Below are 61,517 nucleotides of genomic sequence, written 5' to 3'. Positions count from 1 at the left end.
GTTCTCAGCCTAGTTCTTCTGTGCGGTTGCACAGGGTTTGTACTGTGTGTACTGTGTACTGGCTCCACCTTACTTGTTGGTAAAGACACCTTGGTTGTCTAAATGCACACATCGGCAGATCTGCCTTATCGCTCTCATAATTGTGTCAGCTAAGCAGAATAATCTTCATGAGGTTTTTTCCACTGTTGGTTTTTATCTCAACGTGTTGTCAGACTGTGCTGGGCTCTTCCTTTGGTGTGCACGCTCCATTCCATATCTCTTGGTTCATGACATAAGAGACATTGTTACCATGCATGCAAGGGTAGATTTTCTAAATAAACTTTAAATATTCTGACCAGGGTAAATTATTTTAGAACAAATGTGTCAAGATATTCACTAACTTCAGAATCAGAATCAGAATTATTTTCATTGAGCTACGTTTACTTATGCAAGGAATTTGTGTGAGTACAGGAATATGTTTTTATAATTTACAACTATTTACTCAAATATGAATAATCAAACTTGCTAGAAAATGCTATAATATAGGAATAAACAATATACACTAATAGACATATTTAATGTGAAACTAACTTTCATAACAATTATTTTGTCAACAGTGGATCCGTTTGTGTCATGGTCTGATAATAAGTTGCAAAAACATGAAAAAAAGCCATTTTTGATTTGAATAAATATCAATCTAGCCATAATCTTACCGTCAAGAAACTAAGTGCTGATATCAAACTGGTGGATAACTATAATTACCATGAAGCAGTTCTTGATAATAAAGACAATAAAGACATTTCAAGAAAGGTCCAACTAATTTCTCCTTCCTGAGGAAAATGAACTCCAGTAGTAGTAGTGTAGTTTAACATTGAAGAGTATGTGCATTTCAGTTTATGGAGTGAATTTGTGGTATGGACTGAGCGAGTGTGGACTTAAAACAAGGTCCAAATGTGATTTTTTTCTAAGAAGGCATATAAAAAGATGATATTTAAGAGGTATTTGGATGAGGAGGGACTGTGTTGACCGCTTGAGCCCTGGTGTCCACGTTCTAGGGCTGGCGCCAGGTGGGGAGTGGAAGATCTGCAGGCTCCCAACGAGTTGCAGTGTGGCCGGTCGTGGGCCTATGGATCGCCACTTTTCAGTTAGAGTGTTGGGTGTGGAGTGGGCAGTGGGGACAGTCAACGGGATGCAGGGTTTAAATTGGTCAAGTATTTTTTTTCACATGCAGTAGAATTTTTTGTTGTTGTGTATTCAATTGTGATAATTATGAGTTGATAGAGTCTGCATTGGCAAAAGGGGGGTAGGAGTTTATACGTTTACACTTTTTTTTTGACTGGACCAGCTGGGCGAGCCCAATAGACGGACATGCTGACTGACTGACTGACTGACTGACTGACTGTTACAGTTACAGACAGGGCCGGCCCTAGGATTTTCGTGGCCCTAAGCAAGATTTTTTTTGGTGCCCCCCCCCCCCCCAAACACCCCCATTATAAAATCATTGTCATTTTGTATTGCACACTAAAATAATAACACTAGTTGTTGGATAGGAGATACATGACATAATTACAATATGAAAGATATGAGATAAAAATAAAAAAATGCTTTTTTTTTTCCTTTTTCTTTTTTTCTTTTTGTGGCCCCCTAGTGGTTGTGGCCCTAAGCGACCGCTTATGTTGCTTATGGCAGCGGCCAGAATCGGTTGGTCGGTTGGCCTAACAACGGACTAGTCAATCTCAGTGCAATTGTCCCTCCAGGCTATGGGCGCATATCAATCGTCTCTCCAGGCTGTGGGATGTAGTGAGCAGAGTATGGGTTGCATCCAAGCCCCCAGAACCCAGTGGTTTCATTGAAGCCAATTGAACATGCTGGCCATTTGAGGTATTGCAGGTGTGGCCAATGTATGTGAACGAGCCCATGGGGCTTCAGTGACGTCACTGGAGCCCCAAATAGGCCGCGCCCATCACATTTTCCAATACGTTTCCAACCCGGAAGAAGGGTTCAATTGAGCCCATGCGCTGGGTGAGCAACTCAATGCAAGTGGATGGGAGGCGATATCCGGTGCCCTCTCTATTATTTTTAACTCTATGGTTGCATCGCAACTCACTGATATGAGTCGGATCTGCAGACTGCCCAAGACTAGAGCTTGCAGGCACATACTGTAGGAGAAGTGTGGACAGTCATTGTTTGTTTGGAGTGGTTAAACTTCCATGTGGTGCATGGCAGTGGTTTTTAGGCTGCCTGAGCACTGACACAGCCGTGCACGGTGAAAACCTCAAGTAACCACTAACCACTCCAATTTTGGCCCCTTAAACCCCTTGAAGTCCTATCTAAAGTAAAAGAGGCCTTTCATCTGGAGAGTGGTGCTCAAGGTTCAGGATAATACACATCCAAATGTTTGTTATGACTTTTGCTCTACCTGGAGGCATACAATGTGTGATTGACCGTTTCACTGCACAAGGCACTACCAATGACTATCCCTCTAAGAAATTGCCCAGAATTTTGCGCACTGCCCATACACGGTCCAGTCCAGCTGGTAGCCGTATGCTAAGTTTCACCTAGTTTGTAAACTTTTATTGATGTTTGATGTTTAAACTGTTTTGCATGGTTCAGTGGTTGGGTAACCTGAATTTATCAAACAAGAATAGTCATAGTAGGTTAATCAGCGTGGCAAGTAATAGGCTATTACATGGATAAGACAAGTCAGTCCCAGCTTTGATCTTTATTTTAAAGGTGTTTAGAAAAAAACGAAATCAGCTTTTTTGCGAGGATAGGGTGGCGTGCTACAGTGAAGTAAGCCTTCAAGTAAAGACTACCTTGTCTCTGTGGTCATCAACTGAATACAAAGGCAACTAGTCTTCCACCATTATGACTGTGTACTCCATTTGTTGTTGTGTATTTTGTTTGCTGTTATGGAGTTTTTTTTATGATGACTGTGTATTCTGTTGGTTTAATCTGAACTTGACCCTGACTGCAAAAAAACAACAAAATTCCGTTCTACCGGTGAAGTAATCACTGAATGAATGAACTGAACTGAAAGGGCTATCTCATGCTGGAATTAAACCCTCTCGCCTTGTGACCTGATCATATGAATAAAGATTCTTATTTGCAGTCATAAGATACTAAATCTGAGTGTTACACCAATAGTTGCAGAAACATAGCTAAGGTCTGCTTATTTCTTAGGCCAGTGTATCCCAGATATCAGCACTGACGAACATCTGTGTACCATCCTCTCTCAGTCAGCTGTGTCTTTCTTAGAGGTAAATATAGTAGATGACGACTGTTTTAGGCATCTCTTAAATAGGAGAAAGAAATAGTTCATATGGCTATACACAACCATGTACCACTTTTTGAAACATATTCACTAAGACAATAAATCTTCATTGTTTTTGCAGTTGTTTTTATTTAAACCTTGACTGCCATTTGCATATCTACTCTATAAATCTGATCATGGAGAATGCCAATTTTGCACATCATGTATACTGTACGTACTCTCATGCCGTGATCAAAGTGTGATCTGCAAACATCTTCAAAATATTGTCCTATAATTATTCCTAGCAGAAAGAAACTGTGTATTGGCATATTGAAGGTATACTGTAACTTATTTCGTACATATTTTAACTAGCATTGTATTAATTTGTATCATCTCTTGTATTCTTATCTCTAACTCGGCGCAATGCGTTAATCTTCTAGAATCTTGTCTTATGTTGGGACTTGCTGTGTAAAAGAGTGTAGAGTGTTAACGAGGACGTGTTTGTGAGTGAAAGAATGAGAGAGGGACAAACAGTGAGGAGAGTGCGAAAGACAAAGTGACAGAGACCGCGTGAGACAGAGAGAGACCAAGAGGAAGGGAGTAATAAAGCCAGGGAGAGGTTGAGAATGTATGAGAGAGAGGAAGGGAGAGAGAGATAGAGACGGACAGAGGGGTTGTGGAAAAAGACAAGGAGGTAGGGAGATGGAGAAAAGGAGAGAGACAGAGTTTGAGTGGGACAGGGGGTCAAAGGGATAGTGACAGAGAATGAGACAGAGAGAAAAGGGGGGCAGAAAGAAAGCAGAGTGGCACGCAGGGTGAGTGTGCTGTGGGCCCCAGCAGATAGGCATCTAATGGGCGAGGGGGAGAGAAAAAGCAACCGAGTGCTCTGATTCCAATCTCTACCATCCAGGAACTGACAACCTCAGAAGAGAGGCGCACAGGAACTGAGTGCGGGTAATTGACTTCAGTTGAGGTTTCGTTAGTTAAGACATTATATGTGTATAGGTGAGGTTGCTGATGCATGGCAAAACAGCCCACCACAACTGCCACTGCTGCCAGGGGGATCATTGCTGTAGTGCCCATGAATGCCAGTACTGGGCCCATGCTAAAACAACTATATTGGCTAGTGGCCTCCCATGAGCCACACAAACTTCACGTTGTACAATGACATGGTTGTAGCCTGTGGTTGCCCCGACAACACATAGCTAATGCTGAGCAGTGATGCAGAATATACGTATACTTTGTTACCTTGACCGTGTTGATCGCTGTAAATAGTATTTATTTACAGTGACAGACGCAGTTGTGTGATGAGGTATAAATTAGTCTCGAGTCAGTGAGTGCACCTAAGCCCAGTGCTATCAAATAAACAGACCAAACAGACTTGGCGCAGCTCAGTATGGCTTGGCTTTGGCTTCATCAATGCAGACAAAGGTGCATGACCTGAAAGGCAGCAGAGGGAATAAAGGTAGCCGATTCTGAGGCGTGCGGGTGTGTGTGTGCATGTGTGCGTACATGCACATGTGCATGCACGTCTGCCACTGTGAGGCTGAAAAGATGAAGTGGAGAGACCGGAAAAAAAGAGAATGAGCTTGAAAAACAGAAGAAAAAGGGAAAGGCTAAAAGGGAGGGGGGTGGGGAGAGAGAGAATAAAAGAAAATGAGTTTGAATGAAAGGCAGAAGACAGAAGAAAGTAAAAAAAGATAAGAAAAAAGGAATGGTTAAAAAAGGGGAGTGTGAGAGGGACAGAGAGAGGGAGAGAAGAAAAAAGAAAAGAGAGGGAGAGAGACAGAAAAGAAAAGGGGAGTGAAAAGGAGAAGTAGAGAGAAGGGTTTTGTAATCCCGGAACAGTGGTGTTGTGCCGTCTCCATGGTGACAGGCACAAAGGCCCGTGGTTGGCCATTGATGGCTAATTGTACTCTTCACAGCTCTTTTGTTAATTGTTGTCTGCCCAGCTCCCACTTCCTGCTGGGCCGCAGCACAAAGCCACGAACAGGAGGGATTAGAAATGGCACATCAGCTCCCAGTGCTGCTAGCCTCTCTCTCTCTCTCCCTGTCTCCCTTGCTATGACTCTTTTCCCGCAGAGCACTGCTTCTCTTTATCTTCACCTCCCAATGACAGTACTATGACTTCGCTTGTTCCCCTTCTCTAGATTGAGCTATAGTTCTTTCACTCCCATGCTACTGCTCCTCCTCTCTCCCTCTCTCTCCTCCCTCTCTCTCTCTGACATCTTCACCCTAGTTCAGCTGGGACTTTTCTCTTTCATCATCTTGTTCATTTTCTTTTTGTGCTATATTGTAAAGTGGAGAAGATATGTAAAAACGGTGTCATAGAATTGCACACTAGAACTGTGTGTGTGTGTGTGTGTGTGTGTGTGTGTGTGTGTGTGTGTGTGTGTGTGTGTTCAAGATTTCAAGATTTCAAGATTGTTATTGTTACATCCTACATATCCTACATGGAAACCTCTGTCATCAAAGCCTGTCTATCTGCCCCGGTTCTCCTCAATGGCTGGAGCAATTGATCTGAATTTGCACACGAGCATCGATCATTAGCAAATGCACAAAATGTTGACTCCCGTTTTTCACTTTCCCAAAATGTAAACTGTTTATTAGCGTTTTTATGTAAACGCCGGCGATTTGGAGTTCGGCCTATGGGATCTATCCTCGCCATGGTTACAGCCCTGCAAGCTATGGGATGATCAAACTGCGCATGTGTGGAACTACTGCTGCCGCCGGGCCACTGCCACACAGAGAATGCTGCAAAGTAAACTTACAAGGGACTTTCATTTACGGCCACCACAGGCCTGAAGTGTTATGTGCAAGTAGCCTACAGAAGAGTCAAATTATTTGGTTTGGGGTCCTGACTCAACTTGGTAGTAGTAGCAGATAAAAACAGATAAAACAAAACAATGACAAAGCATAGGAAGAATATCAGCCAAAACATTTCGCTACCTGTATGAGTCAGTGATATACAATCCTTCTTGATTCTTATGAATTCTTCTTGAGTAGCAAAAAGAGAATAATACAGGTGCATTGGTCTGTAATAAAGTGTGCATGTGCATGCGTGCGTGAGTGCATGCGTGCGCAATGCGCATGCATGTGTGTGTGAAGGCAGATCAACTTATTGACAAGTGTAACAATCGAATGAGACGAAGCGCTCGTCTCTGGGGCAAATAGGTATTGGCAAGTGGCCCGGCGTCCAGTGACTCGTGAGTCCCTCCTAAAGACACACACGTCACTGTGTGTGTGTGTGTGTGTGTGTGTGTGTGTGTGTGTGTGTGTGTGTGTGTGTGTGTGTGTGTGTGCGCGCGCGTGCGTATGTGTGTGTGTGTGTGCGCGCGCGTGCGTGCACATGCATGTGTGTGTGCGTGCGTGTGTGTGTGTGTGACTCATGGTGTGACTACAGGCGAAAAGGAGTCCTCTCCCTTTAAGTGGGAGGTGAGCTTCGCCAGGGAGTGTGAATGCTGGAAACAAAACACCAGAAAGTCATCGGGAGAGAGGAGCGGCGACAGAGAGGAGCTTTATTTACCCACAGCATAGCAGCCCAGCGCAGGACAACATAGTAAATAACACGCTTCTTCAGCCCTTTCCCCTGTCTGTCACCACCCAGCAGACAGTAGCAGGACAAAATCCACTGATCTGCCGAGCATCTGCCTAAATAAACCGCCGTGCTTTGCATGCGGTGAGCTATTAACCGTGAGAGGGGACGGAAGTTTTGGAGCGCCCGGGGCGCACCAAGAGTGGTGAGTAGAAGATGTCATTGTTGCCATGTCGGCTTATTATAAGCGACTTTGGGCTTGTTTTTCTGCAAAGTTGCTTGTAAAAATTGGTTTGCGTTTTTTTGGGGCTTGTTTCTAAAGTGTACTTGCTTATTTAGGCTAGCTTCCTAAATTTTTCAAATTATGATTTAAACCAGTGTTTCCCAAATATGTTCATGGAAGTGTTTGGTGCCCAGGGAACATTTGTGATGTTAGAATGTTTCAAAAAATATTCCAAATATTCCACATTTTATAGTAAGAGTTTTTGAAAATAGCAGATCTACAAGCTCACAACGCGTCGCGATGTGACGCGTTGTGAGCTTGTATATCGGTTTAAAGTGCTCATTATGTGGCCTAGTTGCTTCTTTTGGGCTCGTTTTCCTAGACCGGGTTGCTTGTTTCTCTCGCAAAATTTGGCAACACTGGACACTGTGCGCTTTATTATAATTATTGATCACAAGTCTCCAAAAAAAAAAGCCTCATAAAAAGTTCACATTCTGGCCATGTCATTATTAGATTACCTTTACCAGGAGAAATATATAATAAGTGATCTGTTTTTTTCTTTATATCTTAACAGCAACTGTAGGCTGATTATTATTGCATCATGGCAGGCAGCTCCAACAATTAACTGCCAGAGAGATGATGATCAGATGATGTCAGTCCTGCAGATGCAAATTGAGTGTGTGTATAATCAAGTTCCCCAAGAATAGACACAAGTGTTAACGTTCGCGATAGCAGGGGTTTCAACACTCTGTTAAACACTGACTAAAGTTGTATGCACAGCGTTCCTGACGAAATGTCTAAAACAGGGGTCTTCAGACCAAGGACCCCTTATTAGAGAGAGAGACATATTGAATAATATTGTGTTGCAGATTACATTTCTTCATAGATTTCATAGATTAGGTTCATATACTACTTGTTTGACATACATTATCTTTTCTATTAATATATTGGATTCGTGTTAATGTGTAACCTTTTTAAATCCTCAATATTTGGTCATCTTGACCGTTGGCTTTTTCTTTTTCCCTCTACACCAACTCTCAGAAAATAGCCGATCTACAAGCTCACAGAACTTGTGGATCTACTATTTTCGGCTAATGTTCCCCATCACACAAAGATTTGGCGGACCCTCTGTTGTTACTCTGAGGACCCCTTTGGGCGTCCCGGACCCCCTGTTAAAGTCCCATGGTCTAAAAGTGTTTAGAAGTGAGTAAATTAGGCGCAGAGAAATAACGTCTCTTACTTTTGTCTTTTTGGATCATAGCCTACTTCTTACATTGCAAAGTTGACTGGCTGATTGACAGCCAACAGATGACAATGCGGAGACAATGCATGTGGCCCAGAGAAGTCAGCAGGCCATTGTCAAACAGTGGGGAGTTAGTTATTGAACAGGCGAATTTCTGGATTTTGACACCGCCTGCGTGTGCGCATGAGCGTGCGCGTCTTCTTCTGTGTGTCTTTACAGTGACTGGCTGCATACAAAGCTGTCCTCAGTGGGGAGTCCCTGACCTTTCTCTCTGTCAATCTCTTTTCTTTCCTAACCCGCTTTTCTTCCTTTCTCCCCCCCTCGCTTTTTGTTACATCCCTTCTTCGTTTCTTTCTTTCTTTCTTTCTTTCTTTCTTTCATTTGGTGTGTCTTTGTTGGGTAGCTGAGAAGGATGCTAAAATTGGCCCTATTAATGGGTGTCAGAACTGTGAGTGCGTGCACAGTTGTGAACTATATTGTGCACATTTTGTCAGGGCCACACACACACACACATACATACACACATACACATACACACATACATACATACATACATACACACATACATACATACATACATACAGTCACTCACACATGATGGGCATATAACGGCAAACCTATTACGTTGACGTAAGTGCAACTTGTGCCAAAAATAATAAATCAGGGTATGAATCAGGCTGAACAAATCTCACTGATGATGTTCATGTTCCCATGTGGAGTGTGTGGAGCTGAGAGGCAGGGAGAAGGACCAGAGCAACATGGAGAGGCCTATGACTTCCATGTCCACCTACCTGTCCTTGCCTCCATTCCGCCACAATGATCTACACCATTGATTCTCAAAGTGGGGTCCTTGGGGGGGGGGGGGGGGGGGGGTGAATATAGCATCACAATAATTTTAACCTTTTATACTTTGGCTATTCAAAAATAGCAGATATACAAGCTCATAGCGTGGCATAGAGTGCTATGAGCTTGTAGATCTGCTATTTTTAAAAATCATGAACATTTTTGCAAACCTTTGAATATATATATTTTTAAGCAAGCATTTGTAAGTCAAATCTTTGCTTCTGGGGGTCGCTGGAACAAAATATTTTGAGATGGTGGTCCGTGGCCAAATACATATAATTTTGACATGAAAAAGTTTGAGAGCCACTGATCTACATTGCTCACCTGGCTAGTGGCTTCTGTCCAGTCTCACACATATATTCTGTCTTTCTGTCTCACTCACTCTATATCACTCATTCATGCGCATGCACACGCATGCATACACACACACGCACGCACACACACGCATACGCACGCACGCACGCACGCACGCACGCACGCACGCACGCACGCACGCACGCACGCACGCACACACACACCTGCATGCACCTACATGGAGGGCTATGTGTGCATATAATCTCAAGGAGTGCCTTGACGTTTTAACCTCTCAACCCCCCCATCTCTTTCTCTCTATCTTCTCTGGAGCTTTGTCTTTCTAGGTGAATGGGTTCGAGGGGGAGAGGTGACCTGGGTTCTCTCTCTCTCCCTCTTCCTCCCTCTCTCTCCCTTTGTCTCTGTCTTTCTTTCTGTTTTCCCACTCCTTCTTTCTGTCATTCTGTCCTGCTTTCTTGTTCAGGTGCACCAGGAGCCGTAGTGACAGTTGAAATGCCACATTGTTCTCTTGCCGTCATACCTCAGTGAGACTTGGTGTGCTTTGTGTGTTATCAGTCTTACGTTTTACCCCTTTGCTTTCTAATTTGTACGCGTGTGCATGTGTATTGACAGCTTTGTGTGTGTGTGTGTCTGAATGTGTTGTAGTTGTACATGTGTCAGGATATATTGACGTGTGTGTGTGTGTGTGTGTCTGTGTGTGTCTGTGTGTGTGTCTGTGTGTCTGTGTGTCTGTGTGTGTGTGTGTGTGTGTGTGTGTGTTGTGCACAATTTCCTATACATCAGACATGTCCATAAGGGCAGCAGGGCAGGACAAAGCTTTTCTTCTCTCCCCCTGACCTCCTATATGGCTCTGGACATTGTTCTCAGTATCCTATTGAACTGAGACTCCACAGACACAAACCACAATGGAGAATTGTGTGTGTGTGTGCACACGCGCACACACACACACACACATGTGTGCACATGTTTACGCATATTCCTCCTGCTCTCCTTTAGCTTAGTGTGTGTATGTAATCACGCAATATGATAGGGAGAATATGCCATCCCTTTAAACATTAAATGATTCTTTGGTGTCCACCGTGAAACCAAATCAAGGACTCTTAACTGGAAAAGTACTTGAGGAAAACATAGTTTGGTCACTGACAGACAATGCTCAAATGTTGGCAGCCTTGCTTTTATTGTTTTGGCACAGTCTTGTAGTACTTGTCTATACAACTCTGTGTAACTTTCTCTCGTTTCTTTCTGTGTGCCTGCTTGTTTTCTTTTTGACACGGCGTCATTCAATTGTTGCTCACTCACAACACTTCATTTGACATCAGCAACCAAGGCTGTGTGTCCCGTTGTTTGAACATACTCCTAGTTGTTGGAAAACTGCACAAGAATGTAGGGTCATTTGTTTTGTGTGGCCTACTTTGTGTTGTGCGTTGCACCATCTCTTTGCACTGTGTGGGAGATCCTGTTGTCCCTGTACTGTGTTGCATCAGCACACACACAGTGACACTCTATAAGTTGTTAATAGCGTATCTCTGCCGCTGTGTCACAGAGACAGATTCCCTGAGAGTTTATTTAGCACTCGGTAAATAAAATGTCCTCAGCCACTGAGCACTTCTGTAATCTTTTATGAGCCAGGGAGAAGTCCTGAAAGGAAATGTTAAAGTATGCTCTCTCAGGTGTGGTTGGAGGATGCAAGGTGAGAAAGAGATGGAGAGATGCTAAGTAGTTCTTCTGTTTTTGAAAGTTGAGATTTCAATGGTTTGTCTAATATTGTTTTGCTTAGCCTTGTGTACTTCATATTGTGCAGCTAAACCTTTCGTTCTGTTGTAGTCCTATCACCTTCCTATTCCTGGCTGCAGTAACCAATGAAAATCTCCCTCGGGGATCAATAAAGCTGTGATCGTATCTTATCGTCGTCATAAGTCTGCTCTGATTCTTTTTAAATCATCTGTAACGTAGTTGTCTGTAATCGAGAACCCTCAATTGCTACCACCCTGTCATCTTTTCGTGATTTCTCTTCATGGCACTTTTGACAGTGTTTCACCTGTTACGTAGTGGAAGAAACATGACTGTTACATTGGAAGAAATGTTTTTGTTCACACAAATGTAGACCTGCATGCACGCACGCACGCACAAATGCACACAAGCAAGCATGCATGCACGCACGCACGCACGCATGCACGCACGCACGCACGCACGCACGCACGCACGCACGCACGCACGTTATCTCTTTCCTTGTGGGCGGGGGTGACAAAGTGGAGGTCTAATACTGCCTACGGGCCGTCCTCTGAGAGACACAAGCAGAAAGAGGACACAGAAGAAAGACAACATCTAGACACATAGAACGCAGAGGACAAAGTCAAATACACTGTCCTGTAAAAGCATCTTCGCACACTTTAAGGTAAGAGCCCTGCATACTCAGAGCTTGTCCACCTCTTGCTTGTTAAAACTGATTCAGTAGCGTAATTGGTTGAGTTGATTGATCACTCAGACAAGATATTCGTACTCTTTCCATGTGAAATACTAAATCTATTGCAGCGTTTATCTCAATAGCATCTGATGTAAAATGACAATTATTTGAACCCTAACCCTAATATAATTTAAACATGGAGGCAAATCTTTTCTATTATATTCCTTTTCAATGTAATGGTTGGTCATAGAGGAAGCTGAGACTAAATCACAGTTTCAGGGTCTCAGTACTTTCTGTGCTATACTGGTTTTAGCCAAGCCAGGCTTTACAACCTGTATAATTCTACAGGTATGAATTTGCATCCAAGGATACAGTACAGTACAGAGCACCAATCCTTGTCTGTGTTTTCTGCTGTATCAGCCTATTTATCAAGGCCTGTGAATCAGTCTGAACAAGAAAGAACTGAAGTGTCTCTGAACACTGCACTGCCTCACTTGGCAATACTGAGCGGGTTCTGGGCCCTTTGTAGACCACACAAGTATGGACTTTTCTGTTCTTTCTGTCATTTGTGTGTGTGTGTGTGTGTGTGTGAGAAAAGCAGGCGTGCAAGCGCACAATGAGATGGCGCGCCGTGACAGAATACAAGCTCATACAGGACCAAGGTGTGTTTCATTAAATACAGTTAAAGGTGAATCTTTTGTTGAGGAGAATGAGTTGTCTGCATGTTCTATTGTTTGCGTAAAATCGCTCAGACAGTGGAATTTAACCTTTTAAGTCTTATGTCCATTCCCACGCGGGTTCTCATCACAGAAAATACATCACTAATTCTGCGTCTTAAAAGCGGTTCATGAGATAAGATAAAACATTAATGATGCCCAATGGCAAATTTGTTCATTACACCAGACGGTTGCTGGATATGGCTTAGTTATAATCCATTGTATAACACTGAAAGCAGCTGATCTGCAAGCTCACAACGCATCAAATCTGCTATTTTTTACTTCTATACCATCAAAATACACAAGACTCAAATCAATTCAGAAAAAGCGAAATAAATAATTAAAAGTCCAAACTCAAAACATTCAGATGACATAATATAGGATAAAAAAAACAGTAAATGATGTGCAGTTTCTGCAATATTAATCTGTGTAGTTCCTAAATGAATGTACAGATTGTGCAGAGTGCAAAGTAGCACAAATATTATTTTACTCTATTACAAAGTACCTACAGAATAGTATACAGTATATGTCCAGAGATACAGCATATGGACATTGTGTATAATGTACTGTTATGCTGTGTATATAATAGCATTTCAAATATGCCAAGTCGGTGTATAATAATAATCCAAGATTATGTACAGGCTAATGAATAATTATTTGCTGAATAAATGATTAATATGCAAATTGACCAGATGTACACACATTTTACCATTTCAGATTTTACTCCACACGCTACTATGATAACACTTTTGAGAGTTTAGCTTTCCTCGAAATAAGCGACATTAATCTATAACCACGAGGGAAGATATGGATGGCTATGGGACTCAGACAGAGAGGCAGAAAGACAGATGTTTTTTGTTTGTTCGACTCAATCCAAGGCATTTATCGGCCTGTTGCCACGCTCTGTCCAGTGAATTTGTTTAATTTCCTACAGATCGAGAGAATTCACAACCGCTCTATTGATAGATCAACTCCGTTCGCACAAATAAAAACATACTAGTTTCCTGGTTAATTTACATACTTTTTGCCAAGCAAACAACACAGCACTGTTTTCATTGGTACCCTTTTAACTCAATTCTTCATCACAAGACTTCCCTTATTAGACCCGTGTGTGTGTGTGTGTGTGTGTGTGTGTGTGTGTGTGTGTGTGTGTGTGTGTGTGTGTGTGTGTGTGTGTGCGCTCACGCTAGCAAACGTACGTGCATGTGTGGTCAGTCAGTTGCAAATGACCAGAGAGACCATTTGTTTATGCCGCAGCAGTCCTGTGGCATGATTTGCATTTCTTTTGAAAATCTGTGAAATCTAAAGCGACAGTAGAAGCATTATGTGTCCACTTTGTAAAAGCTGGTTGTTTGCTTTACAACTTTGGGAACAATATTTAACTTAATAGTGGAGGGAATAGAAAACAAGCCTCCACACACTGCAGTTACTTGAACTATGAGATTTACAAACAAAGCCATTAGATACGATTGGGCATATCATCATTTATTTTCGATTGATTCATTTATCAGGATTGAATAAATCTAACTTTGAAGCAAAGAAAATTAGGTACACACAATGAACTGAACTTTAGAATGACTTTACATTATGGTCCTTGTGACACATCTACTACTATTTATTTGGAGAAATAGAGGGCTTCAACCTAGTTGGGGACACCTCCTCAGAGGGAGGAAGTAATTGGAAAATGTCAACTTTTTCCATTTTTGGCATAGACAATAATGATATCTTGTGTGATTATTTCCTGAAAAGAGTGTGCTACGCTATCATGTCTTGCCTGACGGTCCAAGTTATCTCTCCATCACTGTGCTCTGTTATCTCCAACACCTCTATTTAAATAATGAGGCCTAATGTAAATTAACCAGGGGGGGGGGGGGGGGGGTAGAAGAATGCATGCTGTGCACTTCTCTCATCTGTGCCAGCTTGGATGTGTCTCTCCCACATATTGAAAATCAGCCTGAGATGCTAAATGAGATAATCGCTGGGAAGGATTTCACACGCTTCCCTCCCTCAGGTGACTGCATTTAAAGTAATAAGTTCCAAAGTAAGTTCCTAAGTTAACTTTTTATTAAATAACTCAAATTGATCTACATGGCAGTGGAACAGCCATAAATCAGGGATATGAATGGATGCGTGGCGTTGTATAGCCACTGTCTTGTGTTGGATGACCGTTTAAGGGGACGAGATGTGTCGGTTGCAAACCCTAAAATTCGTTATTTGCTTTACTTCCTCTTATTTGCTGTCCAGTAATCGCGCCGCGGTTTGGCATGCTGTTGACAGCCTTTGGTCTGTACTGTATATTCACACAAAGACCTCTGTCCACATGTTCACTGTTTGATGCTTTCCACTCGTTTATTTTATTTTAGCTGAGGTGTAATATGATTGCAGATGAATCTTCACCCCCGTAACTTGTGATGTGCCGCATATGTGGGATTTTACTATAGTCTTCTGGAGTATCTATGTCATGTTTACTTGCAATTTATTTACAGTCGTCTTAATAGGCTACTGCCTAACTGCTGTCATGCATTGGTAGAAATAAGAAGTGGTTGTTTGATACATGACATCTGAGTGAATCGACTTACAGAATCAGAACTTTTTGATAGATACATTTGATAGATTTTTATTCAGAGCAAGGTGGAAATGACATACATAAAGAAACAGAATATTTTTCTTTTTCAGTTAACATAGGTGCAACCCCCCCAACATTACATAAATCATAATATTACTAAAATGATGGGTAATAATATATATATTTTTAAATACACTGATAAATAAATAACCAAAAAGAAAACAAAATTAAGTGGAGTTACTTTCTGAGTGAGGTTTCTGGGAAAATAAATTAAACAATTGTGTTGGGCTGTGTGTAATCTCATGTCATCCCTCAACAGTTAACCACTCAAACTATATATACTTCATTGACTGGGGTCTCCCAGGGCTCTATACTTGGTCTTCTCCTCTTTTCCCTCTACAACAAATCACTTCGCTGAAAATAGCCGATCTTCACAACGCATCGCAACGTGACGTGTTGTGAGCTTGTATTTTTGCCAAATGTTCGCCCCGGAATAGGGACGCTAGGTTTCATGTGGTTACCACTCAAGTTATCAGAGAGAGGTTTTAGATAAGAATCACTGGGTTCTAACAATGTGCACAGTGACATTTAAATGATGTAACCAATTAAATGACTACTGGTAGTCCAACAATTAAGGGAACAGTCAGAAAACAGCCCAAATTGAGCAAATTTGATCTATAAGGCCAATTAATTTAAGAGCCATGTGAAAGAAAGAGAGAAAGGTTCTCTTTGGTACAAATGGGTGACAAAATTAAATGGCAAAAAAGGGAAGAGGTCAAGACCAAGACCAGTCACCCTGACGAAGGCATCGTTGCCGCAACGCTTAAGTGTATTTTTAATTCTTGCCATGGCCGTACTATTAAAGAATATAAGAGCCATTTGGAAATACTTCATATAATATTCCATCTTTTTAAATGCCACAGAAAAGTGGGGCATTTTGTGATGATACATAGATTAGGCTCCACAATTCTCACATGAAATCCAAAGAGGGAAAACCATGGTTAACTTCACTGAATGGACCTGTACACCAGCATCTCCATTATCCATGCATGTTGGTTGTATTTACTATTTACGTTGGGAAGATAGTAGTTTTTCCCCCCAAATGTAGGCCTAATCGTGAGGCAGAAACCACATTACAAATCAGCATGATTGATTTCGGAGCGATTATTTCAAAAACACTGGGTGTTACTATTATACTAAATAATGAATTAGTAAAACGTTTAGTGGGGGCACTACCGTTTAATAGACTAGTTGCCTAGCTGCGCACACTTCCCTACTGGGTTCCTGGCGGGGTAGAAGTTGGGATGCTTCAGTTGATCGTTTTTGAGTGAAGTTCTTGACATGCCCTAAGGCTAAGACGTCATCAGAAGACTGGCATGTCTTGTTTAGACGTTTCTGGTTGGCACCCAGATGAAACGGGTCTACAGACACATGCCATGAGGATGAGATGTTGTGTCACTATACTGTGGTCAGAGCCCAACTATTTAGTTATAACCTCTGTTCATTGGAACTGATTAAGATATTTAGCAGAGTTCTTTGTAACACAGGCAACTATAGCCGCACGCGCGCACACACACGCACACGCACGCACACACACACACTGTCAATGCTGAGACGAGCAGGCCTTCTTTAGAATCACCTGTTGTGCTCCTTACTGCTCAAATGTGTTTCCATAGCAACGCCTTGGAGCCCTGGCCCCCTCAGTCTATAAGACCCTCGGCAAACAGACCCCCGCCACACACACACACACACACACACACACACAATATTGTGTGAACACGTGTGCACTCTCAAGCAGGAGCTGTGAATGGGGCGAGGATCTAAAGTGTGCCGGGCTGAAGCAGAGAGCACATTGTGCAAGTCTGGCCCCCCTTTGTCTGAGCTCGCCCGAAGGAGCAGGGGATGGGGGGGTCTTTCTGGAGGAAAAAAAAGTGGTCTTCATACACATCCTTTCTTCCCCCTCCCTTGTTCTATCTCTTTATTGGGCTATGTGTTTTGTCCTAGGTTCCCCTCCTCCTTCTCCCCGGCTCTCTGATAAATGCCACAGTAGCCTTTCGCTAGCCGCCACAATGCGCGACCTGTTTCAGAGAGAGAGAGCGAGAGAGGGAGAGAGAGAGAGAGACGGATGATGAGAGAGGCCTGAAAAGAAAGAGGCTGCTTTTTAACCTGCGTTTCTGAAAAGCAGGAGAAGAAAGGGCCCGCTACTAAAGCCAGCGTCCTGTTCTCCTCTCTTTTCTCTCCCTGTTCTCTCTTTGTGAAGGGAGCAGTTGTGTCATCAGCCTATTTATACATCTTATTTAGAAAGTCCACTGAAGGGACTAAGGGAGGGAGAACATCTGAGAGAGAGAGAGGGAGAGAGAGAGAGAGAGAGAGAGGGGGGGGGGAGAGAGAGAGAGAGAGAGAGAGAGGGAGAGAGAGAAACAGAAAGAATGGAAAGTAAGGCTTGGACAGAAGTACAGATGATACAGTGTGTGTGTGTGTGTACGTGTACGTGTCTGTGTGTCAGATATTTTCATTCTCATAGCTGTTGCTGTCATCTCTGGTCCTGGGGACCTGGAGTACTGCTAGTTTTCTGTTCTAAAGACTTAATTGCATTCACATGTCTAAATTAGGTCCTGAATACAGATGGACAGCTTAAAACAGTGGTTCTCAAGCCTTTTCATGTCGAGGACACCCAAATTGATGTATTTGGCCGTGAACCCCCATCTGAATAAGTAGAAAAGTGTTGCCAAGGCAATCATACCCAATTTAAAGGGAATCTGAACAATCTGACTGATGCATCTTGATCACATGACTCCAGAGATGATGTGTACTGATTTGCGTGAGTATGTATGTAAGTGGGTAACCGGAACGCTCGCCCCAAAACACACTCGCCCCCCAGCGGTTCTTGTATTCTTGTATTCGTTTTACTGAGGTTAAAGGTAGGGTGAGTGATTTTCTTTGGTTAAAACAAGAACGCTCACCCCAAAAGACGCTCGCCCTGGGTCAAATCCGGCGACCTCATGATTCCTCCACCAGGTATTCCTAAACGTAACCTCAGTGAAACTATGCCTAAACCTAACCTTATTCCTAAACTTAAAGGTAGGGTAAGTGATATTTTTGGGTTAAAACAAAAAGTATTTTGTTAAAAGGTTAAAGCACTATATTCTGATAGTACTCATTGCTATAGAGTGTTTATTCAGTAAAAGGAGTCTCTTTGTCTCTTCAGCTCTTTAGAAAACAGAAAATGCATTTTCGTTTCAGTTTCATTTCCAATTTTATCCAATCAGGATAGAGAACTCAATCAGGATATAGATAAAACAAGTGAAATTGGAAGTGATGACACTAAGAAATGAGCAGGCAAAATTGGAACTGGAACACTATAAAAATGAAGCTTAAAAATGGGTACTTTCTCCTGATTGGCTGAGATTTTGACACCTACCAGAAAATGTATTTTCTGTTTATTAAAGAGCTGGAGAGACGGGGAGACTCCTGTTACTGACCAAACACTCTATAGCAATGATTACTATCAGAATATAGTGCTTTAACCTTTTAACAAAATACTTTTTGTTTTAACCCAAAAATATCACTTACCCTACCTTTAAGTTTAGGAATAAGGTTAGGTTTAGGCATAGTTTCACTGAGGTTACGTTTAGGAATACCTGGTGGCGACTGTCATGAGGTCGCCGGATTTGACCCAGGGCGAGCGTCTTTTGGGGTGAGCGTTCTTGTATTCGATACATGCAGTGGGAGTGCGTCTGTTGGGTATCGCCATAAGAAAAATGCCTTTGTGATGTCTTGATCACTCAATCGCAGCACGGGAGTTCCCAACACTGCTCTTTGTGTGGTGAACAGAACAGCGACCATACAGAACAGCACCTTACCAAGATTTGTAGCTCCCTGCGTGCTTTTTAGGACTTGCAGACAAACACACATGCTGTTTTCACAGGTTTTTTCTTGTTTTCTGTGAATAATGCATGCATGTGTATTCCTGATGAGTTTGAGAGTATTTCGACCATATTGTACCTCTTTCGTTCGGTGCACCCTTGACATCAAAAGGCCAAGAGAACAGAGGAAGAGAAGGGAAGGAGCGAGGAAGAGACTGAAGCTTTTGTACTTCGGTCCCTGAGAGCATATTCTCTAATGAGGCCCAGTCAGTAATGCAAGAAACCTTTGTGTGTTTCTGCGCACATGTGTGCATGCATGCATGATAGTTTCTTATCAATTGTTCCTATAAAAGATCTTATGAAAGAGACCCAGGCCGCAACACACACACGCACACACACACACACACACGCAACACACACACACACACGCAACACACACACACGCACACGCACACGCACACGCACACAAGGTTATGACAGACTCAGTCTGTGCTGAGTTCACTTTTCTATAAAAGCAGTGTCTACATAATGCCTTCCATGGAAAGGATGAAAGCCTACGTGACCTGACTCTAAGAACATCATGTGTGTACAGCTGACGTCGCATTGATGTGTCATGCACATCTTGTGAACAACCCACTGGGAAGAAAATATGATGTTGATGATGATTCTCCTCTTTTATTCCATTGTATTGCCGTCAAAAGTTACCCCTTCTCAAACTGAACTACAATAGAGAAACAGCAAGCACATCCGTAATCATCTGCGGCCAGCTCTAGGTTTGAGCTTGAACATTTTGGACATACATTACAGACAGACCGACTGACTGAGTGATTGACAGAGTGGTTATACTAGCTGCTGTGTGATTGCAGCTGAAGAATATAAGATGTTTTCCTGTGAGCTTGTTGCTTGAATTGTAATCCACTGCGTACTGAGTGGAGAGGCAGAGGGACTCTTGTAATTGTTGTGAAAGGAGAAGAAATGCTTTGAACAAGCAAATTGAACAGGTAGGCCTACATAATATGTGATAAGCTGTGACCAGCCCTTGGCTTGCACTTGCACAGACTGACCAGCTGGTATGGCTCTATACTAGCTGTGCTGTCGCAGCTAATAGTCAGGGGATATTAGCAGAATATTTTCCAATCTTGGAATAAATTCCTTACCAAAACAAATCTTCGCCAATGTGTTTGTAAAGGTGTCTAGTAACACATCTCACAAAGACTGAAATGCAGTCCCCCTAAGAGAATTTTTGACAGCTCCTTAAAGTTGGGGTACCCACCATAACCTTGGTTAAAAAAAATCAAAACAAAATTCAAAATTTAATTCTGTTTTAAGTAGCATGTTTTTATGATTCTGAATCCATTGCAAGCATTTGTTTTGCACCAAAACCACTCCTTGGGCTAAAAACGGCCATAGCCATCCTTTTCCAGGTATACTTTTTGTGTAAAAAGCCCATTGAGATTGGGCCGTTTTTAGCCCAAGGAGTGGTTTTGGTTTAAAACAAATGCTTGCAATGGATTCAGAATCATAAAAACACCCTAGTTTGACACCTCACATGCTACTTAAAACAGAATAGAATTTAGATTTTTTTTTTTTTTTTTTTTTAACCAAGGTTATGGTGGGTACCCCAACTTTAAGGAGCTGTCAAAAATTCTCCTAGGGGGACTGCATTTCAGTCTTTGTGAGATGTGTTACTAGACAGAATCAGAATCAGAATCAGTTTTATTGTCACATCACAGGTTTACAAGGTAAAAAAGTGGGTGAAATTATTTTTTGTACATCGTTCCCATCGCAACGTTAGTTTCCATAGAAAGAAGAGGGGGGGGGGGAGAAGAAGAGGGTGGGGGGCAGGTGGGAAGGAGATCAAAACAAGAGAGCAACAGAAGGCCAGACAAGTTATCGCAAGTTATATTAGACACCTTTACAAACACATTGGTGAAGACTTTTTTTGGTAAGGAATTTATTCCAAGATTGTTTTAATATCCCCTGACTATAAACATAATTTTAATTTATATAAAAAAGTAGGCTATATTAAATTCTAGCAGTTGTCAACCCATTCTCTGTGCTAGCTTCACCGTAGCACCACCAAAGACCAATGGGGTTCTCCATTTGATAATTTTGTCAATTACGCACACAAATAATTCAGCCACCTACCTCCCCACACTATAACATCTGGTCTGTTAACATGTACAAAAGTAAAACCCTGTTAAATATTTTCACCTTCAGAGTTGAATCAACACTGGATTTTACCATGTGTACTACTACACCAAAGCCACACTATGTACTTTCCTATGTCATTGTGTGAGGCAGGTGTCAGGAAATCCTAATCAGGTATAAAGCTGACTTTGTTACAAGGTGCTAGGATGACAGAGGGGCGGGCAGCCGTGCTGAATAGCGTTATCATGTCACCATCACACCTGTTGGGGCGAGCGGAGCTACTCAATCGTTATTGGTGCTGGGAGTGAGGGTCACCTGCAACAACATGCTAATTATGCAAATGAGGCCCTCATTTGGTGGGGCTTGAAGAGGCCCTTTGTCTCAGCCTCTTGAGAGAGAGATGGGGGGGGGGGGTTATGGGGGGGAGGATTCATATAACAGACAGTAGAGAAGACAGACTTCAGGAGAGAACGAGTTAGTCCTGGTGTAGAATATGACCTCCTGAGGGAGCAACAGTGGACCTGCATGGCGGACACTACTCTCAGGTCAGTTCACAGAGCCTAGAGGAGCTCCCTCAGTGGGTGCCGTAGCCTTAAAGTCTTTTTGAGGGGTGGGGGGGGGGGGGTAATTTTTTTTTTGTAGCAGTATGCGAATTGCCTTTGATCCCATGGAATTTATTTTCCCTTGTATGTAGTTTAGATTCATTTTCTTAATTGGAGTTAAGTTAGTGCAAATGATTGTCTTTTTAGAAATCACAAACAGTTTTGCGTTGACGGTAAATTCAATGGGTTGTGCCTGCCCAATCTGCTGTTTTGGAACAAATTTCATCCGCTCGGGCTAATCCTGTGCACCATCAGATACCCGTTGGTACATGATGCACATTGTCAAACATCACTAAGCAAATACTGCTAACACTTCCCTAAACATTTGTTTATACATGGTGCTGCACTTGTCTTCACATGTCTGCACGGCAGGATTGAAACCTAATATCTACTTCCTTTGCCACTCAGCAAACCAAATGATTAAATCAATGAGAAGTATGTTGAAATTGTTTTTTCAGTCAAGGACGCGAGGTGATGAAGACTGGTTAAAAGATACAATTTAGATACTTTTCAGATTTGTTGTCCTCCATTTTCTGTATGTATCACTGTGGGTTGAATCCGAGCAGATTCTGTCTCTGACAATGTCATTACAGCTGTCAGTCTTCTGGTTTATGAAGAGAACGTTCTTATTATTTTTTTCTCAAAAAGATTAATCGCTTTAGATGTCGACCACATTATCCTGCCACTCTGAACTGGCACAGACCAGCTCCTGACACCCCCCACCCTCGCCTCACATGCTGTCTCTCTCTCTCTCTGTCTCTCTCTCTCTCTCTCTCTCTCTCTCTCTCTCTCTCTCTCTCTCTCTGTCTTTTATGTGCTCTCTGCTATTCTCCCCCGGGCAATATTTGGAAAGTGACAAAGACGACGTAAAACCCAACAAACTGCTCCTGTCGGGAGGGTTAAGAAAGGAGAGATAGACGGAGAGAAAGAGAAAGAAAAGAAGAACAACAGAAGGGGATTTGCATTGCCAATCCCCCGGGGTGAAATGTTGGGTTTTTACGCGTTACAACTTGTTAGGTAACTGAAGCTTTTGTGTGAAGTGTTTCTTGTGTCGTGGGAAGTGTAAGGTTTCACTGTTGTCGGTGCTCAAAGGAAAGAAGGAGATCTTATCAGTGTGCATAGACATGTTCCCTCCATCCGCTTCCATACTCACTCACTCCTCTCCCCTCAGTTGGGCCCATTTACCACTTTTTGAGGACTTTACTTGGAAGTATAAGATTCTAAACAGGTTCACCTTTCTGAATGAAATGCAGATGTCAGTCCAACGTAATGGAGCAGATGTATGTGGCTGTCAGGTTGGGTATGGTGGGACATAGCAGCCCAATTGTTGTATCTGTCAACAGCTGGTCTGGGGTCCGTTTTGTTGTCATGGCTTGGACAGTGGGAGCCACGGGCGGCAAATATCATACATATAAATTACTCCCCAATGTAGGTGGTCGCGGAATATCTTCTTGTGATACATATGCACCATATATAGGTGTAGGTATTCAAATCATTCCTTTGAAGCTCCATACACAACACATAGACATGTTCTGCGTAGATGCTCTCATCTGTAACTGGTTTAGATTGCTACACTGTAAGACACTAGTGTGTCTGTGTGTGTATTCTGACCAAAGTCAGCCCTTTGCTGTTAACATGCACACGCAGATGCATAAACGCACATACCTGATGCATTCCATGCTGTCAACAGCTCTGCGGGTCAGAGAGATTCTAGGCATGCCTCTGCATTGGGTGACTCACACACACACACACGCACACACTCACACACACACACACACACTCACACACACACACAAAAGCTGTATCCGCAGAGAGGCGTGTGAAAGCCACCTGTGGCAGCTTTATAATCCAGTCTGCGTGGATGTTGAGCCCCAGGAATAAACTCCAGTGGGATAGCATGTTGCTATTACTGCCGCCAGGCCCGGCCCCCACTGTTTGACAATCAACCTCTCGCCGTCGCTGACAATGACGAGTGCACTGTGTGGACTCAACAGCTCTCCATCCTCTGTTCTCACCGCCTCTCTGCTGTACGTCTCCAAAAATCTGGAGGAACGAGAACTTCTCAGTAAACGCGCGGACACACACACACACACACACACACACACGTTCGAAGTCAACAGTAATCAAACAGGTGCTGTAAAATGTTTCAGCCCTGTTGTTTCCCTCCTGAGTCATATGCAAAATGCAGTGCTGCGCTATTCAGTTACTATAAGCTTTATGAAATGGATTTTCTGGTTCTATAGTTGCGCACACACACACACACACACACATACACATACACATACACATACACATACACATACACATACACATACACACACACACACACGTGTTTAGAGCCTTGGACCCTGGCAGGCAGGTGGCTTTGTATTGAATCACAGAATGCGGGCAGGGAGGGGTGAGATTGGTGGGATGTAGTGTGTGTGTGTGTGTGTTGGGGGGGCTCTAATTATTATGCGCTCTGTAGAATGGTGGCGTTCCGCATATTTTTTTTCCCCATGTTCCCGAGTTGGTCGGCACATTCCGCTGGCATTGTTATCCGGGCTGTTTCCTGCGGCCCGCGGCTTTTGTCAGCCTCTCCCCCATTGTCCTGGCTTCCTTTGTTCCCCGCCTCTAACAATGGCTTTTTTCTCCCTCTTTATATATATGTGCACTTTCTGCCCTTGTGTGTTCTGTTTGTTTTGTTCTGCTGTCTGCCGTGTTTTTCTTTCCTTCTGCAAGCGGAGCTTGGAAAACACACACACACACACACACACACACACACACACACACACACACACACACACACACACACACACACCTTCACAACCTACACACACACACCTTCACAACCCACACACACACACACACACACACACACACGCACACGCAGCCCAAGTTGATTTGTTCAAGTTCACTGTGTTTCAACCTGTCCTTCACTCTCTCCCTCTTTCACAGTCCTAGCTCTCTGAGGCATTGTCTGTGTCCCTCCTCTGTAACCCTCGTTTATTCACTCACTCTGGCAAACCTAAAAGTGCACGCACGCATACACACACACACACACACACACACGCGTGCACTTTCGCACGCACACACGCATACAAGGTTATGACAGACCGTAGCCTGTGCTGAGCCTGAGTTCACTTCATTATAAGCTCTTACTTGCAGAAATGTCTGCAGCAGGCAACAGGCCTGGTTGTGATTTGACCCCCATGACCTTGGCATCTACCTTCCTCTCGTCCTTTAAAATGATTTGACAAATAGGACCCTCGCATGCGATGCCCTGTACAGTACTGCAGCTACAGCACCCTTAGGCCTCTTATACTTCACACGTTCATGCCTTGAACTTCTCCTCTCTCTCTCTCCTTCCGCAGAATGGTTGAGCCCAGCTCCCCAGCGCTGCATCTCCATGCCAACGGGGATGTCAGCATGGTGGGTGTCAAACTGCAGGAGGAGGATACTGGCGACGGGGGCGGAGTCATCATCACTTGCAGAGAAGTGACCAAGACGTCTCCATCACACGATTGGCCGGGATGTCAGCCGTTGGAGGCCCGTCAACTGACCCCGCCTCTCTCGCGCTCCCCTTCGGTAAGAGAATTTGGATGGGACGTGGTCCAGAGATGGTGGGGGGGAGGGCATTGGTAGTCAGTCATGTAACATGGAGGTGCAAGCATACATAATTCTACTCCAAACCAACACGAACATTTTTCTTAGTGTGAACAGTGGTGTTGGGTTTGAATGAAAACCTGAATAATTTGGACCTAGATGGGACAATTATTAGGCGGAGATTATGTTTTCGCCTTGTTTACGTGCGTGTGTCTGTCTGTGCACAGCTAATCTTGGGAATCGCTGGACTGATCAGTGTCAAACTTTGTGTGCACACTGCCAGTAAGCCAAGGAATACATCCCAATTTTTTTCAAATGGGCCGTTTTGGCCTATAACTATTGAACCCTTGAACCGATGCAACTCCCCACGTAGGCCATGCTGAGTAATTTTAGTGATTTTCTGCCGCTATTCCGCTATTTCGTCCCAACACTCTTTTTGCCAGTACTCATCAAGAAACTCCTCAAAACTCAACACAAATCCTCTGGAGTCATATGAGATAAACGTGTATCATTAAAAATGTTCATATGTAATTTGTAATTCCAATCCTATATTGAAATTAGGCCTGTGGTAACATGCCATTTAAGTATTTTTTTAAAAGCATGTACTCCAGTACTTTAACCCATTTTGGGCGGGAACCCCTATTTGTAACTATACCTTTCAGGACAGGAACCCATTTTGGGGTTCTTGTTGCTATGTACAGTATATAGCAACATACATTTGTTGCAATATTTTTGTTGTTTTTTTTCTGAAAACTTAGGTCAGGATTTAGAAGGCGTTTTTAGAATCGGCTACGGGTCTAAATGGGTTAAATTAAGTACAAATTTGACTGAGCAACTTTCACTTGTAGTTGAGTAATATAGGTACTTTGACTTTGACTTGGTTGAGTACTTGGTCCGCCACTGTCTGAGGGTGACTGTTTCTCTTTTGTCTCGCTTTTCTGACAGGAGGGCTCACCAGGCAAGGAGCTTCCTCTCAGGCAGAGTCCTGTGGGACTGAAGGGGTCCAGGACCCACGAACGACCAGCGGGACATCAGCCTGCTTTCATCGAAGGTACAGGCAGGAGGCAGTCTGTCTGAGTGCTTACTCCCGCTTTCTATCTATCTTACCTTCATTATAGTTTCAGCCTCTCAGATGTATTTATTTATCCAAGTCTCTTGACTTTTACTCTCTTCCTCACTGTTGCTCACACACATACACATACACACATACAGAGTTGCGTAGAGGTAAAGCGCTCGCCCTCAACCGCGCAGAAGGCCAGGTTCGATTCCTGGCAGCGATGCCTCCGGCTTGGCTGGGCGCTCCCAGCAAACACAGTGTTGGCAGTGTTCGCGGTCAGGAAGCCGGCAGGGGATTGCCTTTTTGTACTAACGACTTGTACTGGTTGGTCGGGGTGCCTGTTCAGCAGGGAGGGGAACTGGGGAGGATAGCATGAAGCAAGTGTTATGCTGTCCCAATGAAACTCCTCACTGTCAGGTAGTGGTGGAAAAAGTACTCCATTTGCTTTTTTACTTAAGTAAAAGTATCAATACGGCAAATATTCTGTTACAAGTAAAAGTCCGGTAATCAAAATTTACTTGAATAAAAGTGCAAAAGTAATGGCATCAAAAAAAAGCTTCAGTAAAAGTACTCATTATTATTATACATACACGGTATCATGTATGTATAACATTTGTTAAAAGCTTTTGAAAATAGCAGATCTACAAGCTCACAACACGTTGTGAGCTTGTAGATCGTCTATTTTCAATTAGCCAAAGTTTGAATAGGACTGAAGTGGTTAATGTATGTTTTTTTATAATAATTTAAATCTACAAAGTAACTAGTAACTAAAGTTTTCAAATAGTTGTTGTGAAGTACAAGTATAATATTTGCCTCTGAGATGTAGTGAAGTAGAAGTATAAAGTATTGAAAATTGGAAACACTCCAGTAAAGTGAAAGTACCTCAAATTTGAACTTAAGTACAGTGCTTCAGTACATGTACTTGGTTACTTTCCACCACTGCTGTCAGGTGAAAAGAAGCGTCATGGTGACTCCATGTGTATTGGAGGCATGTGGTTGTTTACTCCCCCTTAGGCCAACAGAGGGGGATATACAGGGGGAATTAGTAATTACTAAATTGGGGGGGGCCTCTCTACTTTCTGTGAAACATAATCACAGAGTGCAACTAGGGGGCAGAAAGCAGCTCTCTTCATGGCAGGTATGAGAGTACATCATTCATTATATGCATCTAAGAATTTGTATGCATGCAGATTTTCCTTTGGATAAACACTGGGCTTCTCTGAGGTATAGAGTATCCATATGATATGATTGCTGACCGTTTGGACATATCGTAATACGTACGTAAAATCCATTCGTGGTGAGGAATAAATAAAGGTTCTGGTCATTTCTCTACTGAGAACTAATTTGAACATATTCGTGTATAGTGTGCCTCATATCTTGTACAGAATGTTTACAGTAGCTGTCAAATTCGAATGTGGCATGTTGTAAAGTAGCCATGTCACCTCATTTTTACTTTGACTTATGACACTTTTTCGATGTATAGTATCTGCTCGCCTCGACATCTACTGGTGTTTACCAAACTCTTTACACACTTTTCATTTGTGTTTCCATTGACACTCATACTCCCCACATAGTACCCCCTTCCCCTGGGGTTGCTAATCGCTTAGCGGCGGCCACCACGCTCGTCTATATGTGCAATAGGGGCGAGTTCATTAAAGCGCTCTATTAAACTGAAATTAGCTACATTTGCTGTTTGGGATACCAATTTTATCCGTTCGGAGACTAAACACATTGTAGTCTGCATGTAGGTAAATTACATTAAATTAAAATGCAATAAGACAATGTCAAGTTAACTAGCTGAATCAAAAAATAGGCGTCTGGAAGAAAAACTGTAGCTCAACATTGATTCATTCATTTAATTTCAAAGCACCAATAGCTAGCTTAGTGATACTAACCACCATGTTCCTGCTATTGTCAAATGAGAGGATAGATGCTCAATGACCAACAAAACAGGTAGATTGAGTCAAATGCATAGTAGAGAGGTAAGCCATACAACCCTTTTTGTGATTCAGCTAGCTAAACGTTTATTTGAATTGCAAACTTAGTGGGATAATTTAATTCAGAGACCTGATGTCTAACTTATATTTTACATAATGTTAGGCTATATTTTATGCAAATTAAAGACAAACAAACGGATCCAACTCTGAAATTGCATTTTATTAGTCAACAAGAACTTAATAAAAAACAATGCAAATCTATGCTGAAAATGTGACCAGTAATTCTTTGTAAACAATTAAGAAATCCATCTATAGGCCTACTTTTGTTTAATTGAGTTGCACTCTGCCTCTGTTCAACATTGCACAATGCAGTTCACCCATAACCAACAGAAAGGACTGTCCGTCTGGAAGAGTGGAGGTGTTGTTTTGGCCCCTAAGTGCACCTCAGGAGGGAAGGCTTTTTCTTTCTTTCATTTATTTTCTCATTTCACTCAATGCTTCACACATGGAGTAAAAAAGGCTGCTCTCGGAGCTACAGCCCAGACTCTCTGCCCTCAAGTCTTTCACCTTGAATTTCACCTGGGACCTCTCCTCAACATCTGTTGTTTAAGAGTCTTTGCTCCTCACATCGACACCTCGCCACCTGACCTTGGAATGTACTCAGCCCAAATATCGATCCACTCAAAACACTCAAACCTCCTCTCAGACACACAAACAAGACGCTGCTCTCCGGGACCTCAAAACGTCTGTTTCAATCAACACCATTAGGGAGACAGAAGTGGGGCTCGGGAAAGTAGCCTATATGTGTCAGATGTGTTATCTTATGACCAACTTCTTCACAGCATCTTGAATCGGTGCCATTAGGGAGAGACACAGGCAGAGTTCATGCATCATATTTTGGCCAGATTTTTCACATCATCTGCTTCATGGTTGTGTTGAGCGTCTGCTGTGTTCTGCTGTGTTAACAGTGATGCCCACCATTGAGAAACTGCTGAATGCCGACTGGAGGGAGAAACTCCTGGATAAGAGTGCTGCGGGGTCAGGTCTACTGAAAGGTCAGCGCTCCGTCACCTCCACCTCCTCTCTGCAACTTTGTTTCTATACCCTCATGTCTGTTTGCTGTTATTCTTCCATAGCCATTTCATCTGACCGTCACATGTTCTGTCACAGACTTTTGAAGGGAAATCAATGGAACCCCATCTTTCCACCCATTTACATTTTTTATTTTTATTTTCATTTCTCCAAAGTTGGCTGCTGCAGCTTTAAACGCAGCTTTATATCGTTAATGCGGCAGAAACCTTGTATCTTCATATTTCTTTTTTTTCCATAAATTAATGTCCTACTTTGTCGTACAAGAGTGTCGCACAAACAATAGCAACAACTGATTTACAAGCTCACAACGTGTCACATCGCGATGCGTTCGTCGGCTATTTTTGCTATTTCTGAGTGAAATGTGGTTAAGTGTGTCTGTGGATTTGATAAATATCGAACCAATCAAAAGTATTATCGAACCAAACAAAAGTATTAACAAGAGCTTGTGACTAAACAATAACTACATTGGCCCCATCGGAACACAGCCAATTCTCGCCATTCCCGACATTCAAGGTTTCCGCACCCGATGGTGACGCTAAGTTTGCATGCGTCTGTCCTTCCAGGTACGCCGGAGGCTCTTGCGGAGAAGGAGCTCCAGCTGCTGCTAATGATCAACCAGCTGAGCGGTCTGAGGGAGCAGCTACTAGGGGCCCACTCTGAGCAGAGGAACATGGCCGCGCTGCTCCTGGAGAAACAGCAGCAGCAGATGGAGCTGGCTCGACAGCAGCAGGAACAGGTGACGCCAAGCTCTAGTCTAGTGTATACACTGTCAAAAATCACCCTCAGTGTGAAAAAACTAATGTTACGATATATGTCAGTGGTGCTCAAACCTTTTCATGTCAAGCACCCTCAAAATGACATTTATTTGGCCCCATCTAAAAAAAATAATTAAGTTTCCTAAAATTGTTTTTTATTATTATTATTACTAAGGATTTAAAAGAATAAATCTGTCAATTACATCGGAAACATGACACCCAGGCAGACAAGTGACATCAATTTACTATTACAATTTAGCACTCTTATCCAGAGCGAATTACAAATGTGAAATCAGAATAAATCACAACAGGTGATGCATTGTCACATAAATAGAGTGCAAAGAGAACAGTGTAGTGCTTCAAAAAAACTAAAGTTACCAGGGCAGCATCAAACTAGGAACTGTCTAAAGTTTAGACTGACTTTGGAATGTTATTTAGATAGCTTGTTGTTTGACTCAATACAACATGCTATATAAATAACATTCTTAACATTTGTGTTCAAGCAAGATAATCCAAATGTCAAAGCCATGGGAATAAATAATCATCATCGATCTGCATAGTTTAACTAAACTAGCATCTACCAAAAAAGGTGACGAGAAGGGATATAAGGGGAGAAGAGTGCTAGGGGGTGAGGTGGAGTCAGAAGAGGTGAGTTTTTAGAAAATGGGGAGTGAGTCTGCAATAATGGAGAAAAAAACAGAAAGGCCTACTGGCAATAGGAAGTCAGTTGCCTATGTTTAACAGGTTTCCCACGTTTAAACATGCATATACGCGCACATTTTGGTGGAAAAGAGGTATTTGTGTGCGTGGGTGCGTGACTGCGTGCGTGTTGACATGGTTGCTGAGACATGGTGTTTGTAATGTGGTATTTCATGTTGTGGTCCTACACCTACAGTGAACATATCGATGTGTTTCAGATAGCCAAGCAGCAACAACAACTCATCCAACAGCAGCATAAAATCAACCTGCTGCAACAGCAGATACAGGTCAGTTCAGCCTGGACATATTAGCTTAACTTTACATTATGTGAAGATATTTTCAAGACTCATTTCATGGTCCAATTTCATTTGTACATTTAATTTTGTAGATCTGATCCTCTACTTTCTTATGAAAAATTCAAACATTTCCAATTAATCTCACATCATATGTGACTGAACTGCGTTCAGTCACATATGTGGGGTGTATAATTGAAGCAAAAATCTCCCTTTTTTGCATGAAGAGGCAGGCATCTCAGTGGCTGGACATGTGACAAGCTGGGAGATTGCAGTTCCATTATGATTCTCCCTAAAACTAATTCACTTACCCAGACATAAGTATGTCTGTAATCTGTGACTTGCTTACTTTCACTGCACTGGCACACGTTACATCTCCTATGTGCAACTGAACCTTTAGACATAGTTAACAACACGTATCGCAGAATTGTATTTGGACTTGACATGGCAGTAGAAGCGAGGGATTGATCTTGAAACGTTACTGCATGATAGTATGAAAGACAAACTTTGCACAATCAGCTGATGTGATTTAAGAGTGATGAGTCTCCTCTGTCAAATAATTAACACTTAAACTTGCAATAGTTGAATTTATTACATATATTACGGTTTCAGTTCCGACTTCTAGGCAAGGCCATTTCTTTTGCATAGCACATTTCAACAACAAGGCAATACAATGTGCTTTACACAGAACATCAAGCAAAGGAAACTCACTAATACAATTATCAAATGACATTAGGATGCATAAAACAAAATAAGTAAAAATGTATAGATACAGTTACAGTGCAGAGGATAAAAATAAATAAAAATAACTCAATCAAAGACAGCGGCAAACAGAAAGGTCTTTAGTTGTGTTTTAAAAGAAATAAGAGTGGCTGCAGACCTGCAGTTTTCTGAGAGTTTGTTCCAGATATGTGGTGCATAAAAATTAAATGATGCTTCCCCACGTTTATTTTTGGTTTTAGGGACAGAAAGCAGACCTTTCCCAGATGACCTGAGAGGTCTGGATGGTTCATGATATCGTACAAGATAATGTGTATCATCAAATGTATTTTGTCCCTAAACCATTTAAAGCTTTATAGACCAACAGTAGTATTTTGAAATCAATTCTTTGACACACAGGGGGCCAGTGTAAGGATTTAAGAACTGGAGTGATATGCTCTTTCTTGATATTAGTATGGAGTCGAGCAGCAGCGTTCTGAATCAACTGCAGTCGTCTGATGGATTTTTTAGGGAGACTTATCATTTTGGTTAATGATGGTTAATGATGGGTAATGACGATAGGTACTGTAATACACGGGCGGATTTTCTCTTGTAAAGTTAAAGTGAAAGTAAGCTAAGCATGATGTCTCAGATACTATTGAGGTGGAAGACTACTCTCTTTCACCTTCAGCTAAAAATAAAATAAAAAAATGGTTTAGCCTAGATTTGACAACCAACTAGCCCATCACAGCGTCCCTTTTAGTCAAAAAGCGATTCAAGCGGAACTTGAAGTTTTGAACTTCGACTGTATTCTAGAATCAAGCACTGGAAAACAAAATATTGGAGGGGTGCTTTAATACCTGATTTGATTCTCAATTAATTCTCATCATTGGTCTGTCTGGAATGTTTTGTTGTTGAGTGGATGTTCTAACCCTAAGAGACAAGACTTTTAAGTAATGGGTAGCACAATTAGAGGGAAGAGTAGACTTAACTATGTAAAAAAAAGCTCCACAGCAGAAGATAATCCTCATGGACCTCAAGCTCGCACAGTGACAAAGATCGCCCTCCCCGCCTTTATAGACTGAGCGGATGCACAGCTGTGGATTTGAACCACTAGACTCCGGTGGTGGACAGGTACTTTACCTGCTCTGAGCCATCCAAGTGTCCTCCCTGTGTTTCAAGTTGATCTTGACTTATCTCATCTTGAGTGCAGGCACAGTTGTCTTGTCTTGCTACTCTAGGCCTGTCATCTGATATTCCGCATTACACTGGTACCAGCCTGAACAATTGGTTTAGCTACGGTATGTTGCACTCACACAGCAGCAGTTCTCCACATTTTGAAATATACTAAATCTGGATCTTCTGACAGTCTTGTTGTAACTGTCCCATCAGTGTACAGTGTAACATGGTTGTTCTGAATGCCTGTGGGTAGGGAGGCCGGTGAAACTAGTGAAATGTTTGGATGACTCAAATGCATTCAGCTGCCAAGCCAGTGATTATTCACGTTAAGAAACGTGTGCGCACATGTGGCCAATAGCAGCATAGACCTTTTTTTTAATTTAGATTCACAACCAAATGTTTCAGAGACAGGTTGCTGCTGAAGACGGGCTTTAGTTTGATCTGCTTTTTCTGAACAGTGTTAATGTAAAAATATGCATGTTACTTTACTTTTTAAGTCAGACATGTCAACATCACAGTTTAACACTGCTGCCAATTGTGGATACTGTGACATTTTTCAATGGTGTAGTAAGTTGTTTTATCACTGGGAATGTGATTATTCTTTATTCATCAGAAACAGATGTTTATGTGCTAAAATATGAACATAACTTTGGGGCTATAGCCTACTGTGAATTACTTTTCATTGACAACAGTCATTTGTTCTGAAAAAGCAAAAAGAGTGTGGAGAGTATGCTAATTAATTTCCTTTGCATATATATGAGCCAGGAAATTCTCATACATGCATCCCGTGCACTGAGTTCTGTTACAGGTTCACATTTAAGGTCAGTTCTGTGTTGCAGACCAATGAGGTTGAACATACTGAATGTGCTGTACTGTAAAGAAGGTGTTGTGAGTGACATATGTCTTTCCCCCTGTCCCAGCAGGTGAACATGCCCTACGTAATGATTCCGGCTTTCCACCATAATACGCAGCCCCTATCGGTGAACTCTGACTCCCAGATGACCCTGCCACTCCAGCCAATCCCCTGCAAGCCAGGTCAGTCACATGTCATCCCCTGACATTGCAAATAAAAAATAAATGCTTTGAATTTGCTTTGAAAAGACTCATGGCTATCATGATTCGAAGTTTACTCGCAGAGATGGTGTTCCTTCCTGGAAAATAACAAAATGAGTGCAAATTATACAAATAGGATGTGAATTTTTGGATAGATTTTACACGTAGCCCTTTCATTATTCTGTCATATTGTTACTGTCTGGCAGAAACCTTGTATCTCCATATTTCAAGCGGAGAGAGAGAGAGAGAGAGAGTAGTAGCAAGTACGGCAAATACACTAACCATACAGGATATGAGAGCAATTTACCCATCAAGCTGAGATTCGTGCATTTTTGGTCTTTTTTTTGGGTGTAGTTTTTGCTTTGGTCTAGTTTTTGTTTTGGTTAACGTTTTGTCATGGTTTGCCATTTTCTATTATTATTCAAGCCTATTCCTCAGCAGTCAATTAGAGCTTTGCCACGTCTTTCATCACTTATCTTTGCCATCAAGGGCGTCTGAACAGGAGGAGAAAATAAGTTACCATTGAACATGCATGATGAAGCCCAGTGAAAAGAGCTCAGAGAACAGTAGGGCTGCAACTATTGATTATTTACTTAAAGTAAATTGCTTTTTTGATTAATGGAATAGTTTAATGGAATAGTTGAGAAGTACATTTAAATATATCATATATATATATGTATATATATTCTTTTATATATCAACGAATCTATTAACCACTTATACACTGCATTATTTTATAAAATGCCAAACAATGGTATTTTTTCACTATTTTTGAAGTTTTTAGAAGTTATTTATTTTACCTTTTCGCCTATAATGACGTGCCCAAAATAGGGTTAGATTCTTAATCGATTATTTTATTAAATGATCAGTTATTGATATTTTTTTTATAATGAATTAAATCGATTCGTTTTAACGTAACTGTTGCAGCCCCAGAGAACAGCACCTTTGGGTTCAGTTTTATGCTTGAGGGTCGTCGCAAATATTAGATAGAATGCTGTTGCCATGTACATCCTGCATTCTTCCTCTACTTGTATTTGAGTACATTGAGTGCACAAACTTGAGTTAGTTCTATATGAGGACCACAACCGTTGAAGGCTACCTTTCTTTTGTCAAAATGCTGTTGCTGGCCACATTGTTGTCTGTATGCCATCTTTGTCCCGCAATATGTCAGCTCTCCAGAATGTTTGAGTGGTTTTAGCAGCTGCACATATAGTACCTTAACTCAAGGTCTGTTTAAGAAAAGAGCCTTTACCGAGCTTCAGGTGAACAGTGTGGTGGATAGAACCTCCCAAATAAGAGACACACTCCCTCACATTCTAGTTTGTGGGCTGTAGAAGCACGGCCATTGTCTAGCCATAAGGTAGCTTTGTGCAACCTAGCTTTTATGTGTTACAAGCTGTCGTCAGAGGCAACCTTGTGTTTTATATCCATTCAGTCCTAAAAGACACCATATTTTTGAAACATTGAAAGCAGAATTTAACCATTGAACAGTACTAGTGTCCCTATTTTGGGGCAAACATTTTCCAAAAATAGCTGATCAAGCTCACAATGGGTTGCGTTGCGAGCTTGTAGGTTGGCAATTTTTGGCAAAGATATTTAGTGTAGAGTGAAAACAGGAGGTGTGTGTACAAGTTGTGCATTTGCGAAGGAGTTTGGTGACATGAAAGTGTACACAGAACTTCAGGTTGCGTGGAATGTGTCAGGAAGGCTTAGATATGTAGCACTTGGGAGAGATTAATGCTTATTTTATGCTCTGTCGCTTGACGGCGTCAGTCGCTAAAAATAGCTGATCTACAAGCCCACAAAGTGTCGAGGATGTGACGCATTGTGAGCTTGTAGTTTGGCTATTGTACGATGGAGTATAAATCGGGTGTAAAGCTATAGTCATTTATGTGACATTGATCTTTTGGTTAAAAATCTCCATGAATCAAAATCTCAATGAAATTAATAAAGAAACATATTATGATGTTTCTTTTGTTTAATGTTTTATTGCCTTGCCATGTGAGCCTTTGGCTTTTCTCTTTCTATTAAGGGAAAAAAAGAGGAGAAAACATTTTCACCTTAGGAAATATTAGAAGAGCGCACAAGAATGCACAAAACAATACAAGCATGTTTGCTTGCCATAGCGTTAGCAGTGCAACTGTGGGAGTGGTTCTTGAGTGGTGACTCCAAAGAGAGTGGTATCAATCTGAAGGGCTGACACTATTAGTTGTGTTGTGTGTGAGCGTGGTGTGCTTTAATGATGTTGCTTTATCAAGAAAATTCATATGTCTGTCTCTCACTCTCTCTCTCTCTCTTTCTCTCATGTAGCAGTGGACTATCCCATGCAGCTGCTGTCCAGCCCTCACTCCAACTCTGTCAAGAGAAGCAGTGGTTCCTTTCGTCAGGTACTCCAGTCGCTTCCAGTGTTTTTGTTTGTTTTGAAAGTTGGCATTTGTTTAAACCTCTAACATGTTTCAGTTATCCAAATATCGAGCTAGTTTAAACAAACTCCTTTCCTGAGGTCTTTAAATATGCAAATTCCTACCGCAGGGGTCAAGATGATTTGCCTGGAGTACAGCTATCGCTTTCAATCGGCAGTGGTCTATAGCAGTGTATCTCAAAGTGGGGTCCTTTAGGGGGTTCCAGGGGATCCCCAGCAAAATGCAGTTGAACCACTTTAACACTATATACATCTACTGTTGTGTGCTACTTAACATTTCTTTGTTGTTTTTAAACATTTTAACAACACAAATCTTGCATGGGTGTCCCTGGGATCTTTTCAGATGGGGGTCCGTGGCCAAATACATGTTAATTTGGGGTCCTTGACATGAAAAAGTTTGAGAACCACTGGTCTACTGGACCAGTGAGTAATACTGCTGTGTGTAGGGGGTTTGCTGTGCAGGGCAGCGTTGCGGCCGGTCTAGAATAAGGTGTTTCCATATGTTTGGAGTCTGCTAAGGCCCTCTGCTAAGCAAAGAGCAGAGAAGCAACACTTTCTGGTAACTGGGACAGTCGAAAACCCCACCTAATACACCACACCCTTATTACAATGGTTTGTGTGTGTGTGTGTGTGTGTGTGTGTGTGTGTGTGTGTGTGTGTGTGTGTGTGTGTGTGTGTGTGTGTGTGTGTGTGTGTGTGTGTGTGTGTGTGTGTGTGTGTGTGTGTGTGTGCGTGCGTGCGCGCGTGTGCGCTGTTTGCCCTGCTAGTTCTCAAGTGGAGGTAAGCCAACACAACTTAAATAAACAAAAGGAAGAGAAGGGAAAAGGCCTGAATACCAAGACAAAAGTGATAAAGACTACAAAGGTGTGACAGATACGCTCTGACATGCCAAATCCGCCACGCATAGTCAGAATACATACACGCCCTGCTCTTTGTCATTGTGCGTGCATGCGTGTGTGTTTACACATGCGCGAGAGAGAGAGCGAGAGAATGTGTGTGTGAGCATGCATGCTTGTGACACTTGCCCCACCTTGATCATCTGCCGCTCTGTGTGGGATTGTGTTTTACTGTAGGAAGCCAGTCAGCCCTTAAACCTGACCTCCAAGCCCAAGGGTCTGGACCTGGGGAAGATACCCAGCCCGCAGAGCTTTGAGCTGGGCTCACTGGGGACCTACAGAGCCAGGGAGATCCAAAGAGACGGAGGGCTGCAGCACAGCCCCCAACAACGGTCAGCCCTGAGTGAGTTCTACCTGCTGTGCTGCTGTATCCACTACACTCTCAAAATCCATTTTTAGAAACTAGCTTGGCAGGCATCGGGGGCGGGCTGGTCTCAGAAAGTTTGGGTATAGTAGCTGGCAGTCTGATGGCAAAGATCTGTGTTCCTAATTTGTACCCCTCCCCTTTTTTCTCTTCTCCAGGTTTTCTAGGAGAGGGAGATGTGGTCAGTCAGGCCATCCATGATGCGCAGCAACTCCTGAGAAGCCACCGGAACGGAGGGAGAGACAGGGAGCGAGAGAGAGACAGTAGTAGCAAGATGGTGAGCCAATGTCCATCTCAGGCCTGGTCTTCTACACTAGGATGTTTTTCTTTTAAAAGAAAGAGGGAGACAGAGAGAGAGAGAGATATGCAGGGGGTCTTGTCAAAGGTCAGAGTCAGGTTTAGGATTACATGAAGCTGTGTTCCTGCTATGATAGCAACAGACTAAAGAATGTCTCAGTCAGAGAACTCACACGCACACACACATGCACTACTACAGACAACTTGCAACTTGAAGCAACTCGAAACCATCAATAGGAAGTTCTATTCTCTGCCACGCCAACAGACTACACTGTGGAAGCTTTGTGGTTAGGACATGTTTTGTTTTGCATTAGTGCAAACGTAAATGTACCAAAGACTAAACATTAAACATTCTAATTATGCCGTGTCCCAGAACATATTTTCTTTTCACTATTGTTTTGTTTCAGTGTATTAATTATTATTTTTAATGGCCACAAGCCTCAGAGGCGGCCACACGCTGCAGAGCAACAGCTGTTGCCGACTCACAAAGCCACAAAGGTCTCTGCGTGGCATTGAGCTGAGCCACCTGCCCCTCTGTCTTTGTCCACAGTAATACTGTACACACAGTTGCACGCTGTCCTCCTTACACTGCTCTATCCAGCCTCTGCTCCAAATATCAGATTTTACACTCCTGCTGCGTCATATATTCAATGACACAAATCCATTTGTTCGATCTGTTTTGGTATCCGTTTAAGTAAGTAATACAGTGTTTAGAATACTGTACGTGTGAAGGAGCCAGACGCCGTCGTTTGATTATGTGGTGCTTTTTCATGTTCAAAGGTTGTGACACTCTGCATGCCTCCCCTCTGTTCTGTTCCTTTACACCCTCCTATTCTCTCCTCCCTGCCTCTTCTTTTCTTCCCCTCTCCTCTCTTGGACAATAAACACCATTCTTCTCCTCCTGTGTGGCTTCATTATTTCCTTTCTTTGCATTTACGGCTCTGAATATAAAACTGTAGCTGATATGGCAGGCACGCAGCTCCTTTACCTTAAATAGCGCTGGCGGAACGCATTTACTGCAGCAGGCGACATCTTTTACTGCCCTCACATTCAAATTATTTCTGTTCTTATTTCATGTGTGTGTGAGAATCTATGTGGGTGCGAACATGTGTGCACTATAACTGACGCATCTAATGGTCTTTCCACCGCAGGAATATAAGGACGTGCTTCACAGCGAGCGGATATCCCACCCGGAGCGCTGTGAGGAGAGACAAAACATGCGCTCCACTGAGGACCACCTCAGCAGTGATTCTGAGGGTAGGTGTGGAATAAAAGGTGTGGCAATAAAACAACCTCTGGAACCATAACAAACGGCACCAACACAACGGCGCAGGTCATTTGGATGTGTGGATCCCTGACCATGTTCCCTCTGTCTCTGTAGGCCCCCTGTCGGCCCCTGGTGTTGGGGGATACGCTGAAGCCCGGGCCCCACCCACCACTGGTCACATCAAGAGGCCGATGAATGCCTTCATGGTTTGGGCCAAGGACGAACGCAGGAGGATCCTCCAGGCATTCCCCGACATGCACAACTCCTCCATCAGCAAGATACTGGGTGAGCTCCCCTATATACTCCACACTCCTTCTTACTAGGTGAGCTCCCCTATGTACTCCACACTCCTTCATACTGGGTGAGCTCCCCCTATGTACTCCACACTCCTTCTTACTAGGTGAGCTCCCCCTATGTACTCCACACTCCTTCTTACTAGGTGAGCTCCCCCTATGTACTCCACACTCCTTCATACTGGGTGAGCTCCCCCTATGTACTCCACACTCCTTCACATTGGGTGAGCTCCCACTATATGTACACCACACAACTTCAGTAGCCTCTTTGTGCCTCTGGTGGTACAGTTTGCCATGGGAGGGGATGATCACCCACCTGCTTTCACTTGTAGTCGTGCGTACACATTGCACACACATGGGCCCGCACCCCTTTCCTTTGACCAAACACTCGCATTCCTTTCCATTGTGGTGAGTCTCCCCACCCCATCCCTCCCTCACACATAAACACACTTTATCTCGACACAATGCTAAGATTTCAAGCACCTTCCCAGTCAATGAAGTGTTTACAAAAGCACAGTGTTTAAAAAAGAGAACTCTGGATTTATTTATTTTTTTAGCTTCACCTGCTGGTCTGATAGTTCTAATGAGCGCTCAGGGAGAGGAGAAAAGGTTTGTCTTGCTCGTGGAAACCTTGACATAGCTGGGGCCGAGAATCATACCTAGGAACTTCCGAAGCGGCCTCTTTAACCATTCAGCTAACCCTAATGCATTTCTTTATGAGCGCTGCCTTCTTATCGTGTATGTTTTCTCTCCTGCCTTTGTCTCCAGGCTCCAGGTGGAAGTCCATGTCCAACCAGGAGAAGCAGCCCTACTATGAGGAGCAGGCACGGCTCAGCAGGCAGCATCTGGAGCGATACCCAGACTACAAGTACAAGCCGCGGCCCAAGAGGACGTGCATAGTGGAGGGCCGCAGACTCCGGGTGGGCGAGTACAAGGCCATGATGAAGAACCGCAGGCAGGAGCAGAGAGCTACCTATGCTCACAGGTAACAAACACTGAAAGAGCACACCTGTGTTTGTGTGCGTGTATAGACTAGAGACACAATAAATAAGGCTGGCACAGGAGTTAGGGGAGATAATTCAACACAATGTGTCCCTGACAGACAAAACAAGGGATGAACAATTCCATTCCTATAACAGCCAGAGTGCTCAGCCTATCCACAGTAAACAAACTGCACTCGACTGTCTAAGCTGCTTTTTTCTGGAGAAGTCAAACAAACTGGAGATATAATGCCGCAGCAAGCACTGTTTATCAGTCTCTCTCTCTCTCTCTTTGAGGAAGAGCACACTCCACCCCATCACCCCCAGCCACCCCAGGCTAGTTTACTTTGCTGCTCTCAGTAGTTTACACCAGTGGTTCTCAACGTGGTGCCCGGGCCCCCCAGGGTCCTTCCTGGGGTTCCGGGGGTCCCAGCAAAATGAGGAGCCGTTTTACCACTTTAACCCTATTTTATACTTGTGTGCATTGTGACACGTTGTGAACTTGTAGATCTGCTATATTTTTTTTTTACTAGAGGTTCGGGCTGCTACGCAGCCCTCACACCCACGTTGCACCACCTATCCGACTGATATGCGAACAGGCTTTTTGCATGTAGTTTAAGCGCAAGGGGGCGGGGCCGCGGGTGGTGGGTGGGGAGAGAGCCTGGCGACGCGAGCTATGTTAGTTAGTGCACTGAGTGGCAGTTGGGGCAAACGCAGTCCCCACAACATCATTTACGATTTTTCAAACAACCGCAGACTACTTTTTTCGCCGATAAAGTATAGTTTTGGACCACGACTCAGCAGACCTTGAGGCCAAGGAGTCGCGCCCGAGCGCCTCCAGGCGCGAGTGCCTGCGACGACCGGCCGATGGTCTGCTAGTCGACTAAGCGCCGTCCGAGTTATGTACCGATAGGCACAGAATCGTAAATGATGTTGTGGGGACTACGTTTGCCCCAACTGCCACTCAGTGCACTAACTAACATAGCTCGCGTCGCCAGGCTCTCTCCCCACCCGCCACCCGCGGCCCCGCCCCCTTGCGCTTAAACTACACGCAAAAAGCCTCTTCGCGACTGATATACCCATATACTGTATGTAGATCAGTGAAAGTGAAATATATCGCTTGCCCCAAAATGGGCTTTCCATTTTAGCTCAGCAGTAGAAATGTATTGAACACGTAGCAGCAGGTCTGTAGTTTGGAGTGAAATAACGATTTGGCCTTTTGTTTTTTTTCCCATGAACCTTAACTAAATAACACTTGCATATCAACTGGTAGAACATTCTACGGTGTTCATTCTAAGGTGTTCATTCTAACGAAGGGGGGTGGGGGTAGGGGCGGTCACGTGATTGACTGAAATAGACTTCAGTATCACTCTATGGAACTTATCGAATATTGAAAACAAAGTTTTAAACAAATGGATGTAGTTGTGGATGCTCAAGATTGAGCAACTGTATAGCATATTTATCACCTAAAATGTATTGATCTTTTATAGACCAGCTGCCAGAGATGAACACTGAGGCCTGTCATTTCTGCTGCCCGGCCACGGCTGAATGCTTTGAGTCACACTGCTGGTCCACAACTTGCTCATTCATTAATTGCGATATATTAACAAACCATTAAAGTCTACCACACCAGCCCTGACAAAAAAGGATAGTCATTTAATAGTCCTGACTTTAAGAAAATACAACTCCACAGGGAATTTAATAAAAATACTATACAAATAGAATGTAATTATATTAAGTAATAATAGGTTTAAATAGCGGGGGCATAGGGAGAACATCCTCTTGGCATTTGTGTACAGTCGTGATTGTACAGCTGATAAATAGCAGTCCACGTCATAAGTGCATTTCTAAAGAATTAAACTATTTTCAACTTTAAAAAGCGCTCCGATAAGTGCCTTGGCATTTCTAGTCATTTCTCATAGGGTTTGTAAGAAGGTGGTGCCTTTTTTTTACCTACCTAATACTGAAATATTTCTTGTGGGTTTATTTGTACGTTTATGTTCATGAACCATACAAGGTTTCCTGGCTTTCCTGTAAGTCAAAGAAGAGATATTTATTGTGAAATGTTTCCCGTCTTTTAGCCAGTCGGAGCCTCAGCAGATGCACTATGCGCCCGGCGACGGCCAGTACCCGAGTGGCACCGCATCAGTCTCCATGGCGACCATGCCGTTTCACCCTGCGCTGCTGGAGCATTACATGCCCCAAGCCCCGCCTCCGCGACGCGCTGAGGGTCAAGCCACGCCCACTCCCCTGCCCAGAGAGCGGGAACGGGAGACGAGAGAGAGAGCCCCGTACAGCGGAGGAGAGGAGAGTGATGGAGGAGAGCGGAGCGAGGGAGAGCTGGTGCTCCTGACCGACTGAAGAGAGGGAGAGAGAGGAGGAAGAGGGAGAGAGAGAGAGAGGGGTATGAAATCAAGAGATTTCTCAGAGAGGACAGAGGAGGGAGAGGGAGGTGGAGTGTGCTCTTCATTGACTGGCCATCATCAGAGAGAAATACAAACATTAGGACTGTGAAAACAGTGTCCACACAATGGAAAACTCTGCCCTTCTCTATGACGAGAGTGAAGACATTTGGTGGTTGAAGAGACATGCTACTCACTCCCTTGTAAATTAGTACAATCTCCAGTTTAGCACTCCCTTCAACACACACGCATACAAGCAAGCTCTTGTAATGAATTTCCCCTCTCTGACATCATAAGCTGTTTTTGTTCATAACACAGTAGATTTACCCCTTAACGCCTTCTTCCCCTGACACTCATCATCACACATTTTGTCACTGTCTGCGAAAAGCACCTTTTGCGATGTTATTAGTCCAGGAATTTTTTAACTGTCATAGCAAACCTTAGGTTGGGGTTTCAGGTCATAGGTATGAAACATGAGGGCAGTAAAATGTGTATTTTGGAGAATATTTTTTCCCTCGTTCTATACAAACCCAGCATCCGCCTGTCAAAAGGCCAATCTACAGCTGTAGCAGCAACAGTATTGATACAGTAGATTTGGTTGTTTATCCGTGTGAGGGTGCTGCCCCCTGCTGTTCAAGCTGTCCACACTCTACTAAGAAATTGCAGACCTACCTTCATAAATCTGACATACAGTATGGGGTTGGTATTCAGAAGAGATTCCCCGTGCACACACTCACAAAATCATCTGTCCTAACATCAGCAGTGACACCGAATATGCTTTCTATTTTCAAAGCACACTCAATTGTGCATTTTACCGAAGTGTGAGGCTGCCTGTCCTCATCTGCACCTCCTGTCTTTTGATCTGATAGCACTTGGACGGGTGAAAGCAGCATGGCATGCCTCTGTGCAAATTAAAAGCGAGAGAGAGAGAGAAAAAAGTTTGGTTTAAAAAAATAAACTTGTTTTCCGGTGAGCCAGCCCCGATAGTCATGGTTCATTTTTCTTGCACTTGCAAATTTATAAAACAAACCTTGAGACTCACTTCTCGCTCTCATATTACATCCATACTTGGGCTGTGTACATGCTAATGTGTGTGTGTGTGTGTGTGTGTGTGTGGTTGCGCTCAGCCTTGCCACTTTTTTTTTTTTTTTAATATATACCTCTGTGTGTGCTTCTTTGAGTGTTTGACTGCGGTCATGTTGAGCACCGTGCGTCTGTGTGTCCCGCTGCTTCCTCTGAAACCGGGTGTGATTATTATCTCCTGAAGTGTTAACACCCCCTACACCCTGCCTCGAGACTCGGGGACCTGTTTCCTCATGTTTTTATTTTCCTTGTTTCGTCAACATGATGGAGATCCGCACTGGTTCGTCAATACGTTTCAATCATGCTGGAGAAGAGGCCGTTTATCAGTAGTTGGAAAGCACTTTGTGATGGATGCAGCGATGGAGATGGGCTCAGATGACTGGGTAGGGTGGAGATGGGTCCTTGTAATAGCAAAACATAGTTGTCACACTGCTGTAAATGCCCTTTGGACTGTCAGTTCACCTTTTTTCAACTAACTGTACCAGTTTCAACGTGGGGAAATGTTGGAGTAAAGATACCAGGGTTTGTGTATAGAGATGAGTTCTCAGAGGTAAATAGTATCTTACCCTAGTGGAAAACCATGCTGAGGAGTCACCCGTTGTCACACCTGCTGATGTAAATATAGATAGAGACTTTATTTTGTTTATATGAGCCTGTGTAATTTAAAGGTGTACATTTTCTGTATGTTTTCCAAGTTTTTCCCCCCTCCCCGTTTTGGACGACAATAAATTGGTTGTGTTAATGGCATTTGGCGAGTGAGTTATTTTGGCTACTGTATATCCAAGTTGATCCCATTATGGGGCTGCAATTAAAGGTTATGAAGAGAACAAAGTGACCAAATACTGAGGTTACAGAAACACTGCAGCCTCTAAAGTTAACAGTACCGTGATGTGGGGGCAAAGTTACCTGTTGAAAGCATTTGTTGGGCTAAATGTTTTTTGATGATGGCAGGAGACAACACTGACAGCATTTCAGAAAATACTTTAAAATAAATAAAAACAGATTTCTCCCTTAAGTCTCCAGCTTTCCCAAAACAAGCAGCCATGATTGAGACCTTGCTGCTGCATAAAAGTTGTACATGTAGTCCTATAACAGTAGTGAACTAGAAGTTAATTCTGATGTTATAAACAGAGTTATTGTCTGACACTTGGATTTACTATGCCATTTGTTCAAATCCATATAGGATTTACTATGCCATTTGTTCAAATCCATATAGTTTTAAACCAATCCCCACAAAATTAGCTAAAACTGTATGGCTCAGTGAATCTGGCAAACCACCAAGCCTCATGGAGATTGCTTATAGACGGACTTACAGTATTGGCCTCCTGCAATAATAATGCAATGTTATCCCCTATTATTAGGTCTACATAACTACAGGCATAGTTCAAAACTAAACATTTTAGTAATGAAAATTCTAATGAGTGCTACCAAAGTGCATCTTAAAGCACAGCTGATCGCGCTATTCTAATAGATTTAAGCAATATCCTTGCATATTTCAGTAATAGGCTATACATTATTTAAGTTATTTGTCATATCTGCCCTGTGATTTTTTTTGCTTACAAAGACTAAAGGTAAACACATGTAATTTGTATTATATGTTCCAAAGTTCAAAGCCAAAAACAAATTAAATGAATTGCAACTATTTGTATGTCAATTAAGCATATTAAGATTTCATGATTGTGTAAGACTAAATAGACAACACTGACATGCTTTAGACAGTTTCTTAGTTTGGCATTATCTTTTAATACAGAGTGCACTTTTAGATTTGTCTGGCATTGACCATGAGGACATTCTGTCCTCTTGTCTTGGATATAAGTTGTGGCATGGCTACAAATTCTGCACAAAGTCCAAATGCTAATGTAACTGTACTTATCAAAAAGTGTGTGAAAGCACAAATCCAAATGATACAGTAAACTACATCCTCAACAAAAACATGAAAATGTCTACACTCTGAAAATGATCCCATAGTGAATAATTTATTTAATTGTGAGCTTGTTATTTAATCGATCCGCTACAGTATGTTTGGTGCATGACACCCACACGCAACTAAGTATAACTGAGGCTTAAGTCTCCAGGATGTTGGAGTCAGCTGGAGGTTCAGGTGTGTATGTGTATGTGTGTGTGTGTGTGTGTGTGTGTGTGTGTGTGTGTGTGTGTCAGGATGCCCCCCACCCCCAGCAGTGGATTTCTACTTCCTTCCTTCCGCCTCTCAGGGCCAAAGAGCCAGGTCAGGTGGCAGAGAGACAGATGGGAGGAAAGCAGAGTGTGAACAGCAGTTGATCCCACACAAACTCAACCGCCGTCCAAAAACAATGGACCTACACAACACTACTGCAACCTGAAGGATTAACGGAACTACATTGAACACACTGTAAAATCATCACGGGTCCATTTGGTTACATTTGCACTTAACAGTCACATTAACACTGAGGGTATTGCATATTTCCTCAAGAGCTCAACCAACTGTGGACTCACAAAGTAGAAAAACACAATTTCACTTGTTTTTTTAGACATCATTTTAATGGACATTTTTACTGACAAATGTTTAACTCTTCTTGCCAGTCCTACACAGGCGTGAAGGATGGCTGTACAGTCGCATTTCACAGTATTTCTTACAGTATTTACAATCCCCACTTGTCTCTCACGGTGCCCCCCCCCCTCAGGAGTGGATGACTTCATGCATCTGCACGCCAGCCAACAGATGTCCGCATGCGCACAAACACACACACATACACACACACTCATCTTTGAAATGATGGGTCCCATTTAAACAGTCTCCAATGGACAGTTCTCTTCAAGATTCAAGTCAATGCATGTACAAAAAAGTAAATATAGGTATAAGAAAGGAGGAAATAAATCAAAGTTATACCGTATGTACATTTTAAAAGTTATGTCAGTTAATACATTCACACGCACACAAAAATAACAGTTAATCTCAAATGAACTGCAAAGCAAACTTTAGCTAGCCATTTTGGTAATTCGATGGAATAGAAAAGCAACAACGAAAAGGAAGATTAAGAGAAATGCAGGGCCAAATTCACTCAATAAATACCCCCCTGTTGCAAAGGGCTTCAAAAATACGCTATAAATACAAACATACTAATGGCCAGCAAAGAATAGTATTGACTTAGGTTGGTCTGGAGCAAAGAGCATAAAAAAACATCGTCCTGCATGTGCAAGGTCATTTACATATTTTGCCTTTTAAAGCAGGGATTCAAAATGTTCAGTAACTTCGCTGAATGTCGTGTAGACATTGAGTGCAATGCTTTAGGCAACCTCAGTTTCAAGGGATGTCCATTTTCTGTTGACCTAAAAACTCTACATTTGGTTCTAGGCTTTAACCTCTTGTGAGGGTGGACAGAAAAGTGCCTAATGTATAATAAGCTTGATTTATACTTAGTTGTGCGCTGGTGTTGCTTACCGACAAGCTCACAACACATTGCATCGCACAACTATGTATAAATCACCCTATAGGGTGTAATTTCAAAAACCTACCTATCATTGATGGCTGACTTTAGTGCCATAATACCTCTCTCCACCAATAGTAAAATTTCTACTATCTAGTACTTCATTCTATACACCTGGAGTGCAAAAGATCCTCTGATCCAGGTTTGAATCCTTCCACGATTGTGCGTTCAAGCAGCAAGTTTACCAATTCAGCGTACTCCTGCAAATCTACCATCACTGGTGTAATCACACTTAGTAGCAAGAAGTACAATTTTGACAACCAACTTCCCAGATTAGGAAGGAATTATTATATGATTTTAAGTACCTATTCAACAGCTAAAGTGGTGGTTATGTGCACTCTATCTGTGCTTCAGTGTGTATATCTTGATTGGCATCTGATTTCAAATATCACTCCTATTCAACAGCTGCTCATTGTCCTCGACTCATACTGAATAACCATCAAGGAAAATCCTTCATCTGTCGAGGTGCAGGTTTCACCCCATCAGTGCAGGTTAGTGACATCTGAAAGCCATGTTAGGTTGCCGGGGCACTCACTGCTGCAGTAAGAAGTGTGTGATAGGACAGGCATTATAAGTGTGCCTTCAAAACCCATTCACAATCAAGTATGTACTGTACATCTGTACATGTACAATAGGCCTTATGAGTAAACATTGCTCTCATTTGGGCTCACATGGACCGTAAACAGGATACAGCTCATATTCAGTAAAGGCTCTGATCATAGCTTCAAATGAGAATATATATATACATATATGTATATACATATATATGTATATATCAATTTATTTTATAGAGGTCTGCACTAAACTCCCAGTAAGCACATAAAACACCTCTGGACTTGTCCTGCCTCCTACTGGCTGCATGACACTAGTCAGCCTGTTCTGAAAGACTGATGCTCACTACTGAGCATACTGGTGAATTATTAAACTAGTCAGTAACCTGAGAGCCACTGCCGAGGACAAAGGTCAGAGATAAGTGTCGCCCCCTGCTGGCAGAATAAAGGGGGCCTGAACACCCTGTTCCAAAATCAACACGACCTACACATCAAGAGGCTGTGAATCTTGTTGTTTTTAACATCAGTTACAGTACCACACCATAGATGGGAACAAGGAGCGAGAGCCAATCATAAGTCCTGTAAGGTATAACCCAGTGGTCACGGTGTTTATGTGTTGAACTTACCATGTCACATGCCTGCTACTGTCTTGCTACATCCCTAGTAATAAGTGATCTTATAACCATTTCACACAGCCCAAAATGATAACTCATTCCCTAAAAGCCAAACTTAGTTTGACCCTAGACACAACTTTGCAACGTGTGATTATGTAAAAAGACTTGGCTCCAACTCTGGGATACCGTCAAAGGCTTATGAATCCATGTAGTCTCATGGAATGTCCATCATTACCTCATTCTCAACAAATGGAGAGAGAGATGTGCACAAAACATGGCCTGGAAGGAAATCAAGGTGAGGCCAATGCAGGGAGGAAGAGGAGGATGAAGGGTGAGCGAGAGAGAGAGCAGAGAGGGATTGTGGGGGGGGGGGGGGGGTTGTTGCAGGGTGACAGGGTTGTGATTTTCCGAGTGGCCATGGAGCAAGAGGGGTGGAAAGTTTAACCGAGCGGCTCGCTGTAACCATAAAAGCCAAGAAGGTGGAAAATGGCTTAAGCGATGAGGGCAGAGCTAGACACAAATCCACAAACACAGACTCACAAATTTTGTTTGAGCTACATCAAGCCTGCACTGCTCAGCACTTACAAAAAAATACCTCAACTAAAAGGGAATGTTTCCCCCCTGACCCCTTCTGATGTTGTACTGCATGCATTTGGACACATATGGGGGAAGAGGTCTTCAAAAGCTTGATTTAACCCATTAAGACCTGGAACGCATCTGTGTCGCTTTAGATTTCTTTGGCTATTCAAAAATAGCAGATATACAAGCTCATAGCGCGGCACCGAGTGCCGCGCTATGAGCTTGTAGATCTGCAATTTTTGAAAAATCTTTTAAAAAAAAATGTTTAGATTTTTTTTAAAACACTGTTAGGATTTAGAAAACATTTTAAAGTATCGCCTCAGGTCTTAATGGGTTAAAAATGGAGAATTATATGTAGAGGTATAGGTATACACACACAAAATACTCTTGAGCAGCAGTAGAATTTTGTACACGCACATCAGCAAACACTAGCCTTCAAATATCAGTGTGTTAGTATTGGGGTCCCCATGTTCACTTTCATTGTCAGTGTTTTTGGACCATTAGGTGCCGGACTGACAGACACTAGAACCAGGTCATGTGTACCGACTCCAGCAATGATCACATCAGTTCTGTGAGCTGGGGCCTTGGCCATTATTCTGCAGTCACTATGCCTTCATTCACTAGAAATACCCATATAGGGTATTTTAATGTTCCACACTGGATCAGTCAGTGGTTTGGAAAAATAAATAAAATGCAGATCAGCACACGCACACAAACACATGCGCGCGCACACACCTACACACAATCTGTGGTGAAATGAAGAATCTTGCCTTGCTAAAGTCACAAGGCAACAGGCGGACTGAGATGAAGAGGAATGAAATAGTAATTGCGCTTGTTGTCACAGGGGTCTGAAGGAATTAACCATGTAATGGTTCAGTCCTTCTTGCACCCCTAAAGAATGCCCCATATTAAAGCCCTATCATAGAAACTAAAAGTTTTTTTTTTTTATCCCCCCCAACCCAACCCCCCCAACAAATCACCCCAGCCTCCCAGCTCCTCAGCTCAAAGTGCATCTGCTCCTGCCGTCAGCTGCAGGTGATGGGGGCCCTCCTTAGTTTGTCCCTCTTCCTCCCTTCATTTTCATTCCGGGATCTGTAGGGCCAACACCGCGGGCTTGGTCTTGAAGTACTGGTTAAAACGCAGCACAGCATACCTGTCGGAAAGCCATGACATGAGAGAGAGAACAGACAGAAAGGAAGCTGTGATTTAGGTGAGGAAAAGAGCTTGGCATGCATTATGATTATGCTCAAATAAATTAAAGTGAGCCTTTCTATATCCAGTAGCAAGTCAAACAATGGAGCAGACAGGCCCACTGTAGGGGGCTACATGGGGAGAGCCAGCAGTCAGTGTCAGTTGTCCACACAGAAAAGCATTAAGGCTATGTCAGTCACCAAGCACAAACACACACACACACACACACACACCAGGTAAAAGAGTTAGCCAGGTGTGTGTGTGTGTGTGTGTGTGTGTGTGTGTGTGTGTGTGTGTGTGTGTGTGTGTGTGTGTGTGTGTGTGTGTGTGTGTGTGTGTGTGTGTGTGTGTGTGTGTGTGTGTGTGTGTGTGTGTGTGTGTGTGTGTGTGTGTGTGTGTGTGTGTGTGTGTGTGTGTGTGTGTGTGTGAGTGAGTGAGTGAGTGAGTGTGTGGCAGGATGGACGTTCACAGGGAGATACGTTGGCTATGAGTTTCATTCTCTCATCACACCCTATTTAACCCATGCTGGCAGATCATATTCAGCTAACAGTATTACCTATCCTTATGCAATACTCTGCCAAGAGGGGGTCAGGCAGAACCATGCACAGTTCATGTACAGTATGAAATGCAAAACACTTGCGCCAAACTTACCCCAGGAAGTCAAAGTCAATGGTGGAGTACTTGGCCTGGATGAGAGCCCAGAAGCCCCAGAAGAAGTGGGAAGCCTGAAGGGACAAATAAAAGATCAGACTGCATGACGACTGACGTGTACAACATCGTGCGTGCATGCGTGCGTGCATGCGTGCGCGTGAGTGTGTGCGTACACGCTCACTAGGCCTGTCACAATTAGTACATAATTGCCTGATCACAATATTTGAGCTAATCACAATTATTTTACATACATATTAGAATTGTTTCCATTCATGTAATATTTATGTCATTATTTCCACGTAATTGTCCACACTCTTTTTTACTGCTTTGAACATGGCATCCCTATTTTTGGCATTTAGAGCAAAAACTCTATGAAAAATGTTCATCCATTTTCCAAAATACAGAAATAAGCCGACCTACAAGCTCACAATGTATCATGAGTAGCTTTGATCAGCTACTTTAGCTATTTTTGAATGTGTTACATTCAAGTATACAATTATTAAGGATGTGGTCTGTTTTGGCCATAGTAAATTAGTATTTTGATTGTCAGTCATTTCCTTGCATATTTCAGTAATAGGCTTTATATACATTATTTAAGTTATTTGTCATATCTGCCCTGTGAATTTTGTGCTTACAAAGACTAAAAGGAAGAAATGCAAATTTGTTTTGATATGTTCCAATGTGCAAAAGCCAAAAACACAGTTAAATAATGAATTGCAACTATTGTATGTCAATCTTAATCTTAATTTCACAATCATGAAATTAAGATTTCATGATTGTGAAAGCCCTACCACTCACCAGGGCAAACTTGTTGACCTGCACGTAGAGCGTCTCCAGCTCCCGGGGGCTGACCTCATCTGTTTTTTTGGTGATCAGTTTGTAGGCCTGCAGGTACACTCGCAGCCACTCCATCTGCATTTCGCGGCTCGGGTACAGCCCGTAGTCTAACTCACTCATACCTAGACAAACACACAAACATATACAGTATGGGCACTCCTGTTGGAAATATGATACACGTGAGAAGGCATTATTACCACACACGTTCCCAAACCTCTAACCCTCACCCACCTTAACCTTACTTAACCTAACCCCACACACAAAGTAGTACACCAATCCATACTGTGTGAGTGTACAATACTGTAGCAAAATTCTTACTATTGCTAGTCTTTAAAATGTTTACCTTATTTTTAATTTATGTTGTTTTTCTTAGTTATTTTATTTATTTTTATTATTTCATTACAGTCCATTCTTATTTATTCTTATTATCTTGTGTATAATGTTTGTATTGTCCTTTGTGTTAATGGTACAATAAGATACCAGGGTTGTGGCTCTTTCGGAGCGGGAACTTTGTAACATACATTCACTGTTTTTGTATGCCTTTTGTTATAGACCTGTATGTGAAAATATAAAATAAAAAAACCTTGAACAATATATTGTATTGCTGTTGTTGCACAGTCTGGCGGACCATGTCACACTGACATTTCACTGCTTGTACTTGTATGAGTGAGTGACAAATAAACCCCTCTTGAGTCTTGATAAGCCCCAAATGCCTCCACAAACCTGCAAACTCGTTGAAGTGGTTGCCGATGTCAAACGCCTGATAGTTGTAGCTGGAGTACTCGTAGTCTATGAACCGAACATGGCCTGGGAAGACAGCAAGAGGACAGAGTAAGACACGTAGGGACATAAATAAAGTAATAAAACACTCTTGCGCATCAGGCAGCCAGCCAGTAGAACTATTATAGCCCTCATTGGAAACAAGTCCGCAAGGACTTTTATGAACGGACCTGTTAGACAAAGTATTTTAAATGTAACTGTGCTGTTTTACATTTTTTGCCTAATAAAATATTCAATCAATCAATCAATAGTCCTCTGTGGCAGGCGACTGAACAGCTGTATTGGAGCAGATGGGTTTGGTCGACAGCCTTACTCCTTGACAGTATTTACTAGGGGTGTGCCGAAACTAGGGGTGTGCCGAAACGAAAAATATGTTTTTGTTATTATTTATTTTTTACAATAATAATAACTCAGGCATGCAAACAGCCCCGAGGTGAAAATGGTGACAACATGTTGTATTTTTTCGGGTCAGTTGTCACACTATTGCCCTATTTGGATTCAAAACGGCTATTGTAGCTGAAAAGCTACAAGTTTGCATGTCTGAATAATGCAAAAACAGAATTATTTGTTTGCATTTGCTTTTTTATATATATTATTTGCTTTATATATATTTTCATAATAAAAAAGTGCGTATCGTATCGAAATCGTATCGAAGTTGTGAGCCCAATATCGTATCGTATCGTTTGGTGAAATTAGTGTATCGGCACACCCCTAGTATTTACTGGTAGACAAGAGAGGAGAGGCTGATCCCTGACAGTCCAGGGACTTCAACCAGTCACATACTATAGCACACTTCTCCAACAACCCCTTGGCTAGCACTGCCCTCACTGGGATCAAACATTGGGAGGTTTTTCTTTGAAGGGAGTTGTACCAGTACCTACCCTCCTTGCTGTTGTGGATTATGTTCTTGCAGAGGAGGTCATTGTGGCACAGCACCACAGGGGAGCCCAGCGTAGACAAGTGCTCCTTCATCCACACCATCTCCTGCTCCAGCACAGCCTTGCTCGGCACCTCCTGCTGAATCCTGGACAAAGTCAAGGAGAGGGTGAGATGGAAATAGGCCCATGTGTCAGTTGTTCATCTCCTGGATGTTGTGACAACTATGAGCATTGTGTGTGTGTGTGTGTGTGTGTGGGTGGGTGCGTGCGTGCGTGTGTTTAAATAAAGTTCCCGGTTTAATCCCTGCCTCCTCCTCACTTCATGTCGAGGTGTCCTTGAGCAAGACACAGAACACACCTCCTGATCCAGAGTGTAGTGATAACCAAGCCTCGTTGACAATGAATGATTACAAAATAACCGACAAATACATTTCTTTTTAACTAGACTGTCTGAGATTAAGTACTTCTTTTTTTTTGGAACAAGCACTAATATGGCACTTTGGAAAAATTACTTCAGGTTTGTGGTTCAGATGTGTGTACATTGTTTCAATATGTGAAAATTAAATGTTATGAAGGCCAGCCCTCAGCGTGACCATATTTTATGATATTAACAGCTCTTTTTATTTATTCCATACTATGTATTAAAATAAAATCATTAACACATTCCATGCCAGACGTTAATCTCATAATGTACTCACCAGTGCCAACGTGTTATTGTTGTTTTTTTGTTTTTTTCACGTTGCCATAGATCTTGTTAAAATCCTTAAGATTGAGCCGTGCACTGTCTGTTTACATCCGCGAGATCTCACTGAATCTACCAGTGAAAACCACGTGTCAAACGGACCTCCATGGTTGTAGTTAGAGCGGATTACGTTAAACAGTGATATGCGAGGAGAAAAAACTACAGGAAGAGAATTGAGTTTCAGTGTGCGCTTTAGAATGGGGGCCGACGTGATCGGCAAAACCGGATCCCAAATAATTCTGTTTCCGGTCTTCAAACCGGAACCGGAAATGGATCAAAAAATTCCGAAAGTGCACCTGGGAAAAAATCAACGCGAATCGGCGGTTCGCGTAGATCTACGCGACTGGCACGCATAGACGCCGGAGGCGGGGTCACACGGCCCTCTGTCCCCCCCCACTTTTCAGCTATGGACTTCTTTTTTTTATATATAAAAAAAACATATATATGTCTTTTTTTTTCTCTACCGGCGCAGTAGCTCCGCAGCCTCCGTCCACCCCACCGTTCCCATTGTCAAGCGGCCCCAGCCAGACATGCTAATTGCCTCTAATAAACAAGTTGTGATCCCTGTGGCTGTGCTAAACATGTTCTGCAGGTTTTGGCTCTGCCGTCTGCCCTTATTGAAATGAAGGGTCGCTATGCTGTGTCCCTCGACTCCCTCGTCCTGTGTGCACTAACAGTCACTCACTGCATGCACTGAATACCAGTGGTGGAAAAAGTACTCAATTTTTTTACTTAAACAAAAGTATCAATTCTGCGAAGTAAAAATACTCTGTTACAAGTAAAAGTAAGGTATTCAAAATGTACTTGAGTAAAAGTAGAAAAGTATTGGTATCAAAATGTGTTTAAAGTACCAAAAGTAAAAGTAGGCTACTCATTATGCAGAAGGTCCCATTTCACAAGTTTTCAAATGTGAAAAAAAAGTTTTCTAACCCTTGATACTTTTACTGAAGTAAAACATTTGAGGATGGGACACACTGGAATGGGTAGTGTTGTTAATGCTGTTTTATGGTCATTTAATTAATGAATTAAGCAAAGAAAATCGCGCGCGCTTCGCGCACGTACATGCCCGCGACGCAGTGGGTGGGGGGGCGGGGGGGAGTCATGACGTCATCACTGTCCCCCCACTATTTAACCCCTTCCGGCGTGCCTGCTGGCACGCTGCGGCTTTAAATAGGTTTGCGTAGATCTACGCGATTGGCATTCAATGTGTTAACCATTAAAGCGCAATGACACTTTTGTAGAGGTTTGGTTGTTATTGTTTTTTGGTAACCTTGCCGTGACGTGACTCCAAATAGGGGCAAGATAACTTGCTCCGTTGCTAGATTAGAAACTGATCATCAAAAATAGTCTCGTCATTGACTTACATTACACAGTACAAATGGTCTCAAGGTCACTCTTTTAGCACATAAACAAATGCAAACGAATATGCCAATATATAACATCACAAAACCTAGTAAGGAATTAGGAAGAAGACCCAGACTTGATCTGTGGACCTTTCAAACAGTAAAATCAAGAGGAAAGAAGAACAGAATGAGGATTGTGCTTGAGGTTTGTGCAAATTGTAATATAGTTTTTTAATATGTGAAACATGGAAATAGCATGTACCAGCATAGGAATTTCATGCCCCTCAGTTCAGCCTATTTTATGAAATAAACAGCTCTTGTATTTATTATCATCATTACATATTATTATGTATTAAAAATAAAAATCCTTAACCATAAGTACAAGTAATTATTTTGTGGACTTAAAATCATTGTTTTATTTGATGACATTGCTGCCTGGGCATTTGACCTTTGGCCAAGTGGCCATGATCCGTCCTAAAAACAGTGAAAATCCACACCTGATGTGCGCTCTTTGCTACATGGAGTTAGCACCGCCCGATGTATAGTTCACACATAATTGTGCTTGTTGAAGACATATGGGAGTTTGTGAAAACAACTGAGCTCCAACATGCACGGACAGCACACAGTCTCAGCGGGGCAGAGACACTGGGGAGAAGCTCATAGTGCTAGTTACAGTACTCTCTAGGCAGTGTTCTTCCCCTGGTTGCTATATTCACTGGCAGCAGTGGTGGAAAAAGTACTCAAATGTTTTACTTAAGTAAAAGTACCAATACTGCAATATAAAAATACTCCGTTACAAGCAAAAGTCCAGAATTCAAAATTTACTTGAGTAAAAGTACAAAAGTACTGGCATCAAAATATACTTAAAGTACCAAAAGTAAAAGTACTAAAATATTTGAAAATAGCAGATCTACAAGCTCACAACGAGTTTGTAGATCGGCTATTTTCAAATAGCCTAGGTATAAAATAGCTAAAGTGGTTAAAGTGTGTTTCATAATATCATAATTTATATCTGCAAAGTAACTAGTTTTCAAATAATTGTAGTGGAGTAAAAGTAAAAGTATTGGAAATCGGAAATACTCAAGTAAAGTACAAATACCTCAAAATTGTACTTAAGTACAGTACTCAAGTAAATGTACTTAGTTACTTTCCACCACTGACTGGCAGTGGGGAAAGGGTCAAGTCTCTCGTGGAGTGTCTCAACCAATCACACTGGTTAGTAGTGCACACCAATGAGCAGGGGTCAGTCTCCTACAGGTAATGGGCTTATGGAACTAATCCAGAATGAGCCTGACCAGGAGGCGAGGAGAGAGAGAGAGAGGGAGAGACGGGGAGAAATTATACGCCAAGGGATTTCATGCACCCGTTTCCCCTAGAGTCTCTGTTATTTCCACCTGGCTGGCTCTCTTTCACCTGCTGCCTTCCCTTCCAGCTCACCGCATGTCATGTCTTCCATCTCTGACAGCTATATACACTTGAAGTTATTAGCCCCCTCAAGCCGGGAACGCATCTGTGTCATTTTAGATTTTAGTCATATTTTATACTTTGACTATTCAAAAATAGCAGATATTTTGTCCCCTGGAACAGAATATATTGAGATGGGGTGTCTGTTACAAATAGTAAAAACATATAATTTTTGGGGTCCTTGACATGAAAAAGTTTTGTTCCAGGGAACCCCAGAAAACTGTGCAAAATGTTTCACGATTGATTTTTTTTTGCTGATCTACAAGCTCATATATATGTGAACTTGTATATCTGCTATTTCTGACTAGCCAAAGTAGAAAATAATGGTTATAGCCTATAGCTAAACATGACACAGATGCGTTCCTGGACTGAATGGGTTAACAGAACTAATAAGTGCCTAAAATGAAAAGAGAGGGCACGATGACTGAGCTACAATTTTTGGAATGATTCACGGTCATCATATTAAAGTCTTCCCTGCCCTGGCCTCTTCGAGTGTGTCTAGATACCTTCATGTCCAACAGGTGTTCAGTGTCCAGCCCTCTAGCTGTCTGTGTTACCAGGGAGCAGAGTTAGGTTGACCTGATAAACCTGGCTATGCAAACATCTGCCGGCCTGCCACATAGCTCAGCCTCCCTAATCTAGTCTGCTGTTATGGTGACGGTTATATAATGTTCACGCTGGACTTCACCTAACATCCGGCCAAATAAAGATGTCTGCCGTCTCCAGCAGCCACCTCAGGTCAGGAAGAAATGGTCAATGTTTGAGGACAAAAGATGTCAAAGTCAGAAACTGGACTGTGTTGGTGGCGAACCCTCTCAGTCGATTGGTCTGTTTGGAGAGAAAATAATGTTGGTTAACCTACGGTATTTTGCTTATTTTATTTTTGGGTAGCCGCCCCTATAAGTGGGGTTGGGACACCTCATTAGTATTAGTTTCCTGCATTGTGATTGGCTCATTAGTAGACCCCTAGCTGTACTGTGATTGGCTGACTCTATTGGCTGACTCTATTCAGCACTGTGATTGGCTAGCGAGACACATGATGACATTAATAACCTATAAATAAGATTATGGACTTCCATTTTTTTGGAAGTGAGCTTCCATCACTATGATGACCAATAAAGATTCTTTTCAATAAATGTATTTCTTTTTCGAAGTGAGCTTCCATCACTATGATGACCACTGTGATGACCACACCGCCCACTTCACACTGGGTGTGATTTTTTATTTGTTTATTTTATGATACAGTGGTGATCTTTGAAGGCAAATTATTATTTGAAGTCAATAATTGTATGGTATAAGACATGATAACTTTGATAGCCAAAAAAATCCTCTCGAATTATATGCCATAAAACACCTACAAAGTACTAGCCACGAGAGACTTTAGGACAAAAGGAAAAAATAAAACAAATTCATATCACGGCCTGCATTTATAAAACTTCTCAGAGTAAGAAATCAGTCCTATGTGATTGAACAGTCTACTTTTAGGCAGATGAGTAAGTTGTCAATATTCCTTTCTTAGGAAATAACTTCTCCCCCAGAATACATTCACAAAAAGTTGCAATGATTTCTGATAACACAAACCCGTTGCTATTGCTAATACAAACCTTCAGTTGTAACGTATGCATCAACATTTTCCTGCACGCTCTCACATAGCACAGTGTGTTCCCGAACATACCGTTAATGCAATTAAACAATAGAAAAGAAAGGTTGTGGCCTCTCTCGCTCTACAATACACACCTCCTCTCTCTGTCTAGGCAAATATACGTGCAGTACATAGGCACACACAGTGTAGTGATGCGTGGGTCCGTGTTTTTTCGTTTTCCTTTCAATTAACCTCACCCAACTGACCTACCCTACAGTGGCATCAGATAAAAATAAATTCACCAACGTAAATGAATAGACCAAGTCTAACTAAACAGTACATAAATGGTTTGAGTTTGTATTTTGTGAAATTAAATCGGTAAGCTATTGTTGTAAATGTATCAAATCTACCCACAGCTGTCATCTCAAGTTGTGTGTGCATGTGTGAGAGAGGGAGACAGAGAGAGCAAAAGAGAACTCCGGAATAAATACAATATATAGCCAAATAGATACAGGAGGAAAGGTTGTGCTGTCAGGTGCTGGAGGTCGCACATCTCAGCGTGTCACCGTCACTTGATGTGGCCCGTCCAGGTTTATAATGTTGAAAAGCACAGTTGTGGGAATTCTGTTGTGATTCCGTTTGCAAGTTTCAACTCGGCTATTTGCAAATCTTTGTTCTGTACTAGGCTTTATTATTACCCCAACACTGTTCTTGTTCTTGAGAAGCAGTTTATAGGTTATTGAAGTATTTGTAGAGGTATTCCTATTTACCTGTGAGGCAAAACAAGGCAGTGGTCACTTTACAGTATAGCCTTGTCTGTAAATAGACATACTGTAGCAATCTTTATACATCCACAATAAGTACAAAACTACTTCACAGGAACAACGCTGGTGTAACAAAGACTAACAATCTCTGAATTCTTACCGCAAAGTCTTTAGGGAAGTATGTTGGGAAGTATAATAATTTAACAGAGCTTGACCTGTGTATAAAGTATATATTTTAGCTGACACTGATGGGAAATAGAAACGGAAATGAAAAAGAGCGTGCCTGACTTATTAACAAAGTTCATTACACTACAATAGCCTCGCACTTCATTGGTTTGGATAAAAACTGAATATCTGAACCTTAAACAAATAATTAATTAAAGGGAAATCAACAATGCTGTATGGTGATATCAGGGTCATAGTTCATTTCATGTAAACTGTCAGGCAAATTAGTTTATGTTTCATGACGTCTTGTGTGTGTGAAAAGCCGACATCTTACCTGGCATTGGAGGCCTGCTCAGTGAACTCAGTGGCCACCAGGGAGAAGTATTTACGCATCTTGATCCATAGGTTGGGTTTGGGGATGCAGCCATTATGTGCATGAATGGCATGGATACGAGCCATCTCTCGGGAAATAAGTCTGCAAAGAGACAGAGACACACACAATCAGTTGTCTCATTCCCAACAACAATGTCAGTCTATCAGGTTCATTCACAGCTAACAAAAGCATCTAAATAAAGTTACCATCGTGGTCTCATTGTCTGTGTGTGTTACATTTCTACCCATTTCTAACCGACTGAGGAGCTCTGATACAGGATCTTGACACGTATCTCCAAGGTAAGATGTGGGAAATAAATAATGTCTTACAGGTTTCCTGGAAAGAGCCAGAGGATCTCAAGTAAGTGGATCTTAAATAAACTTCACACAGAGTCGGGTGTTTCCACTGTAAGGAGTGTGTACGTGTTATACACACATTCAAGCAAAACCTTTCTGATAGCTAAGGATTGATAGCTTGGGATTTTACCCCTTCATAATATAGCCCCCCCCCCATGACTGTACTGTGCCATATCTGGGAAGCAACCAGCCCAGGACTGTATCATATTCTGACCTGAGCAGCGTGGGGTCCCTGACATCCTGCGGCCCCAGGGCGTCGCCCTGCATGAACTCGTAGCAGATGCCATTCTGAAAGGTGCAGTAGAGGCGGGGAGCACAACCATTGGCGTGCAACACCTATAGGAACACACACACCCGCAGTGTTATTTATTTATGTCCACATAAAGAGCAAAAGAAAAGGCCATAAATGGTGAGGGTAAAACCAAAAATACATCGACATATTAAAAGACACGTGACATCATAAATTTTTTCGAGACACATAACACACACACACACACACACACACACACACACACACACACACACACGTGCAGTAACTACGTTTTTGGAGTTGGACACACCGACTTATTTGTGTATCCCAAAGGTCAAATTAGCCTTCGTGATTTTGGGAGATAAACAATTATCTCAAGAATAGATATATAATTAGTGTAATATCACTTATATGCCAATATCTCATTTGGCTGACCAGTTGAAACACTTTTAAACCCATTTATCAGTTCATTTTGTTTTCGTAGTTGCTGCACTTTGGCTTTGTATTGTTCCTTTGTGGTATGTTTTTGCTACCTGGAAGCTCTTGAGCTCATTATCACGGTCCACAAAGAGCTCTGTCTTATTCCCATACACGCGCACCAGAACCACATCCTCTGGACTGTCCTCAGTGTAGCAGCCTACCAGCTTGTTGGTGGTCCCATCGGTGAAGAGCTGGGAGAGGGAGAGAAAAACAACAATGGTGGGTGTTTTGGTTTTTGGCCATACAGTGGCAATGACCTTGACTTCTGTTCAGAATTAGCAGCATGATAAACATTAAAGGAGGGATTGTTGTCATAACAATTATCTGCTGTGTTTTCTGATAGGCTTCCTGGGTCGGAAAATAACATGTCATATATCAGTGCAAATGGCCATGAGATGGTTCTG

At 42.4% G+C, this 61,517-nt stretch overlaps 2 protein-coding genes across 9 annotated transcripts in view; one reads left to right on the top strand and one right to left on the bottom strand.

The window, feature by feature from the left end:
* The first annotated feature begins 6,706 nt into the window (after positions 1 to 6,706).
* Positions 6,707 to 44,793, top strand: sox13 (SRY-box transcription factor 13). 8 transcript variants are annotated; one of them, XM_080423773.1, is made up of 15 exons: positions 11,688 to 11,783; positions 12,394 to 12,454; positions 25,047 to 25,260; positions 26,224 to 26,329; positions 29,241 to 29,327; positions 29,928 to 30,100; positions 31,037 to 31,105; positions 33,913 to 34,024; positions 36,356 to 36,429; positions 37,538 to 37,703; positions 37,883 to 38,001; positions 39,173 to 39,296; positions 39,403 to 39,573; positions 40,350 to 40,566; positions 42,643 to 44,793. In XM_080423773.1, exons 2-15 carry the CDS (start codon positions 12,414 to 12,416, stop codon positions 42,920 to 42,922), a joined length of 1,953 nt encoding a protein of 650 aa, XP_080279899.1. In that variant the 5' UTR covers positions 11,688 to 11,783; positions 12,394 to 12,413; the 3' UTR covers positions 42,923 to 44,793. The 8 variants fall into 8 exon arrangements, with proteins under 8 accessions (XP_080279902.1, XP_080279903.1, XP_080279899.1 ...); XM_080423772.1 differs by having other exon boundaries at positions 33,910 to 34,024; XM_080423771.1 differs by having other exon boundaries at positions 11,690 to 11,783; positions 36,353 to 36,429.
* A 4,756-nt stretch (positions 44,794 to 49,549) lies between these two features.
* The window catches only part of etnk2 (ethanolamine kinase 2), a 16,732-nt gene continuing 4,764 nt past the window's right edge, over positions 49,550 to 61,517 (bottom strand). The window contains exons 2-9 of the mRNA XM_080423815.1: positions 61,167 to 61,304; positions 60,598 to 60,719; positions 59,989 to 60,129; positions 53,598 to 53,740; positions 52,660 to 52,743; positions 51,898 to 52,058; positions 51,100 to 51,173; positions 49,550 to 50,410 (exon numbers count right to left, since the gene is read on the bottom strand). Of these exons, the coding sequence (XP_080279941.1) occupies positions 50,338 to 50,410; positions 51,100 to 51,173; positions 51,898 to 52,058; positions 52,660 to 52,743; positions 53,598 to 53,740; positions 59,989 to 60,129; positions 60,598 to 60,719; positions 61,167 to 61,304 (936 nt within the window). The 3' untranslated portion in view covers positions 49,550 to 50,337. The remainder of the gene's footprint in view (positions 50,411 to 51,099; positions 51,174 to 51,897; positions 52,059 to 52,659; positions 52,744 to 53,597; positions 53,741 to 59,988; positions 60,130 to 60,597; positions 60,720 to 61,166; positions 61,305 to 61,517) is intronic.

Source organism: Gymnoscopelus braueri, assembly GCF_963280865.1.
Source record: "Gymnoscopelus braueri genome assembly, chromosome: 3".
In the NCBI taxonomy this organism is placed as follows: Eukaryota; Metazoa; Chordata; class Actinopteri; order Myctophiformes; family Myctophidae; genus Gymnoscopelus; species Gymnoscopelus braueri.
The sequence above is the reverse complement of the archived record's forward strand: the minus strand, read 5'-3'. Positions and strand labels throughout refer to the sequence as shown.

What these genes read in the sequence shown, in the direction of transcription:
- sox13 (XM_080423770.1), top strand. Translation starts at nt 12,414, where the DNA reads ATGGCGCGCCGTGACAGAATACAAGCTCATACAGGACCAAG. An exon ending in CAAGCTCATACAGGACCAAG is followed by an intron (nt 12,455 to 25,046) that starts GTGTGTTTCATT and finishes CTCCTTCCGCAG; the next exon opens with AATGGTTGAGCCCAGCTCCC. An exon ending in GCAGTGGTTCCTTTCGTCAG is followed by an intron (nt 36,430 to 37,537) that starts GTACTCCAGTCG and finishes GTTTTACTGTAG; the next exon opens with GAAGCCAGTCAGCCCTTAAA.